At 44.4% G+C, this 72,089-nt stretch overlaps 1 pseudogene; it reads left to right on the top strand.

Annotated features, from left to right (window-relative positions):
• The first annotated feature begins 42,919 nt into the window (after nucleotides 1-42,919).
• LOC129533568 (HIG1 domain family member 1A, mitochondrial-like) lies at nucleotides 42,920-54,606 on the top strand (annotated as a pseudogene).
• The last annotated feature ends 17,483 nt before the right edge of the window (nucleotides 54,607-72,089 follow it).

Here is a 72,089-nt window from a genome sequence, read left to right on the forward strand (position 1 = left end):
TAAGAATAATGCCTTATTTCTTCATACGGAAAGAACGTGTATAGTCCAAAGTCATAACTTGCTGATAACTATTAGACATCTCATTTCTGTCATATTTGAAGCTTTTGCTCATTGATGTTTCTATACCATTGTGTTTATACATTGAAACATAAATAAATAGGTGTGCTCCATAATTTTTTACATTATTAATCTTAACATAAGACAATATATATGTTATATTGATTTTATCATTTTTATTAAAGTGTTATAAAAGAGTAAATGCATTCATGTAGAGGCAAGAATATAAGTTAAACTAGTTACATGAGATGATAGCCTGAATAACAGTCTCTCAAAGATGTTCACGTCCTAGTCCAGGAAACTGTGACTGTGTTATCTTACCTGGCGTAAGGAATTTAGCAGATGTTATTAAGTTGAGGATCTTGAGATTATCTCATATTATTTGAGTGGATCTGATTTAATCACGAGGGTCCTTTTAAGAGGGCAGCAGGAAGTCAGAGAGGAGAAAAGATGCTTAGCTGCTGGTTTTGAAGATTAGAGGAAGGAACCAAAGAATGCAGGCAGCCTCTGAAAGCTGGAAGAGGCGCAGAAGAAGATTCTTCCCGAAGTGTCCAGAAGACATGCAGAGCAGCCAACACCTTGAGGTTAGACTTCTGATTTTAGACTTACACTTCTGACCTCCAGATCTGAAAGATAATACAGTTGTTTCTTTAAGCCATTAAGTTTGTGGTAATTTATTACAGCAACAATAGAAAACCAATACACATGAAAACTCTGCACATCTTTTCTTCCCTTAGAAATCTGAAATAAAAATTATTGATTGCTAACTTTTATGATTTCAAAGTCAATTAGAGATCTTAGAAATTAAATTCAAGTCAGCTTTCAAAAAATAATAATAGTAAAAGATTACTTAATGATACTAAAAGTATCAGAAAAATACCACTTTAGAATTTACATCAACAGTTTCTAATAATTCTGTAGATTCCCATAATTTGTTGCATGACTGAAGTTGCAATAACCAATGTCTTCTTAAAAGACATTAGATTAGATTAGAAGACGTTAGATTAGAAAACACTGGACTAATGTCTTAGAAGACTTGATTCTAGAAGACATTGGTTATTGTAATCTAATTGAATACATATATTTACATGTTTATAATTCTAAACATTTATGAAAGCAGCACTAGCTTAAGACAAATCTAGGAAATTTAGGAAATTCCAATTACTTAAGCTCTCTGGTGTAAACTAGAATATTACGCTAAAATTATTTTCATATCATGTTAAAATCAGAAAGAAGATATTATCAAAATAGGCTAATCCTCAGATATTTCTTGATGATAAATATATCCATGATTATAAATTTCTCCTGTTATATCATATAACAATAATTAACCCTCTAAATTGTATAAAAGCACCAAATGAACTCCATTTCATCTTAGTATGTAACCCAGTGACCAAAATCATTAACTTAACTCACAGCTAAACCTTTCTTTTTCAGAGGTGCAGGCTCCACAAGAAAATATTCATTAAAAGAACTAAAATGTTTCATAACAATAGAGGTTAGGTTGTTTTTGGAAATTCTAAAGTTCTCTTATTTTAAATGTATATAAGTGCTTTTAAGTCTCTACAAAGCAATTAACTTAAGAGCTCCCATAGAATTTGAGAATTTATCATCTGATTCATTAGTTTGCTTCTATCTAGATCCGATATCCCTAGAGTGTGGTATAACAGAGTTTACAACCAACTGAAAAGGTTGCCCATTGTAGAATTGAAACAGTTTATGTTGGGTTGAAGGGAATGTATTAACCCTTTTTGAACTTGCTTAATGAAAAACAGGTATAGAATGGATTCCTTCATCAGCCAAAAGACAGATGAGTAACCCCAAGGAAACAGTGTTTGCTTCTCTTCCCCAGATGAAACATAGACAAAACAAATACACAACAAATCGAGACTGAAAGTGCCACTGGAAAGACTCTAAGTTAAAACCAAGTCTTGCTGGGGATTGCTGACCAGAATGACAAAACAAATCAAAAGCGTGGTAACTCAGGCCACCTAGATTAAATAAAGTAAACTCGGTGTGCATGCAAGAAACACATCACACCAGCTGAGCTTGACGGCTACCGGGAGACCCTGTCTCAGTGCAGGCCCAGCAGAAGACCAAAGCTGAGCACAGAGGGACTCGTGTTGTCTGGCCGAGATGTCCACTAGCATCAGCGAGTGAGGCTGGTCAAGGCCATTTCGGTAGAACCTCTATTCTTTCTGCCGTACAAAAAAAAACAGAGAGTTGACAACAAAAATAAAACAAAACAAAAACAATAAACACAAGAAACAAAATGAGGCTATTAACTCTGCCAAGCAAGGCCACACATGCCAATGAAGAAATTCATTTAGCAGTTCTCCAAGGCTGAGGAAGTCAGGGGTTTCTGAGTGCTGAAAAAAGGGGAATTCACGGTGGTACTAAGCATTGAAAATGAGCCCTCTGGACAAGATAGAATGAGTCCTAAGTCTGTATGTTGTTTGTAGTTCAGTGCTGTAGGGGTCTCGGGTACAGTGATTCCTTAAATTTCGTGGTCCTTTAATAGCTTCAACTGTTTAGAGCCAGTTGTGATGAAATGCAATATTCAGTCTTGACAGCCCCCAGGCAAGTGCTTCTGTAAGAAAAAATTATCCTCTTACAGATGGCATTAAAAGCAAGGAGCTCTGAGCTACACCGCAGCTCTAGACTCACTCAGAGGGTGAGGTCGTCTTCCTGAACTGTCCTGGTCTGGGTCCAACAGGGGTTCTCTTACTAGGAAACTGTGCCGTCCTTCAAAATCAGACGAAGAGATGACAAAGTAACCGGGAAACAATAGAGGGCGCGCTTGCTGGGAGGCGTTCTCAGGCCGCCAGAGGGGATCCCGGGAGAGGAAAGTAGTTGTGACTGACTTCCTGGCATCTGCACTTGTTTCTAGTTTGGTTCTTTGTTTCTTTGTTATTTGAGTATAGAGCAGTTACCAGAAAAAAATAAAAATAAAAATCTTCTTCATTAACAAAGTTACTTTTATTTGGATTAATCACAGTCCCAATAGAGTCATGTTAGGGTTAGTTATTAATGAACCCAATAATAATCAAGCTTCTTAGAAACCTTCCATCCATCATGGCCATTAGGAATGAAAGCCTCAGCATCAACTCAGTTGCCCTAAACAACGCTTGATGCTAGTAAATCTATTCCTGGGTGGCTTATGTTCCAGCCAATCAAACATGTTGTGTTTCCAAGTCAAAATAAACTGTGATTCAGGAACCCACTGAGGGAGGACGTTTCCCCTTCTTCTGTTAATGTCACTAAGAATTGCAAAACACTTTGTGTATTCATTCATCTAGTTTGTACTGGAATATATGTTTTTAAATTAGATAAAGAAATGCCTGAAGAATTGTCTAAAGAATTTTGGTTTGTCAAAACTCAGAATGATACTCCAAAAGATTAATTTTATTGTGTGTAAATTTTACCTTAAAAAACCTCACCCACAAAAAGGAATTGGATTATTTCCCCTGACAAACAAATAACTGAAAACTTGATTTAAAAATAGCTTGCAGGCCAGGCGTGGTGGCTCATGCCTGTAATCCCAGCACTTTGGGAGGCCAAGGTGGGCAGATCACGAGGTCAGGAGTTCGAGACCAGCCTAACCAACATGGTGAAACCCCGTCTCTACTAAAAAAAAAAAAAAAAAAGCAAAATTTAGCCAGGTGTGGTGGCACGTGCCTGTAATCCCAGCTACTCAGGAGGCTGAGTCAGGAGAATTGCTTGAACCCGGGAGGTGGAGGTTGCAGTGAGCCAAGATCGAGCCACTGCACTCCAGCCTAGGAGACAGAGCAAGACCCTGTTTAAAAAAAAAAAAAAAAAAATTGCTTGCAATATCTGTGGATAAAGTGATGCCCAAATTTGATTCAAAATATGACAAGTTTGGGGGAATAGGAAAGGGGTAAAAATGAAACAAGATTGGCCAAGGAGTTGACAAATATTGAAGCTGGGTGCTGGGCATACGGGGATTCATTAAACTGCTCTCTCTCTCTCTCAATCATGGTTTTTATGTTTGAAATTTTTCATAATAAAAATCTTTTTTTTTTTTTGAGGCGCAGTTTTGCTCTGTTGCCCAGGCTGGAGTGCAATGACATGATCTCAGCTCCTCCCGGGTTCAAGTGATTCTCCTGCAACCTCCACCTCGTGAGTAGCTGGGATTACAAGAGCCCGCCACCATGCCCGGCTAATTTTTTGTATTTTTAGTAGAGACAGGGTTTCACCATGTTGGCCAGGCTGGGCTCGAACTCCTGACCTCAAGTGATCCACCTGCCTTGGCCTCCCAAAGTGATTACAAGCGTGAGCCACCGCGCATGGCCTATAATAAAAATCTGAACTGATAACTTGCATTTAGGAAAGGCTTTTACACAAAATATGCTGGCTTTTACACAAAATATGCTGCCCTTATGTTCCAGTGCTCAGCAGAATGCTCAAAATCAGATAATGAATGTTTACTGTGTGGCAAATTCTCAGCTATGTGCCTTACACATAGCTTCAGTCCTAGTAACCCTGCAAAGTAGATACTATTATTTTCCTTTTATAAAGAAGGAAACCAAGGCTAGGGACATCAGATACTAGCTTCAAGTCCCAAGGCTTGGAGGTGGAGAAGCCAAGATCCAGGTTAATCTGATTCAAAGTCTAGTTTTGGTTTCAATTTGGTGTGGTTTTTGTTTTTTGGTGTGTGTGTGTGTGTGTGCAGGCACACGCACACCTGTGTTCACAGTGCTTCAACATTAAGAACTATTGCCTCACGATATGGCTATGCAACTTTGAAAAAATTGACCAAGGGAGGACAATCAGATCTTTTTTCCATGCAGGATGTCCTATGTGTTCATTTTTCTGGGATGCTTAAAAAACCCCATGCTAGCTTCTATTAGTGCAGCTTGGTGAGCAAATGACGTCGCTGTCTTGAGTCCTCTTTCAGCACCTTGGGAAGCCTCTCCCGATCCCACAGCCCTTCGCAGGTGCTCCCTCCTGTTCCTGCAGCCTCTAAGGCTTAGTTCAGCGATGAGCACCGAGTTTGAGGTTCTGGAAGTTGCTGACTTTCTGTGTCTGCCCCTGCCACGCAGCTGACGGCAGCTTGTTCCAACCCACCAAAGATCACAGCTCAGAGCCTCTCTTCCATTTGGTATTCCCCTAAAGCTCCAAGAAAACCCTCTTACAAGAATAAAGCAATACTAATAAGGCAACTGAGGTATGAAAGAGACATCACACCAAGCAGGAATCTGCCCTTTCTTGAGCACCTATGTGCTTTATCCGTGGGCAATTTAAACACATGATTATTTTCATGGGAATAACCCTAATAAAAGAGGGATTATTATTTTCATCTTAGAAAAACTGGAGCTCACAACGTTTGAGAGTGTCTAGGAGGAATGACTCCACTGTGTGTGCTTTTTCTAGCATGTGGTTTAATTATTTTCTAGCAGGGTGACTTTCTAGCTTCCCCTCTCTGAGCCTCAGTTTCTTCATGTGCAAAACAATGATAATCAGGCCAATGTGAAGAATTGTAGTGAGGATTAAATAAAAATGCCTAGTGCCTCCATATACACAAATACATACTCTCATTTGCCCCAGAATTTGTGACACCATAGTCATTTTCTAGGGGTCTCCTGCACAGCTGTACTTTTTTTTCTAATTTGTGATAATGTCAAGTGGCATCACTGTTCTCAACTATGTGGTGTCTTCTCTGCTCACTCCTTCCACAACTCCCTTCCTAACAACTATGGATTCACTCTATCATCATTTCAATCCTTGGAAGACCTATATGCAGGAGGCACTACATTCTGTCCTCACCTTGACCTCTCAGATACCGCCTCTGAGTCAGGCACAGAGTTCTAATTTCATCCTTGCAGGTTCCTGGAGTCATTACCTTGCTATGCTAAGTGTCCCCCACCCACAGGCCCCGGTACTTCCCATACTTCTATGTAGTCTGGATCATCGTGGAGGTAAAATAATTAATTATGTAATTGGTTGTTATGATCAACTTTGCTGGACAATGAAAGCAGGAACTGTGTCCTATTAACCACTGCATCTCAGCATCTTACAGAGCACCAGGCACAAAGTAGAAAATTTATAATATCTGTTGACTGTAAGAAGAAATAAAACATTTTAAAGTGTGTTTGGCCAGGCACAGTGGCTCACACCCATAATCCCAACACTTTGGGAGGCCAAGGCAGGAGGATCACTTGAGGTCAGGAGTTCAAGACCAGCCTGGGCAACATAGTGAGACCCCATCCCTACAAAAAATAATTAAAATTAGCCAGGTGTGGTGGTGCTACTTGGGAGACTGAGGCAGAATTATTTGAGCCCAGGAGTTCAAGGTTATAAGTGAGCTATGATCGTACAACCATACTTCAGCCTGGGTGACACAGTGAGACAGTCTCTCAAAAAAAAAAAAAAAAAAAAAAAAGTGTGGTTTCCTCTCTCTACAAAGCCAGACTCCTTTTTTTGTTTTGTTTTGTTTTGTTTTGTTTTTCCTTTTTTAACTTTTATTTTAGATTCAGGGGATACATACGCAAGTTTGTTACCTGGGTATACAGCATGATGCTGAGGTTTGGAGTACAAATGATCCTATCACCCAGGTACTGAGCATAGTACCCAATAGTTAATTTTTCTACTCTAGCTCCCCTCCCTCCCTTTCCTCTCTACTAGTCCCCAGTTTCTATTGTTGCCATCTTTCCATCCATGAGTCTACTGTTCAGCTTCCACTTAGGAGTGAGAACATGCAGTATTTGGATTTCTGTTCCTGCACTAATTGGCTTAGGATAATGGCCTCCAGCTGCATCCATGTTGCTACAAAGACATGACTCCTTTTTTACGGCTGCATAGTATTCCATGGTGTATACACACCACATTTCCTTTATCCAATCCACTGTTGATGGGCCCCTAGGTTGATTCTGTCTTTGCTACTGTGAATACTACTGTGATGAACATGTGAGAGCATGCATCTTTTTGGTAAAAAGTTCTGTTTTCTTTTGGATATATATCTAGGAATGCGATTGCTGGGTCAAATGGTAGCTCTGTATTAAGTTTTTGAGAAACTTCAAACTGCTTTCCACAGGGGCTGAATTAATTTACATTCCCACCAGCAATGTATAAGCCTTCCCTTTCCTCTGCAGCCTCACCAGTATCTGCTGTTTTTTGGCTTTTTAATAGTACCCATTCTTACTAGTATAAAATGGTATCTCATTGTAGTGCTTTTGTTGTTGTTGTTGTTGTTGTTTTTGAGACAGTCTCGCACTGTTGCCCAGGCTGGAGTGCCTGGCGTGATCTCAGCTCACTGCAACCTCCACCTCCCGGGTTCAAGAAATTCTCCTGTCTCAGCCTCCTGAGTAGCTGGGATTACAGGCGCCCGCCACCATGCCCAGCTAATTTTTTGCATTTTTAGTAGAGACAGGATTTCACTATGTTGGCCAGACTGATCTCAAACTCCTGACCTTGATCATGTGCTGGGAGTACAAGCATGAGCCACCACACCCAGCCCTCATTGTGGTTTCGATTTTCATTTCTCTGATGATTAGTCACAAAGCATTTTTTCATGTTTGTTGGCCACTTGTATGTCTTTTGAAATGTGTCTGTTCATGTCTTTTGCCCATTTTTTTAACAAGGTTATTTGTTTTCTGGTTGTTCAAATCTTTAAATTCCATATAGATTTTGGATATTAAACCTTTGTCAGATGCAAATTTTGCAAATATTTTCTCCCATTCTGTAAATTGTTTACTCTGTTGATAGTTTCTTTTGCTATGCAGAAGCTCTCTAGTTTAATTAGGCCCAACTTATCATTTGTTTTTGTTGCAATTAAAGCTAGACTCTATCCCCACCATTTTGATGTACTGTTTTAATCACAGGTGAGTTTAATTATTCTGTTTTCACTGTGATATTTGCTCTTTGCAGGTCAATTATGTGACTAGTTAGTAGGCAAAGTGATGACAAGTTTATGGAAGAATCAGATTAGTAATGAGATAAGCAATAAAATTTTGGGATCACTAATGAGAATTATATATGGCTTTATCATGCATTAGCCAAGAAATGATTACAGATTATTTTTTAAAAATCCAATTCAGGCCGGGCGCGGTGGCTCACGCCTGTAATCCCAGCACTTTGGGAGGCCGAGGCGGGCGGATCACGAGGTCAGGAGATCGAGACCATCCTGGCTAACACAGTGAAACCCCGTCTCTACTAAAAAATACAAAAAATTAGCCGGGCGTGTGGCGGGCGCCTGTAGTCCCAGCTACGCGGGAGGCTGAGGCAGGAGAATGGCGTGAACCCGGGAGGCGGAGCTTGCAGTGAGCCGAGATCGCGCCACTGCACTCCAGCCTGGGCGACAGAGCGAGACTCCGTCTCAAAAAAAAAAAAAAAAAAAAAAAAAATCCAATTCAAGGTCAGGCTCGGTGGCTCATGCCTGTAATCCCAGCACTTTGGGAGGCTAAGGCGGGTGGATCATGAGGTCAGGAGTTCAAGACCAGCCTGGCCAACACAGTGAAACCCCATCTCTTCTAAAAATATAAAAATTAGCTGGGCATGGTGGCACGTGCTTGTAATCCCAGCTACTCAGGAGGCTGAGGCAGGAGAATCGCTTGAACTCTGGAGAAAGAGGTTGTGGTGAGCTGAGATCATGCCACTGCACTCTAGCCTGGGCAACAGAGCGAGACTTCATCTCAAAAAAAAAAAAAAAGAAAAAGAAAAAAATCCAATTCAAATGAATATTACCACTAGAAAAATACCTATGTAAATCAGGTATTTTTGAGGCATAGAAAATGAAGAACAGAATTTAAATCAATGAAGAATACTTAAAGCTATGGTTTCTAAAACTTGACATGAACAAAATACTCATAAATTAACCAAGTCTTTGTTGTATTAATAAAATGTGCTCAGAAAATAATTAGGGTGACTTATTCCAGTTTGCCCCAGACTTTCTCCATTTTAGCACTGAAAGTTCCATGTCTCAGGAAACCCTAAGTTCCAGGCAAACCAGAATGGTTGGTCACCCTAAAAATAATTGGCCCTGTTGAAAGTAATGTTGGCTCTATTACTTACTAGCTATATCACCTTGGGTTCTTTTTTGTTTTGTTTTTATAGACAGAGTCTCGCTCTGTCGCCAGGCTGGAGTGCAATGGCACAATCTTGGCTCACTGCAACCTCCGCCTCCCAGGTTCAAGTAATTCTCCTGCCTCAGCCTTCTGAGTAGCTGGGACTACAGGTGCCTGCCACCACACCCGGCTAATTTTTGTATTTTTAGTAGAGACAAGGTTTCACCATGTTGGCCAGGATGGTCTTGATCTGTTGACCTCATGATCCAGCCCCCTCGGCCTCCCAAAGTGCTGGGACACCTTGGGTTCTTAGTTCTCAGTTTTCTCATGTATAAACTGGAGCTAATAACAATATGTACTTTATAGATTATTTTCAGGATAAACTGAGATAATGTACAGAAAGCATCTCATGCATAGTATATGCTCAAAACATTTGATAAATATGGTATTACTATTATTACTAATGGCAGAAGTGGAATTTCAGAATGAGAACTTTCTCCTCTCAAATCTTCTCTTTATCCGCCTTCTACACTATGCATGTTTAGCCACATTGAATTTAATAACCAGGAACTCCTAAGGCTAGTGGTTGGTTCTGTAGTGCCTGTGGTTAGAAGCAACCAATACGCGGCTGGATCATCTTTTGCATGTAGACAGAGAGGTCTGACCTCTAGGCCTTGAAAGAAGCAAAGTTATAAAGAAAGCTTCAGCCAGGCATGGTTGGTCATGCTGTAATCCCAACACTTTGGGAGGCCGAGGTGGGAGGATTACTTGAGGCCAGGAGTTTGAGACCAGCCTGAGCAATATAGCAAGGAACTGTCCCTACAAAAAAAAAAAAATATATATATATATATATATATATATATATATATATATATATATATGTTAGTTTTGTTTTGTTTTTGGAGACAGGGTCTCACTTTGTTGCCCAGGCTGGAGTGCAGTGGCGTGAACATGGCTCACTGCAGCCTCAACCTCCTGGGCTCAAGACATCCTCCTGCTTCAGTCCCCCCAAGTAGCTGGGACTACATGTGTGTGCCACCATGCCTGGCTAATTTTTGCATATATTTTTTTGGTAGAGATGGTGTTTCAACATGTTGCCCAGGCTGGTCTTGAACTCCTGATCTCAAGTGATCCACCCACATCAGCCTCTCAAAGTGCTGGGATTACGGGCATGAGCCACAGTTCCTGGCCAAAAAAAAAAAAAATTAATTAATTAAAAAAATTAAAAAAAATGTTTTTTAATTAGCCAGGCATGGTGGCCTGTAATCCTAGCTATTCAGGAGGCTGAGACAGAAGGATTGCTTGAGCCCAGCAATTCAAGGCTACAGTGAGCTATAATAGTGCCACTGCACTCCAGCCTGGGCAACAGAGTGAGACCCTATAAACAACATTTAAAGTAAAATAAAGTCCTTGATCACCTTCAGGTCTCCATAATGCAGAAGATGGTGAATGTAGTACAAACACCCAAAAACCATTAGGCAAGGTTAAGCTCACACCCAACTGAGCTCATGGACAGCATACAGCCTGGCACATTCTAGGCTCTCAGTAACCGGCTGCCATCTCGAGCAGAGAGTAGCTGCTGTGTGCCTCAGGCCCATTCCAGCTAGGATGAGCAAGAGACACTGGTTCTAGAAAGGAACTCTTGTGAAAACAAATAAGCAGCCAAGCAAGGTGTCAAGGACTCTCCGATCCTGCTGTGTCATCGTTTGCACTTGATCATAAAGCTGTCTTTCCATCTGGTGCCATGGCTTAATTCATCCCTTACATTTTGGTCATAGCTCTGCCATCGCTTTGCTTGATTCCTGGGACAGAGGATGGGTTCTAGACCCAAAATGATTCTAGGATTAGGAGAAGAAGTTGTAGGTTTGGGAGGGGTTAGGGCAGATGGAAATGGTTGCCAGAGGGGTCTTTATACTGCCTCTGTGTGGTCCTTAACAATGTTTCACCTCCTGCTTCTACCTATTTCAGCGTCTCCCTCATGCCATCTGCTCTGCCTGGGCTGGCTTTGTTCTGTCTGTGGAGAGATTGAGATAATGTCTCTAAGAAATCTCTATCTTTCAGCTTCGGATCTCACAGCACTCCAGGCGTGTCCGTCACTAATCCACAGGCAGGGCTCTGAAGCAGACGCCTTAACACCAATTCTGAGGCAGGGTGGATACCTGCTGCAGTGCAGAGTTAAATCTGAGAAGCTCAGAGAGGCGATCAGGGCGGCCTCTGAAAGCAATTATAGGGCTGAGCCTTTACAACAAAGGCTAGTTGACCCGACTTAACCAAGAAAGCCTGTATCACCCTACCTGGAAACCTGCCAGGCGTCCAAAAGTACTTCAAAGAATGCACCATCCCTGTGGCGGCTTTTCTGCTAGCAACCTCTCCTCTGCCTCTGATAGGACAGCTGACTTTCAGCCACGAGTGAGAAATACCCTGGAAAAGAAAATGCTTGTAGAACAAATGACTTTGTGAACACAAATTCTGGGATCGCATTAAGAAAATTAGGATGCATAAGCCGGGCACGGTGGCTCACGCCTGTAATCCCAGCACTTTGGGAGGCTGAGGCAAGTGGATCACCTGAGGTCAGGAGTTCGAGACCAGCCTGGTCAACATGGTGAAACCAAGTCTTTACTAAAAATAAAAAAATTAGCCAGGTGTGGTGGTGGGCGCCTGTAATCCCAGCTACTCCAGAGGCTGAGGCAGGAGAATTGCTTGAACCCAGGAGGCAGAGGTTGCAGTGAGCAGAGATCACACCACTGCACTCCAGCCTGGGTGACAGAGCGAGACTCCATCTCAAAACAAAAAAAAAAGAAAGAAAATTAGGATGCATAGGCTGGAAAGGGAAGGGTGGTGGGGGGGCGCATTTAAAAAGTGGCAAATGAGAAATTACGGCATTGCATCTTCTGTGGTTTGTTCAAAAGAATAGGAAGTCACCTGCTGCATGAGTGGGCAGGTGGGGTCTGGCAGATGGTGCTGGTGTAGGTGACAAAAATACTCAGATATGAAACGGTGGCAGCAGTGTAAAAGGGCAGGAGCCTTTTGTAAACTGCCTTATAAATTAAAAAAAAAATGTAGACTGGGTGCGGTGGCTCATGGCTGTAATCCCAACACTTTGGGAGGCCAAGGTGGGTGGATCACTTGAGGTCAGGAGTTGGAGATCAGCCTGGCCAACATAGTGAAACCCCGTCTCTACTAAAAACACAAAATTAGCCAGGCGTGCTGGTGCATGCCTGTAATTCCAGCTACTCTGGAGGCTGAGGCAGGAGAATCACTTGAACCTGGGAGGTGGAGGTTGCAGTGAGTCGTGATTGTGCCATTGCACTCCAGCCTGGGCAACAAGAGAGAGAAAAAAACTCTGTCTCAGAGAGAGAGAGAGAGAGAGAGAGAGAGAGAAAGGAAAGCAAGGGAAGGGGAGGGGAGGGGAGGGAAGAGAGAGAGAGAAAGAGAAAGAAAAAAAGAGAGACAGAAAGAGAGAAAGGAAGGAAGAAAGAAAGAAAGAAAAAGAGAAAAAGAAAGAAAGAAAGAAAGAAAGAAGTAAAGTCAATGATAGAGCAAGCAACACTTGAATATTACAAAAATTGTGTAGGAGTCTATGAATGGTGGTAATGTGGGAAACCTTGTCTTTAGAAATCACCCATTTCCCTTGAGGTCTCCTAGATCAAGTCCAAATAGTATTATATTCTCCACATTAGGACTGCCTTGAACTTCAGTTCACTTGATTTTCCAATCGCCTTGGCCCGTTCTCCACCTGCCTTCTCTCCTCTCCGCTGTGTTGGTGAAGCAAGCCCTGCTCCTGTCTTCCTCTCCTTTCTCCCTCCCTCCCTAGCATTGGGAGTCTTGGGGCTCTGACGGGGGTCCCGTGAAGTCCCAGTGCTGTAAATAGTGCCTGCCATACCTTGATGGAATGTTCCATACGAGCTACTGTTATTAGGTGTGTTCCCCTTATGGCTTTTCAAAATAAAGTAAAATAACACCGGCTTAGTTCTGAAAGGAACCCAGCCCTCCTTCTTTCTTTCCAATCCGACTTGTGTGTCTACATTTAATTAATTGGGCTTGTAGCTCATAGATCCTCTGATTTGCACAAACAATTAAGTGTAATTACTTGGGAACACCCATAAGGGCTCATAATCTATTATGCTTGGCAAATTTGGCCAAACAAAATTAGAGATGCTGTTTCCAAATCTGGTTCTGCTATGTCTACTGTGCTCATTCTTGGAATAAACATGCAAAGCAGAGTTGATTTACACGTTTGGCCTTTGATGACATTGTGATGTTGCATCATTTCTTCCAGAGCTAGATGCCTTGTTTTCAGAAAGACTAAAACCTTCTCTGTCCAATTTTACTCAGTTCATTTCACCAGATACCTGGGACACCTTCAAGGACCATACTTTGTTTCAAGCCCCCTTCCCCAACACACCATGTACTAAGCACTCTGCAAGGTGCTCCATGGGCAACTACCTTGTCCCAACTTGATCACTTCCAGATGTTCATTGCCCAGGAGACAATTTTCAGCTTTATATTTTTTTGAAATGAGTATGTGGACACTTCTGAAATCAATTTTTCTTGTTGCCATCGTTGCTAATGTGATTTCATTTTATGTGCTCTGCTTGGCTTCCTGATGAATTTATTCTTTGCACTTTCCTTGGAATTTCTGAGTCATAAAAATTAGAGACTCCATATCCCCAGAGGTGATGCCTTATCAGACCTGTGCTGAGGACACTGGCCTTGCCTACATGTGTGGTGAGTGGGTTGGGCTTTTTGGAGAAGCTGAAAACGTGGGAGAAGGGGCTGGTAATCTAGATCTCTAGGCTAGAGCTCCTAATATTGGAGGGTGGGGGTAGTTTATGGCTCCTTTTGTAAAGTTAGATAGTGGGCCAAAGATAGAAGTTTGTGGAAAGCAGACAAAAGGAAGCAAGAGGCCAGGCATGGTGGCTCACACCTGTAATCCCAGTACGTTGGGAGGCTGAGGCGGGTGGATCACCTAAGGTCAGGAGTTCGAGACCAGCCTGGCCAACATGATGAAACCCCTTCTCTACTAAAAATACAAAAATTAGACGGGTATGGTGGCAGGTGCCTGTAATCCCAGCTACTTGGGAGGCTGAGGCACGAGAATCACTTGAACCCGGGAGGCAGGGGTTACAGTGAGCCAAGATTGTGCCACTGCACTCCAGCCTGGGCAACAAGAGCGAAACTCTGTCACAAAAACAAACAAAAAGAAAAAAACGGTGGGTGGGTAGCAAGAGTTGGCAAGTGGTTGTCTTCAGGGAAAGAGAGGACTGCTATGTCTTCATCACCTCAGGGAAGAGAGTCTTGCAGCAGGGGACAAAAGCCTTCATTAAAAAAAAAAGACTTGGCCGGGCATGGTGGCTCACACCTGTAATTCCAGCACTTTGGGAGGCCGAGGTGGGCGGATCACAAGGTCAAGAGATTGACCTGTCCTGGCCAACATGGTGAAAACCCATCTCTACTAAAAATACAAAAACTAGCTGGGTGTGGTGGCGCACACCTGTAGTCCCAGCTACTTGGGAGATTGAAGCAGGAGAACTGCTTGAACCTGGGAGGCAGAGGTTGCAGTGAGCCGAGATCACGCCACTGCACTCCAGCCTGGGCGACAGAGGGAGACTCCGTCTCAAGAAAAAAAAAAAAAAAGAATTAATGCAGATCAGATTAGGCAAATCAGTACAGATGGGGACAGCCACACCTAACCTGGAGAAGGTAAGGGGACACTGTCTCATCCCCCACTCAGGGACCACTCCACATTTAGTACAAAGCACTTGTGCCAGTCAACCTTACCGGGTAATGACAGAACTCCAAGCAAGTCACTTAGCCTCTGCCAGTCTCAGTCAAGACATCCATAAACTGGGAACAGTCAGAGCCAGGCTGCGTGGTGGAGCCATTTCCAAAGCCCCTGCTGTCTCCCCACCTCCCAGTTCTACCAACATTAATTGCGTTTGCCCCATTTTACTTTTAAATTTTAAATCAATTTAATAATTATGTTTTACAATTACTATGAATTCTACAATTACACAAATAACACACACATATATTCTCCATGTAAAAACAAACACACATGACAGACAAAGCTGAAGTTTCCTTTGGTCGTTGTCATTAATTTGTTGTGGCCTTTCAAACCTTTTTGCATGTGATAAATATAATTATGTTTATATTTAAAGTGTAATTGATATCAAATGGCACATATTTCACAAGTTTTTTTATTCATTCATCATGCCCTAGAGATCTTTCCCTGGTGGTAATTTCATATTTATATCATTCTCTTTAAAAATTTTACAGTATGATTGTGCCATAAATGTTTTATTCCCATGGATGGACATTTAGACTGTTTTCCACTAATTTGGAAGATCCTTGTGAGGGGTGGGAGGAACGGGGCAGAAGGAGTCTGTCCCCTCTATGAGCTTATTTACAAGAATTTTGTCTCAACCAAGTTTATTTCCCTGGCAGGCCCTTCATCAGGAGACTGGCAAGAGAAGCACAGTTTGAGTTCAGCGAAAGGTCTGAGACAGGATGACCCTGTTTTTAGGAAGCATGCAGTAGAAGACCTAAGAATGCATGAAAACAATAAAACATCTTAGATCCTTAGAATAAACAAAGGAGACAAAGACAAAATGATCTCTTTGCTCCTCGGACAGATCCTAATTAAGTTAAGGTAGATGAAGAAATTAGGATCAGGAGATAAACGGGATAAGGCCCTGCCCTCAACATGCGTGCCATTTAATGAAGAGGAACCCAGGGAGATAAGATATGTAGACAGAGGAATGTGGGCCATGCACTCAGAGCTGCAGAGACACAGAGCTAAGAGGGAATAGGGAGTGCTTGCTTGCAGAGATGAAACTTGCAAAGAAAGGAAGCTTCTAACTGAGTTAGAAGCGAGGGAAAGAAGAGATAGATGAAGGCCTGGGGAGCTAGAAAGAGAAAGATTCCAGGAAAGAAGAAAGTGATCTAAGTTAGCACTTCTCCAACTTGAATATGCACGGGTCACCCCAGGGACCTTAGAACGAAGCAAATCCTGACCCAGTTAATCTGGGATGGGGCCCAAGATATTCTGCGTTTCTGTAATGCCTCTGGTTCCTGGACCCCTCATGGTACAGAGGGAGGACGCCCTGGCTATATTTGGAGGCCTCAGGCTAGAACTAAAAATGATAGGAATTTGACATTAAAATTGTGATCAAATTCCAGAGGGACATGAACATCAGAATGACTTGATAACATTGCTTGTTTTGAGCTTCTCCTTCAAATTTTAGCCCCTGATGTGGTTTGTTTACGGTAACAACAACAGGAATACTCACTGAGCCACTACTACATACAGGCACTTTGCTCAGTGCTGGAAATACAGCAGTGATCCATGGACCAAAATCCCTGTTCTAGTGCAGATGACATTCTTTCTAATGAGGTGAGAAAGATAATAAGCAACACAAATAATAAATAAGTAAGTGACTTAGTGTTAGTGATAAATACTATGGAAACAATAGAGCAATTAAAAAGGAATAGAATGGCCAGGATGAATTTTATTTTTAAGTAAGGTGGTCAAGGTAGGCCTTAGTGACTTGCATAAAGATGTGAGGGCGATAAAGGGGTTAACCATGCGGGTAACAAGGTAACAGCATTACAGGCAGAGGGAACAGCCAGTGCAAACGCCCTGAAATGTTACAGATGAGGGAAATAAGACACAGAGAGGTTAGGTAACTTACCATGATTTCCCACCCAAAATGCAAACCCAGATCAAACTCAAGTTCATGATCTTAATTAACCACTATTCTGCTGCCTTTCTTAGTCTAGCATCAGATGGTCTGTGGTGTCACAGATGAGTCCCTGAGAGTAAAAATTTACTGAGTACTTCCAACATTGTACAATGGACAGTTACTCTCCCTGCCTAAACAGGTACAAGAGAGTTGGGTGAAAGGGCTCTGCTCCATCCCAGCTCCTTCCAGGGCCCTGCTTACTCCTAATTCTCCACTCTTTTCTTTTCTTTTTTTTTTTTTTTTTTTTGAGATGGAGTCTCCCTCTGTTGCCCATGCTGGAGGGCAGTGGTGCGATCTTGGCTCACTGCAACCTCTGCCTCCCAGGTTCAAGTGATTCTCCTGCCTCAGCCTCCCAAGTAGCTGGGACGACAGGTGCGTGCCACCATGCCCGGCTAATTTTTTGTATTTTTAGTAAAGACAGGGTTTCACCATATTAGCCAGGATGGTCTCGATCTCCTGACCTCGTGATCCGCTCACCTCGGCCTCCCAAAGTGCTGGGATTACAGGCATGAGCCACTGTGCCCAGCCCTAATTCTCCCTTCTTTATACCTGGAAAAACCTCTCATTTTGTTCCTACCTGTGCTTCCTCATCATCTAGCAGTGTGACCATGGGCATTTACTTAACCACACTGGACTTCACGTTTCTTCATCTATAAATGGTGTTACCTCATGGAGCTGCTGGGAAGATGAGATGAGAAAATGTACATTATAATAATAGCTACTTTTTTTTTTTTTTTTGAGCCAGAGTCTTGCTATGTCACCCAGGCTGGAATGCAGTGGCACAATCTTGGCTTACTGTAATCTCTGCCTCCTAGGTTCAAGCGATTCTCCTGCCTCAGCCTCCCAAGTAGCTGGAATTCCATGTGCCTGCCACCATGCCCCGCTAATTTTTTTTTTTTTTTTTTTTGATATTTTAGTAGAAACGGGGTTTCACCATTTTGGTCAAGCTGGCCTTGAACTCCTGACCTCATGATCCGCCTGCCTCAGCCTCCCAAAGTGCTGGGATTACAGGCATGAGCCACCTCGCCTGGCCAATAATAGCTACTATTTATTGGTCGTCTATCATATTCTAGGCACTGTGCTAAGCACTTTATGTATATTCTCTTAGTCCTTATGACAACCACGTGGCTAGGTACATTAGTAGTGTCCCATTTTAAAGAAGATGAAACTGAGACTCAGAGAAAAGTGACTTGTCCAGATCTACAATTAAGAAGTAATACAGTTCAGAGAGGAAGCTGGGAAGGTCTGACCCCATGGCCCAAGTTCTTAACCACTTAGGCTGCCTTATGGCTCCACACTCTGCTGTTATGATCAAACAACTAAGAAATGCATGGAATTTGAACTTTCTTAGCTGTTCATGCAGAATAATCTTTAGGAGTTTTAGAAGTGGATTTCTAGGGCTTCTCTTGGTCAATTTGTACCTAAGGGTTTAAGTGCTCAGAATGGTGGCAGAGAAGGAAGAGCTTACCTTCTAGTAGGAGACAGAGAGTTAGTATTTAACACCTAGTAAGTATTTTAACAAGGAAACAAATAAGGTAAGCCTGGAGCAGCTTACTGTGCCAGAAAGTAAGGTAAGACCTCAAAGACTGATGAAGACAGGTCGAAAGAACATAAGACACCAGCTTACGGGGCCCCCACCGACCTGATCTAGATACATTTTAAGATCAAAGTGAATTATCACAGTAATGGATGATAACACACTGAATGAGATCTCGAGTCCATTCTGATTCAAACAAATAAATACATTCATATAAAAGGAGGAGGGAAAGCTTTTCTTTAAAGTGGAATGCCAACTAATAAATTTAGAAGGAAATAGGCCGGGTGTGGTGGCTCACACCTGTAATCCCAGCACTTCGGGAGGCCAACGTGGGCGGATCACCTGAGGTCAGGAGTTTGAGACCAACTTGGCCAACATGGTGAAATCCCATCTCTACTAAAAAAAAAAAAACACACACACACACAAAAATTAGCTGGGCTTAGTGGGCACCTGTAATCCCAGCTACTCAGGAGGCTGAGGCAGGAGAATCGCTTGAACCTGGGAGGTGGAGGTTGCAGTGAGCCAAGATCGTGCCACTGCACTCCAGCCTGGACGACAGAGCAAGATTCGGTTTCAAAAATAAATAAATATAAATAAATAAATTTAGAAGGAAATAAATAGAAAAAAACATTTTGCAAGTCCACAGCAATAACTGACTCAGGTACAAATCCATGAATGTTAAACCATTGAATGAAAACTTGATGAGGAGCAGAAGAATATTCACATATTCACAAAGGATCTTCCTACATATTTGTTATAGTTTGCCAAGGGGTAAAATAGTGCCTTCACAATGGAGTGCTCTGGGAGTATCATCTTTGACAAGTGATCAAAGTGAGTATTTTCAATAATAGGACAAACCGACATCGTGTGCCTCCTGGTACAACAAGCTGAAAAGAACACCGCATCACTAAGTACTTTTGCTCAAAAATGCATCCCCTAAGTTCAGTCATGAAGAAACAGAAAAACAAAACAAAACCGAAGATGTTCCTAAAACAATTGTCCTTGCCATTCAAAACTGCAAAACTCATGAAAGAAAGAAACGCTGAGACCTGTTCCAGATTCAAGGACAGTAAGGAGACAAGACAAACACAACAAGTGATTCTGGATTGCATCCCAGATTGGAAGAAGAAACTGCCATGAAAGATATTCTTGAACAATTTGTGAAAGTTGAATATGGACTATATACCAAATGACGGTATGTATCAATATTAGATAGAAGGACTGTGTGAGTGTTAAATTTCTTGAATGTGATAATGGCATGGTGGCTATTTAGGAGAATGTCCTTATTCTTAGGAACGCTGATGTGTTTAGGGGTAAAGTGCTATGATGTTTGCAACTGACTCTCAAATTGCTCAGCCAGCCCTTCAAAAAGATTATATATGCCTACATAGAAGATAAAGCATACTTTATCTTCTTTATACTTTTTTAATGGACAGAAATTGTATATATTTATAGTATGCAACATGATTTTTTTATGTATATACATACATTTTGGAATGACTAAAAATCAAACTAATCAACACATGCAATACTCACATACTTTTTTTGTGAGAACATTTAAAATCTACTTTCTTAGCGATTTTCAAGTATACAATACATTGTTATTAACTATAATCACCGTGTTGTACAATACATCTCCTAAACTTATTCCTTCTTCTCACTGAAAATAAAGCATATTTGACAAAAGGTTAACAACTAATGAGCCATGCACAGTGGCTCACGCCAGTAATCCAAGCACTCTGGGAGGCCGACACAGGTGGATCACCCGAGGTCAGGAGTTCGAGACCAGTCTGGCCAACAAGGTAAAACCCTGTCTTTACTAAAAAAATACAAAAAATTAGCCAGGCATGGTGCCACATGCCTGTAATCCCAGCTACTCTGGAGGCTGAGGCAGGAAAATCTCTTGAACCGGGGAGGTGGAGGTTGCAGTGAGCCAAGATCACGCCACTACCCTCCAGCCTAGGCGACAGAGTGAGACTCCATCACAAAAAAAAAAAAAAAAAAAAAAAAAAATTCCAGATGAAGGATAGACACAGGTTTATACTAGCAATCTGGCCACTTTTTATAGAATTACATTTGTCATAATAACTAGTTAAAAACATAAATTAAATACCTATAGATAACAATACCATAGTATATACCTAAAAATCTGTAAAAAGGGTAGATCTCATGTTAAATGTTCTTACCAGAATTTTAAAACTATATAGACAAGATAATTGTGAATACTGACAACTGTTATGAAGAAGACAAGATGTAATCATACATTTTTTTTTTTTTTGGCGGGGGAGATGGAGTCTCGTTCTGTTGCCCAGGCTAGAGTGCAGTGGCACAATCTCGGCTCACTGCAACCTCTGCCTCCTGGGTTCAAGCGATTCTCTTGCCTCAGCCTTTTGAGTAGCTGGGACTGCAGGTGTGTGCCACCACGCCCAGCTAATTTTTGTATTTTTAGTAGAGATAGGGTTTCACCGTGTTAGCCAGGATTGTCTCAATCTCCTGACCTCGTGATGTCTGCCTCAGCCTCCCAAAGTTCTGGGATTACAGGCGTGAGCTACCGCTCCCGGCCAGGAATTGTACATTTTTAAATCACTAACAGAGTATAATTGGATTATTTGAAACACAAAGGATAAATGCTTGGGGTGATGGATACCCCATTTTTTCTGATGTGATTATCACCCATTGGATGCCTGTATGAAAATGTCTCATGTGCTCCAAAATATATACACCTACTATGTACCCACGAGAATTAAAAATAAAAACTTAAAAACCAAAAATAAAAAATACGATGGAGTAACAGGATAGAGCTGATCTCTCCAAATATGATAGCAACTAGCTACATTTCTTTAGCTACTTATTTTTAATTTTCAATTCGTTAAAATTAAATAAAACTTAACATACAGTTCTGTAGTCACACTTGCCACCTTCTGAGGCTCAGTAGTCTCCTGGATAGTAGCCACTGCATTGAATGTTACAGATAAAGAATATTTCAATCGCTGCAGAAAGTTCTGTTTGTTGCACGGTGCTGGTGAGAGTTGCAGGAGTGGGAAGGAAAGAGGAGACAGGGAAGCCTCTCTGAGATGAAGACGTCTGGCTGAGACTTGCAGGGTGGGAAGGAGGCAGTTCTGTGGGGCAGGAAGATGTGTTTCAGGCAGAGGGGACAAAAGGTGCAGACACACTGAAACAGGAGCACACCTGGAGTTTGAGAGAAAAAGAACGGGATGGCTGGAGGAGGGTGAACAAGAGGGAGGGTGTTAAAGGAGGAAGTTGATCAGGTGGTCAAAGTAACACTTTGTACTCCTGCCAGATCATTAAAAGGACTGCAACTTCAGCCGGGTGCTCCTTAACACCCTCTCCCGGAAGGCAGCCACTGTGCCGCAAGGAAGCCCTCTAAGGCAGCCCTCTAAGGAGATCCCTACAACTGTGCCGGAGCTCCCAGGTGGAAAGCAGGTGGCTTGAAAGAGGCTCCTTCAGCCTCCAGCGGAGAACCCCAGCTGACCCTGCGTGGAGCAGAGACTCACCATTCCCATCAAGCCCTGCCCAAATTACAAAATCATGAGCAAAATAAATGATGGTGGTTGTTTTAAGATAAACGATACAGAGAGACCCAGCTAGAAAGTGGTGGAGGTGAAGCGAGTCCTGTAGCTTTCAGCTGCGCTGCATCAAATAATCCAGCTTTGCCACATCACAGCTGGGAAACGTCAGGCAAATCTCCCCGCAGGTGAGAGCACCTAGAACAACTGCAGACACTTAGAATAAGCAAATACTACTGCTTGAGTGTTAAAACTCCTCAAACCCCACTTTGAAGTATAAACACATCTTCCTTTATCAACGTTAAGAATTAAACTTGTCCCACCTGATCTAATTTGGAGGCTTCTTCTTCAGTAGGTCTCACACTTTACAGAAGCCAGCTGATGAGTCTGTTAAACTGAAAACCCAGAATCTTTCTCAGTTCTCCCATTTCCCACTTTTGGGGTCAAACCCTGGAGCTTGTATTTTTAAATATTTTTCAATTTTACTGACATACAATTGAAGTACACTAAACGGCATATATTGAAAGTGCACAATGTGATCAGTTTTGACACATGTATACCTCCATGAATCCATCTTCACAATCAAGATTATAAATATTTCCTTGACTAGCCGGGCACAGTGGCTCATGCCTGTAATCCCAGCATTTTGGGAGGCTGAGGCGGGCAGATCACCTGAGGTCATGAGTTCGAGACCAGCCTGTCCAGCATGGTAAACCCTGTCTCTACTAAAAATACAAAAATTAGCCGGGCATGGTGGCAGGTGCCTGTAATCCCAGCTACTCTGGAGGCTGAGGCAGGAGAAGCACTTGAACCCGGGAGGCAGAGGTTGCAGTGAGCCAAGATCATGCCATTGCACCCCAGACTGGGAGACAAGAGCAAGACTTCATCTTAAAAAAAAAATTTCCTTGACCACCAAAGATGGCTTTTGTACCCTTTGTAATCCAGCCTTCCTTCCATCACTTTACCTGACAACCACTGATATGCTTTGTCACTCTATTCGTGCACACTTTAAAAAAAACAAAAACACTGCACTCCAGCCTGGTGACAGAGCGAGACTCTGTATCAAAAAAAAAAAAACAAACAAACAAAAAACAAAAACTTTATATATTGAATCATATCTCATGAACTCTTTTTGTTGTCCGGCTTGTGTCACTCAACACCATGATTTTGAGATTCTTCCACATAGTTCATGTATCAACATTTCATTCCTATTTATTGCTGATTAATACTCCAGCGTATGAATGCCACAGTGTCTTATCATCTACTGATGGACATTTGGGTTGTTTCCAATTTTGGCTAGGACAAATAAAGCTGCTGTGAACAGCCATGTGTAGTTGGGTACACTTGGGAGTTGAATGACTGAGCTGCATGGCAGATGATGTTTAACTTTTTTTATAAACTGCAAAACCATTTTTGCCAAGTGGTTTTACCTTCTTATGTCCCTTACAGCAGTGCATGAGAGTTCTGGCTATCCCACATCTTTGCCAACACTTGGTACAGTTTTAAAAATTTTAGCCAGTGGTGTGCTGGACCCAGCTTGCACCAGCTTATGGGAGCCAACTCTGCATCTTTTCCCAATTCTGGGTTCAGCGACTTCTTGTTGGTAGCTTGAAATCAACCATGGTGGAAATATTTACTCCATAGAAACTGGCAAATGCTACTAATCAGACTTCCTTCACCTCTACTCCACCCAGAACAGCTGTCAATCATTTACCAACACACCACTGATTGCAGCCATTCTAGTGGGTATGTAGTGGTATTTCATTGTCATTCAATTTACATTTCCCTGATGACTAATGGTGTTGAGCAGCTTTTCATGTGCTTATGGCTCATTCTCATCTCTTCTTTTGAGAAGTATCTGTTGAAATCTTTGCCTATTTTCTCACTGGGTTGCAGACCCTTTTCACTTTCTTAATGGTGTCTTTCAAAGCACAAAGGTGTCTTATTTTAATTGAAGTATAATTTATCATTTTTTCTTTATGATTTGTGATTGTTGTGTTCTATGTAAGAAATGGGATGCAAAAATATTTTCCTATGGTTTCTTTTTTCTTTTTTTTTTTTGAGACAGAGTTTCACTCTGTCGCCCAGGCTAGAGTGCAGTGGCAGGATCTCGGCTCACTGCAAGCTCCGCCTCCTGGGTTCATGCCATTCTCCTCCCTCAGCCTCTCGAGTAGCTGGGACTGCAGGTGCCCACCACCACACCCAGCTAATTTTTTGTATTTTTAGTAGAGACGGGGTTTCACCGTGTTAGCCAGGATGGTCTCGATCTCCTGACCTCGTGATCCGCCCACCTTGGCCTCCCAAACTGCTGGGATTGCAGGTGTGAGCCACTGTGCCCGGCCTCTCCTATAGTTTCTTTTTAAAAGTTTTGTGGTTTTAAGTTTTACATTTGAATCTGTAATTCATTTTGATTCAATTTTTATGCATGGTGTGGGTTTTGTGTCAATATTCACTTTTTTCTTGCATATTTATCTAGCACCATTTGTTGAAAAGTCGTCTTTTCTCACAGAATTGCCTTGGCTCCTATATCAAAACAACCGACCAAATACATATGTGTCAATTTATGGACTCTCTAATCTGTTCCACTGAGCTATATGTTTACATTTTCACTAATACTGAACTGTCTTGATTACTGTAGCTTTATAGTAAGTCTTAAAAGCAAATAGGGTAGATTATCCAACTTTTTTTTAAATTGCTTTTGTTATTCTACACCCTTTGTTTTTGTTATTCTATACCCACTTTCTCGTGGAAATCGAGTTTGTCAATTTCCACTAGAATACTTTCTAAAATTTCTATTGGGATTGCGTTGAATCTGTAGCTTAATTTGGAGAAAAGCACCATCTTAACGATATTGAGTCTTCCAAACCAAACAGGACATATTTTTTCATTTATTTAGGTCCTTCTTAATTTCCCCAGTATTGCTTTGTAATTATCAGTGTAGAAGTCTTGCATGTCTTTTTTTTTTTTTTTTTTTTTTTTTTTTTTTTTTTTTGATGAAGTCTTGCTCTGTTGCCCAGGCTGGAATGCAGTGGCGCAATCTCGGCTCACTGCAACCTCCGACTGCCTGGTTCAAGTGATTTTCCTGCCTCAGCATCCCAAGTAGCTGGGATTATAGGCACGTGCCACCACACCCAGCTAATTTTTGAATTTTTAGTAGAGACGGGGTTTCACCATGTTGACCAGGATGGTCTCCATCTCCTGACCTCGTGATCCACCTGCCTCAGCCTCCCAAAGTGCTGGGCTTACAGGCGTGAGCCACCACGACTCTTGCATGTCTTATGTTAGATTTTTTTCCTAGGTATTTTATATTAGATTTTTTTCCTAGGTATTTAATGTTTTGGTACTACCATACACAGAATTGTTTGCTTAATGTTATCAGTTGTTTGACGTTCCAACATAAGGGTTATAATTAATTTGGTATATTAACCTTGTCTTCTGCAGCATTGCTAAATTCATTTACTAGTTCCAGTAGTTACTTTTTAGACTCCCTTGAATTTTCTGCATAAATTATTATAGCACCTGAAAGCAGGTGTAGAGTTATTTCTTCCTCCCCAAATGTTATGCTTTTTGTTTCTTTTTCTTGCTTTGTTGCATTGGCTAGATTCCCTAGAATAATGTTGAATACAAATTGTGAGAGCAGGCATCCTTGACTTTTTCTGGATTTCAGGGGAAACAATTCAACCTTTCATCATTAAGAATGATGGGGCTGGGTGCGGTGGCTCACACCTGTAATCCCAGCACTTTGGGAGGCCGAGGCGGGCGGATCACAAGGTCAGGAGATCGAGACCATCCTGGCTAAACGGTGAAACCCCGTCTCCACTAAAAGTACAAAAAATTAGGCAGGCGTGGTGGTGGGCGCCTGTGGTCCCAGCTACTCGGGAGGCTGAGGCAGGAGAATGGTGTGAACCCAGGAGGTGGAGCTTACAGTGAGCCGAGATTCTGCCACTACACTCCAGCATGGGCGACAGAGCGAGACTGTCTCAAAAAAAAAAAAAAAAGAATGATGTTCGCTATAGATTTTTTTAAAAAAATAGGTGACCTTTAGCAGTTTGAGGATATTCCCTACTATTCCTAGGTTGCTATAAGTTTTTATTTTGAATGGGTGGAATTTCTTCTTTCAAATGCTTTTCCACAATCTATTGAAATCATCCTATGGTTTCTTCACCTTTATTCTGTTGCTTTTGGTATTACATTGATAGACTTATTTTATTTTATTTTATTTTTGAGGCAGAGTCTAGCTCTGTCACCCAAGCTGGAGTACAGTAGTATGATCTTGGCTCACTGCAACTGCCGCCTCCCGGGTTCAAGCAATTCTCCTGCCTCAGCCTCCCAAGTAGCTGGGATTATAGGCGCCCACCACCATGCCCAGCTACTTTTTGTATTTTTAGTAAAGATGGGGTTTCACTGTGTTGGCCAGGCTGGTCTTGAACTCCTGACCTCGTGATCCACCCGCCTCGGCCTCCCAAAGTGCTGGGGTTACAAGCATGAGCCACCACGTCCGGCTGATAGATTGATTTTCAAATATTAAACTAGGCTTTCATTTTGGGTAATAAATCCTACTTAGTCATGATTTATTATCATTTGTATATATTGTTGGATTCAATTTTCTATTATTTTGCTAATTTTTGGTGTATGATTATAAAAATATTAAGTTTATAATTTTTAAAAAAATATCTGCCAGATTTTGGTGCTTAAGGTGTACCAGACTTACAATACAATTGGGAATGATTCTGCCTTCTCTAATTTTAAAAATATTTATGAAATATTGGTGTTATTTCTTCCTGAAATATTTGACAGAATTTACCAGTGAAACCATGTGGTCCTGGAGTATTTTGGAAGGAAAAATTTTTAAGTAACAAATTCAATTTTTTAAATAGGTTAGGGCTATTTAGAGTTTATGTTTCTCATGTCAATTTTGATGAGTTCTATTTTTCAAGACATTTGCTCATTCCATCTAATTTATTAGATTTATTGGCATAAAGGTGTTCATAGTATTTTATTATATTTTTCAATGTTTTTAGGACCTGTGGTAATCGTCCGTTTTAAATTTCTGATATGGATGACTGATTTTTTCATGACTTAGTCTAGTTAGGGACTTTTCAGTTTTGTTAATTATTTTTAGAGAAAAAGATTTGGACTTTCTAATTTTCTCTATTGTCTGTTTTGTTTCATAAGTTTTTGTCCTTATCATGATCATTTCTTTCCTTATATTTACTTTTGATTGACTTTGGTTTTTTTCCCTATTTTCTTAAGGTAGAAACTTAGGTCATTGACTTTAGACATTTTTTTCTTTTCTAATGTCAGCATTTAAAGCTGTAACTTTCCCCTTAAACACTACTTTAGCTGCATCTGACATTATTTTGATGTATTGCATTTGTATTTATCTTTCAGTTCAAAATATGTTATAATCTAGGCCGGGCGTGGTGGCTCACACCTATAATTCCAATACTTAGGAGGCTGACATGGATCACCTGAGGTCAGGAGTTCGAGACCAGCCTGACCAACAAGGCGAAACCACGTCTCTACTAAAAATACAAAAATTAGTTAGCCGAGTGGATGCACTCCTGTAATCCCAGCTACTCGGGAGGCTGAGCAGGAGAATCGCTTGAACACGGGAGGTGGAGGTTTCAGTGAGCCGAGATCGTGCCACTGCCCTCCAGCCTGGGTGACAGAGCAAGACTCCTTCTCAAAAATAAACAAACAAAAAAACCCAAAAAACAAAAATATGTTATCATCTTCCTTGTATAATTTTGGTTTTGGTCTATAAATTACTTCAAAATGTGTTATTTAATTTCCACACATTTGGGGTTTTCCTAGATATATTTTTATTATTAATTCCTAATTTAATTCCACTGCAGTCAGAAAACACATTTTGTGTGATTGCAGTCCTTGCAAATTTATTAGGACTTGTTTTATGGCCCAGGATATGGTCTATCTTGACATATGTACCATGGATACTTAACTAGCTGGATGCGTTTAGACAAGTTACTTAATCTCTCTGGTCTCAATTTACTCATATATAAAAGCCGGACGACAGCAATAGCACTTACCTCCAAAGGTTGTTGTCAGGATTCAAGTAGGTAACAAGAAAAGCACTAAGCACAGCGGCTGGCACATAGTACACATGCCATACATTTAGCTTTTATTATTATCACTCAAAAGGTGAAAACCCTGCTAGCAGCTGGGTTTGTTTTATTCCGGGCCCCACCACAATGTCCTAAAGCTTCCCCATAAAACAGCTAAAACAAAACAGCTAAAGGTTCCCTCCTCCAGCCCCAGTTTCTTTTCACGGAATTCTGATCAAATCCAGAATCCCTTTCCGTTGTCCTTAGGGCTCTGTGTGGTCCTGCCTCTGCCTGTCTCGCTGACCTCCTCTCTCTCCACTCTCCCTCTGGATCCACCACTCACCAGCCACAACCATGTTCCATCTCGTCCTTAAACACCACTAGCAGGAACTTTCCCAGTCTGGGCCTTTGTGCATGCTTCTCCCTCTGTCTGGAAGCTTCTCATTTCTTGCATTCTTCGATAGTTACAACTCAGTTTAAATGTGGCTTTCTCCGGGAAGTCTTCCTTGACTGCACAATCTAAACTCAGTCTACTTGATATTATCTTTCATACCAGCTGGCTTTTCCTTCAAAGCACTTAGCACAATTTGTACAAGTTCAAGCTCCCCTACGAGATTGTATGCACCAAGAGGGAAGAACTTTAGCTGTTTTGTTGATCCTGTGTCCAGTGCTGTGGCTGGAAATGACAGCAGTCACGTTCATGCACATGTCTATAACCCCTGTTGAATGAGTAAACCCTTGTTGTTCTAAACTCCAGATAGGTGAGCCAGGGCAAATCACTTGACTTCTTTGAGCTTTATTTTCCTCATCTGGAAAATGCCTGCCATCATCCTTCCCTCAAAGTGTTATTGAGAAAAGTTTTCATGTGTTCATGAAAGCCAGAAATATACTCCAACAAGTATACCACTGCATAGAACCTACAAACGTCCATTGTCACTTGATTGTAAAAGCGGAAACTAGAAGCAACTGAGAAGATCAGCTACAGACACCTGGTTAGTAAACCACACTCATGCGACAGAGCACCGTGGAGGTGCTTACAAAATGTATCTCCTCATGATGGAAAGACATATTACAGGGAAATAAAATTGAAGAAGATTGTCTCTAGTGAGAGCTGATTTTTGAAGAGCATTTGACAAAATACATGTTTTCGGCAGGCCACGGTGGCTCACGCCTATAATCCCAGCACTTTGGGAGGCTGAGGCGGGTGGATCACGAGGTCAGGAGTTCGAGACCAGCCCAGCCAAGATGGTGAAACTCTGTCTCTACTAAAAATACAAAAAAAATTAGTGGGCATGGTGGCGGGCACCTGTAATCCCAGCTACTCGGGAGGCTGAGGCAGAGAACTGCTTGAACCCCGGAGGCGGAGGCTGCAGTGAGCTGAGATCGCACCACTGCACTCCAGCCTGGGCAATAGAGCGAGACTCCATCTCAAAAAAAAAAAAAAAAAATAGAAAAAGATACATGTTTTCTCAAACCAGAAGCTTCTGACATTGTTTATTTCTTGGGGGTGAGACTGGGAAAGGGGAGATACGTTTCATTTTAAGCCTGTTTGAAATTTTTTACCATGGGCACTTACTGCTTTTGTAAACAAGGAATTCTTTCATGTTTAAAACATGGTGGTGAGAAGTTGGTGAGCCGCGCAGGGCAGGACTCCTCCTCTCGCTCCAGCTGCTTGTTAGCATCCAGCCTCCGGGTAATTTTGACAGTGCCAAGCAAGCCCCAGAGCTGAGTGCCAACACGTCACTCTACAGAGTGCCCTGTGCTGGTCATTAGAGCCCTGCTCCTGTTCTGTGGCTATAATCCTAGCACTTTGGGAGGCCGAGGCAAGTGGATCACCTGAGATCAAGAGTTCGAGACCAGCCTGGCCAACATGGTAAAACGCTGTTTCTACTAAAAATACAAAAATTAGCTGGGCGTGGTGGTGGGCACCTGTAATCCCAACTACTCGGGAGGCTGAGGCAGGAGAATCACTTGAACCCAAGAGGCAGAGGTTGCAGTGAGCCGAGATCATACCATCGCACTCCAGCCTGGGCAACAGAGCAAAAACTCCGTCTCAAAAAAAAAAAGAAAGACAAAACAGAACAAACAGAAGCAGCCCTTTCTGGGTAGCAAGGGCCGCAGTGGTGGCAGTGGCTGGTGGCTGGTGGCTGGCAGCTTGATTTCCTACCTCAAGCTCCCTGATGCCTGCTGGAAGGGTTCTCCAGACAGCCCGACTGCAGCTGGTGCCACAGGTACCAGGCCTGAAGACCAAGCAATAAATCATTAGCAGATTGGCCCACGGATCACTTCCCTTTTGGGGCGCTGCCTGGCACTTCCCAAGAGGAAGAAATTTATCAGCACCTGGCTGGCTGCCCTGTGCTCGCACAGTCGCGGGCTCCCAGCAGGTCACACCGAGTGGCCCCTCCTCCTCAGACACAGGGCTGTGCCTGAGGAGGCCCAAGAAAGCCAAAGAACAGGCCACGGGCTCAGAAGACAGGGTGAGAAACACTTAGTCAGCATAATCCCTGCCAATCACACCGGGGCTTCCGGTAATAACAAGAGGGGAGCGGGTGAGAAGGTGGATTCTGAATCTGACCACGTAACTCTGCACTGCCACGAAGGCCCCAGCTCATGCCCCGCGCTCAGCAGAGAGTGGGCTCGGGCCTCATCTTCCTGTAACCGCGGGCTGGGGCCACTTTGATCTCACTGTTCCCCTTGCTGCTGTTCACACCAGTACGGCGCCTTCAAGAAGTTATCCCAGGGCAATTTTCCACCTTTGAAGTCCCCGGAAAACCCTGCCAAGAGCTGTTCTGGTGTGAGGATGCTGCAGGGGCAGGCAGCCTGGTGCCGCGGCCTCCCGGGTGCCAGAACTGGAACATCGAGACATCAAAGGCGAAGGTGGCAGCAAGGTGATGAGTAAGCTCCGCTGCAGGATTGGCCTCGGCCCCAAAGGCCTTCTCCTCATCTCCCAGTGGTGGCTGAGCAGGACTAGGGAGACGACCCAGAGAGCCTGGAGACCTGGCTTGGGGGAAGCCCTGTGGATGCTTCTGGAGGCGGAGACTTCCCTGCTGCTCTGTGCCTGGTAGAGGCACCGACCACTGCAGAGCAGAAGCAGAGTCCAATCCTGGCTCCAAGGCTCCCCTGACTGCAAAGCTTTGGTAACTCCCATCCCCTCTTGGGTCCCCAGTTTCTTCATCTGTCACATGAGAATGTGGGATCAGACCCCAAATGACCAACTGGCAGCCCACGGGCCACGTCAGGCCCACAGACATGTCTTGTTTGGCCCACAAGTGAGTTTTTGTTTGTTTGTTTGAGGTAGAGTCTTCCTCTGTCGCCAGGCTGGAGTGCAGCAGCGTGATCTCGGCTCACTGCAACCTCCACCTCCCGGGTTCAAGTGATTCTCCTGCCTCAGCTTCCCGAGTAGCTGGGACTACAGGCGCATGCCACGATGCCCAGCTAATTTTTGTATTTTTAGTAGAGACAGAGTTTCACCATGTTGGCCAGGATGGTCTCGATCTCCTGACCTCGTGATCCGCCAGCCTCAGCCTCCCAAAGTGCTGGGATTACAGGCGTGAGTCACCGTGCCCGGCTGTTTTTTTAATTAGTTGTCAATTATTTCCAACTTGTAAAAATTAGGAGATTCAACACTAATTTCTACATTTTTTTATTCTTCTGCAAAAATCTGGGAAATCTGACAATGCTGGGCCTGCTGTCCAAGAGGGCAGATGTGGGCAGGAGCTGGGTAGCAGCTGCCACTTCTTCAGGAAACCTAAGTCCCAGTTGTCGACAGTTCCTCCCAGCCTGCTGATTTTGTGACCACTTGAGTTTGGGGCCTCTGAACTAGAGATTTCTTTTTTCTTTTTTTTGGAGATGGAGTTTCACTCTTGTTGCCCAGGCTGGAGCACAATGGTGTGATCTTGGCTCACTGCAATCTCCGCCTCCCAGGTTCAAGTGATTCTCCTGCCTCAGCCCCCCAAGTAGCTGGGATTACAGGCACCCATCACCACACCCGGCTAATGTTTTAGTTTTTTGTAGAGATGGGGTTTCACCATGTTGGCTGGGCTGGTCTTGAACTCCTGGCCTAAGGTGATCCACCCACCTCGGCCTCCCAAAATACTGGGATTACAGGTGTGAGCCACTGAGCCTGGCTGATTTCATTTTGTTTTAAGAGATTTGGCCCATGAGCCCCTATCATGGGTCACGCACTCCCCTGGGGAGAAACAGTGAAGCAGACAGAGGTGACACGACCCTTCCCCTCTTGCAGTCACAGGTTGACTATATGCAGAGGTCTCTCAAAGTGTGCCTCATGGGTCCCTCAGAATCTGGTTAAGATGCAGAGAAATGCCTGGGCCCCAACCCAAATCTGCTAAATCAGATCTTCCGGGGGTGGAATCTGGAAATCTCCATTTTTAGCAAGCTCCCTGGAGGATGCCTTAGCCACATGAAAGCTCTTGCAGCCGTGGTGGAAAGGATCATCCACGGTGACTTGCAGCTGTGAGTCCATGAGTCTAGTACACTCTCTCAGGCCTTGAGCGGGGAAGGAATCAGGGCTTACTGAGCCACCCCCATCTTCCAGGCACTGTGCTAAGTCCTTTCCATACCTCATTTCATTTCATCCTCGCAATAAACCAGGTACTGTTATTACCACCATGAAACAGGTGGGGAAACTGAAGCATGAGGAGCTTGAGTAATGTGTGTTAGATCACACAACCAGTAGTGGCAGAGCTGGAATTCCGACCTGGGACTGACTCCAAAGTTCTTGCGTAAGAATACAGCTGCTACACTTGCCCTTCTTCAGCTGAGACCAAGGAGGGAATTCTGATTGAAAGCAAACCAGGAAGGGAAGATGCACTAGCACTGACCTGTAACAGGTCAATCTGTGCCATGGCACGGCGAGATGAAGTGGAGAACCCATGTCTCATTGGAATCCCGGATCATCGTCTCCACGAAGCCTGTCTTCTGCAGCACTCCAGGGACTCACGGCTCTGGGCTTATTGCTCAGTGTTATGTGACAGTAAGTTTTGGCGAAGGCCGTTTGTAAGGTGATTTTAGTGGCTGGCTCTGAGTGGCTTCCCTCCAGATTCACAAAGGTTGGGCCACTTTTCCAGAGAACCTGAAATCAGAACCTGATTTCAGAACCTGAGAACCTCAGAACCTCAGCCACATCAGCTTTTGCCAACAAACTCCATGGTTTTGTTGTTGTTGTTGCTGCTGCTGCTGCTTTGTTTGCTTGTTTTGTTGCTGTGTAATGAATCTTCTTGCCATTGGCTCTTTCTCTGCCTTTATTCTAGGTTTGTACCAGGCACATCTCCAGAATTGTTGTCCTTTAGAAAAACATCTTGGTTCCAATGAGAAAACAAATAAAGAAAGCTAGAGTCTTAAAAAGCGAATTCGGAAATCAATCTATCAATCAGATCATTATCGAGGGGGGGGGCGCGGAAGGGGTGGGGGAGGGCCGTGGTGGTGAATAGAGAACAACTTTTCATAGCTCTCCTTTACAGGAAAATCCAATATGGTTTATCTCTTCCCAAAATATTCATGATGGTCATGATGTAACCTCTGAGCCTGGAATTGAGTTAAGTTTGGTATTCACAAAGCTGTGTATCTTTGGACAGGTTGCTTCCCTTCTCTGAGCCTCAGTTCCCCTATCTGGAAATCTTGTTAGATAATTTCTTTTTTTTTTTTTTTCAGACAGAGTCTTGCTCTGTAGCCCAGGCTAGAGTGCAGTGGCACATCTCGGCTCACTGCAAGCTCCACCTCCTGGGTTCACGCCATTCTCCTGCCTCAGCCTCCCAAGTAGCTGGAACTACAGGCGCCCACCACCATGCCTGGCTAATTTTTTGTATTTTTTAGTAGAGACGGGGTTTCACTGTGTTAGCCAGGATGGTCTCGAACTCCTGACCTCGTGATCCGCCCACCTCGGCCTCCCAAAGTGCTGGGATTACAGGCGTGAGCCACCGTGCCTGGCCCTTGTTAGATAGTTTCTAAGATCATTATAGTTCTAACATTCCGTGAATTTAGTGCCTGGCATACACTAAGTGGAAGGAGAGAGAAAGAAAGGAAGGGAGAGGTGAAGGGAGGGAGAAATCAATTTGTGAAAGCTGTCTTTCATAGAGACAAGAATGAGTGTCTTTTCTGCCTCCAAGGACACTGCCTCTATCTCCTCAGCACATGCTGAGTTGAATTGTTGATAATGTAATAAGCTCTGCCTCATTCTCCCTTGAAATACCACTTTTTAGCCTGTGTTGTCACAGAAGAAAATGAGTCAATTAGAGAATTTAAGCAAGAGTGCTCTTTAAAAAGGACATGTAGATAGTTAGTTGCAGTCAATTAGACCTGTTGTCTTGGTGGCTGGGTCTCCAGATAGGGGAAGAACGGGAAACGCCCAAAGGTTACTCATTTCTGGCAAGGAAACGCTGAGCTGTGCCATTTGACAGTGGCATCCAGGAAGTGTTGGAACATCCAACCCTGTCTCCAGGGAGGCTGGCCTCTTCATCCCTGATCTCATCTGCAAGACTTTTTCCCCACTAAGAGGAGCAAAGTTCAAGCACTTTCTCCTTGCCACTGGAGAGATGAGACACAAATCATAGTTAAAAGAATGGCATGGCAGGGCTGTGGGACAGCAGGACACACTGTTCTCAGGGAAATGGTTATTGGGCATTTTGCAGAATGTTTTGAGGAGGCAACTGCTCCTAAGAATACTGTTATGTTTGAGCAATTTCAGACAAATCTTGGAAAGTTTCTTCACATGGTGATGTCAGTTAGGCCCTATCAACCTCTTCAAATGAAGCCAAAATTACCTCTTCTAACCCAACTCCATAGCTGGTAGAAATCTAGTGCTACCCGAGATTCCTGCCAACCTCCATGTCATGGAGATTGGCAACCAAATTTATATGTTGAAGTCCCAGCCCCCAGTACCTTGGAACATGCCCTTATTTGGAAATAGGTTGCTGTAGACTTAATTAGCTAAAGTACAGCCACATCCAAGTAGGGGTTCCCCTAATCCAATATAACTGCCATCCTTATTAGAAAGAGAAATTTGGAGATTGCCCCACCCCTTGAACCCACACAAACAGGGAGAATGCCATGGGAAGATGAAGGCAGAGATTGGGATGGTGCTTCTACAGGCCAAGGAATGTGAAGGACTGCCAGCAGCCCCCAGAAGCTAGGCAGGAAGCATAGAACAGTTCCTTCCTCAGAACCCTCAGAAGGAACCAACCCTACCAACACCTTGATCTCAGACTTCCAGTCTCCAGAACTGTAAGACCATAAATCGTGTTGTTGAAGCCACTGTCTTACAGTTTGTGGTATTTCGTTACGGGAGCCCTAGCGAATGAATACACTCTGCCCCTACTGAGGAGATGGTGTTATGGGAGCTTTGGTCCTCCAGGACCCGCCTCCAGAGCTCTGCCTTTTTCTGTACCTGCTCAACCCAGAAGTGAAACTGTGCTCCTCTTTGCCTGACCCACCACTGGGCACTCATATGAAGCTTATGTGAACTTACTAAAGGTTTGAGAAGGATGCAAGTCAAGGCCACTCCTGAAGTGCACACTCTCCATAATCCCTGAGGACTCAGACTCTCCTCCTTCACCCTCTCTGTTCCCAAAGCTCCTGGAAGCTCAAATTCCTTCTGAGCTTTGTCCATTTTTTTTTTTTTTTTACAGAGCAGTTTCCCACATCCTCTGAGAATTTGCCACCACCCAGACCCTGAGGAAAGACCCCTTGCTCCAAAGCTCTTTTCAACATATTTCTCCAGGCAAAGCTATTTTCTTCCTCACTGGCACAAAACATTTTTAAAAATTAAATCATTGTCACTGATTAAAACAAAAAGATACTGACTATATTAATTTTCTATTGCTGCATAACAACTTACTACATATTTAGTAGTTTAAAACATGCATTTTCTCACTGTTTCTGTAGGTCAGGAATCCAGGCACCACTTAGTTGGGTTTTCTGTTTAAGATCTTCTCAAGGCTGCAGTCAAGGTGTTGACAGGGCTGTGTTCTCATCTGGAGGTTCGACAGGAAGAGCTCACTTCCAAACTAGCTTGGGCTGTTGGCAGAATTCATTTCCTTGTGGTTGGAAGAGGCAAGGCCTCAGCATCTTGTTGGCTGTGGGCTAGAGGGTGCTCTCAGCTCCCAGAGGCAGCTTCTCCTTGCCCTATAGGCTTTCCAACATGGCTGTTCACCTCGTTAAGCCAGCAAAGAGAGTCTCTAGAGTGAGTCAGTTAACAAGACGGAAACTTTCACAATGTAAGGTAATCATAGGAGTTACATTTCATCACCTTTGTCATATTTTCTTGGTTAGAAACCAGAGGTCCCACCCACACTTAAAGGGAGACAATTACACAAAGGTGTGAGAGTTAAGGATCATGGGAAGCCATTTTAAAATCTGTCTGCATATGACAATCCAGCAGGTACAATTGGCTCCCCGGCAACCAGCCCACCCCCCAGCTCCAGGGGTAAGCCTGATTGGTCCAAAGGTAACCATGCTCTTTTCCATGACTGGTTTGGGAATGAGCATGTGACCCATCTCCAGCCTATGATGTGAGAAGTGTACTGAGTAACTTCTTAGTTTCCTTGCTCCTAAGACGGAACTAGGAAAAATGATGGTTTCTTTTCTTCCTCAGGATGTTTTAGTGTTCAGTTGGAACCCTGGATCTGCAGCAACCATCTTGCTACCAACTTGAGGGTGAAGCCAGCCGTAAGGATAGCAGGCCAGAAAGATGGAAGAAACCTGGGTTTCCAATGTCATCATTTGGTTGCTGAATCAATTGTACCTAAAGCTCACTCTATCTGTTTTACCTTGAGTTAGGGTTGCCGTTGCTTGCAGCTAAATGCATCTTCTTTTTTTTTTGAGAAGGAGTCTTACTCTATCACCCAGGTTGGAGTGCAGTGGCGCAATCTCAACTCACTGCAACCTCCACCTCCCAGGTTCAAGTGATTCTTGTGCCTCAGCCTCCCACGTAGCTAGGATTACAGGCGTGAGCCAGCACGCCCGGCTTATTTTTGTATTTTTGGTAGAGAAGGGGTTTCGCCATGTTGCCCAGGCTGGTCTTTAACTTCTGGACCTTAGGTGATCCACCCACCTCAGCCTCCCAAAGTGCTGGAATTACTGGCAAGATCCACCACACCCAGTCTAAATGCATCTGAATATAACATGACTCTCCTAGAGAAAAACCTGGAACCCAGAGCACCTGAATAGAAACTTTTAATTATATCAATGAGGAATAGTTAACTTAGGCAAGTTTCCATTGAATATGAAGAACTGTAAAATAATGTCAGTTCTAGACAAGAACTGAAAAGTAATGTCAGTACTCTATAATGTGTAATTCATAGTTGCTACATGTAATCAGGCTTGGCCAATTGTTTCCAGGAAGATAGCACCCTCATTTCTGAATGAGGATGACCATTTTCCACTAATCCAGAGGTAAAACAGTCATTGTAACTGCACTGAAATTTGCTGTATCAAGTGAGACATGAAGGTAAATGTCATTGGCCCAGAGTAATTAGTCTTTTCCAGTGCTTAAAGGAAGGGAGAGAAACTAATGCCTATTGAGTGCCTTCAAAGCTTCTGCAATGTGCTGGTACCCACATGTTTCCAATTATTCCTCACAACACTATGGAGAGGTTATTTTGCCTGTTTTGCTGATCAGGGAACTGAGACTCACAGAGTGACACCACACCCATCAGTATTTCAGGTTTCCGGGGAGGGTCCAGAGAGCAAGGGGGAAGCTGCTAATTGCTTGTTGGTTCAAGAGAAATGTTATCTCAGTAGACTAATCTATGGACTTTCTGATGTCAGAAAATGCAAACTATGTAGCGTAACCTGTTTGCCATTTTTTCTTTGTATCCGCAAACTGACAGCAAAGTATATTGCACAAGTATTATAAATCTCTTCAGTTCAAGTGCCAGAGAACATTTACTCTGCTTCCTTCATGAGGTAATTCAAAACTTTGTTTTTAATATTTATTGAGTGTCTGGGTAGGCAAACTGCTATGCCGTCCTATGGGGAATTTCAGATGTGTTGTCTGTGTGTGTGTGTGTGTGGTGTTTTCTGGTTTTGATTGTTGATGTTTTCTTGATTTTTTTTTGACAGGAGCATCTTTAGATATTAATTTATTTTATAATTCATACATACATATAGTAAAAAGTTCAGATAGTTTTAAAATATAGTGATGTGTAAATCTCCCCTCACCTGTGAGCCCCAGGCATTCAGCTCCCCTCCCTAGACGCAATTATTGTAGTCAGTTCAAAGCTTGTTTGTGCACACACAAATCTCTGTGTATATCCTCTACACACACCCAGAAGAGCATACTATACATGCTCTCGACTGTGTTATGTTTCTCTGAATGGCTACGATGTAATTTATTAATCCAGTTCCCTAATAATAGGCATTTAGGTACTTTTCATGTATTTCTCAATGTGTAATTGTACCATTAAAATTCTTGGGTTTTTTTTGGTTTTTTGGTTTTTTATTAAGAGTCTCGCTCTGTTGCCCAGGCTGGAGTGCAGTGGCATGATGTCAGCTCACTGCAACCTCCGCCTCCCATGTTCAAACAATTCTCGTGCCTCAGGCTTCCAAGTAGCTGGGATTACAGTCGCCCACCACCATGCCTGGTTAATTTTTTTGTATTTTTTAGTAGAGACAGGGTTTCACCATGTTGGCCAGGCTGGTCTCAAACTCCTGACCTCGAGTGATCCGCCTCTCTTGGCTTCCCAAAGTGTTGGGATTACAGGCATTAGCCACAGTGAAAATCCTTGTATTCATGCCTTTGCCCATGTTTGCAAGTATAACTGGGAGATAAAATGCTAGAATTGCAGGGTCCAAAAAAAAGCACATTTTAATTTTAACAACTATAACCCAGTTGCCTTCCAAAGAGGCTGTACACTTGTTTCCCTGTCTCAAACAGTGGTGAGCATGCCTGCTCCCCTACAAACTCACCAGCTTAGAGCATTATCAGGCTTCTCATCTCTGCCAACCTGGTAAGTACAAAGGGCATCTCTTGTAGTTTCGGTTGCATTTTTCTCATTATGAGATTGAGCAGCAGACAATGTCTTTAAAAGACTTATTTTGCTCTGGGTTTTAATCTTAAAATACTCTAAATCCTCTTAGAAGTAGGTAGGGTCAGATCTTCAATCTGGATGGATTTACGTAATGGGTCTATGAAAGGGATAGAAAGTCAAAGCGAGGGGGTGAGGCGGGGGAATCATGCTAAGTCAAAGCCCTCTCCCTCGGGGGCCCCTAGCCCATCCCTGATCCCTCGCCCTTTGCAGGGCATGTCCAGAGCTGCCACTGCCCTGTGCCTCCACCCCACAGCCCAGGACCACACCTTAACCTGGAAAGTCAGGCCTCTGGACCTCCTCAGGGGAGCTCAGGGATCAGATGGGCCGATGGGTGTTACTGTGGCCAGGAGCACTGGGTCTTGAGTATGTGGGTGGAACTTTCCCTCATCCCCTGACCACGTCTAACCACGTGGCCTCTCCACTTTGATAGTGGCGAGAAGAGTAGCCTCTTGCTTTTGCATGCTTTCCTAATCACAGCGTGCTTTCTTGTCTGCTATTTCATTTGACTTTTTTCAACCAGCCGCTGAGGTGGGAATTATTAGCACACCCTTTGCAGATGAGGAAACTGAAGCCCAGGGAGCTTTGGCAACCTGCCCAAGGTCACACAGCCAGTGAAGGAAAGGGCTGAAATCAAACCAGGCCTGTCTGACTGCAAGGCAGGGTCTTACGGCTGCCTCCTGTGGGTAGGTCCAGGACCCAGCTGGTCTCCGTCCTGTGGCTCAGGTGCAAGGAGAGCCTCCCTGGGCCACCTGGGGAAGTCTGACCGATGTGCCAGATCCTCACAGAACAAAGGTAAGGCCTCAGCCTTCCCCCTGGCCCAGGTCTTTCCATGTCCAGTGCATTCCTGAATGCTCCCAGTACTCTGGAAAATGGGGATTCATGCTGCCATTTTAATTGGAACCCAATCTGTTCTGACTTCAAATCTAGTGCTCCTTCTCCATCCACCCATCCTCCCTGAACCATGCCCAGGAGATCGAGAGATTTTCCTAATAAACAAGTCAGTTACTACAATGCATGCGCTACACCACCACTGCCCGCTTTGTCTCTCCCCCTAGGAGAGAAGGGGACTCCTGAGAGGCCCCAGCAGCGTTATCTGGGCAGAGAAAGTGAGTTTGAAGACCTCACACTCCATCTGGACTTTATCAGCTCCTTTCCTGGGTAGGATTACAGTAAACGATTATCTACAGATCTGGAGCCAGCAAGGACTTTGAAGGCCCCAATTGCCAAGGGGGTGGTGAAATGGGGGAAGGGCTGGAGATGCAGGAGATGAAAAAGCAGTGCAGGCATCTTATCTTCCTCCTGAAATCAAACAGGCTGGGCCTGCGCAGGGTGGGAGAGGTACCCTATCTGTGAGGCTGACAGTCTCTAGTCCTGGCTGGCCACAAAAGATAGAGAGAGAACCAGATGAAGGCCCTTCACTGTCTTCTCCTGATCCTCTCTCCCTCCTCCTGGTTTCTTTTATTAATTCATTAATTCACTTGCATCTTTCAGCCTGTTAGTTACAATATCTGACACGCTCTGAGCTCTCCCGCCGAGCCAAGTGCTTAGCATCCATCCCCTCATGTGGTCTTCACCATGACCTTCTGGGAGAGGTACCAGAATTAGGCCCATTTTACAGATGAGGAAAATGAAGCCCCAGAGGCTAGGTAATAGGATGAGCCTGGGATCACACAGCTAGTAAATGGTAGGGTCTGGATTCTCTTAAACCTGCATACATTTATTCTTCCATTTCCCCCTGTCTGCCTGCTTTCCTCTCATAATTCATTTATGTGTTCAGTTTTTCATATTCCCATTACTTGTTCATTTTGAAGTTCCTTCCCTTCTTGCTTATGCATTTCTTCTGTCCCTTCCTGTCTTCCTCCTGTCTCTTCCTTCCTTCCATGACCACATCCTGAGCCTACTGTGTACCCTGTCACCCTGCCATCAGGACATGGGGCTCCTGACAGATGACTGCTGGGGAGGGATATGTGAGACCACCTCCTCCAGGGTCAACCTCCTCAAATGAGGCTTTTGGGCTGTGCCTCCCTATGCCTGATTTGTCCCAGTGTTTGCTAAAAATTCTAGGCTTTGATAATCTTGTGAAGATGTTTCAGCCAAGCAAGTCTTGAGACTCCATTGGTGTGGGAGTAAAAGTGGCCTGGGGAAGACACTTCTTGCAGTTTCCCCTAAGCAAGGCTCTTTCTGTCCTTGCTGTTCTGACATCCACTGCCTCAGCAAACATCATTAAGGACCTATTATGGGCAGCCCCTGGGGCCCACTCCCATCCTCTAGCTGTCTCTGATTTCATACCTCCCTAGCTCTATAAAATTCACTCCTAGAAGGCAGGGAATTGGCATCAAGGAACGGGTTCACAGCCTTGGACTCCTTTATTCATTCACCTTTTTTCCTAGCACCTAACACAGGGCCTGGCTTAGACTAAAGGCTAATAAATACAGGATCAAAAGGCAGTGAACCATCATTCTCTGTCACTCTCCAGGAGCTGGCCCACTCACCGTGCTAGACATTGTGCTGGATATAGTAGTCCCGCATCGTTGTATCACTCTCATTTCTAGCTGGAGAAGTACCCCTCCTTTTCTAGGTGCGGTTATGGGGTCACTATCACCCAAAGTGCCCGCCACTCACCTTGTAGTCTTGGGTGGGTATGTGATCTCAGCTAAAACAGTCGAGGTCTCTCTCCCTGGGCTTGGAATTGTAAACCAAGTGATGCAGAGAAAGAAAAAACACAAGCCCCTGGAGCCCATCACATCCCATCACCGATGAGGCTGTCCAGCGGTTCTGGCCCTCAGAAGCCCCAGAGAACTCCAGTTTCTGTCCTTTTCCGAGTGTGGCTTTCTGTCCACTTTATGGCTGCTCAACATCCCTCCAGTATGCCCCTTCTCCCCTTAGTCAGTGAATGTCTGTTTCTGTGCTTGCAAATGATAAATCCTAAATGATGCCCCAGGACATGGTTTCCAAGGCCAGCTATCGGAGCCTCACCAGAAATGTTCATTCTGCCTCATCAGTGTCTTGGCTATTGCCTTTTTGGAACTGCTCTGACCTCTCCTCTTTCCATCCTGCAGCACCCCCTCTCTCAGCACCAGGGAGCTCCTCCAGGAGCACTTCCTCCCATGTCTGTGTTCGCCGTTAAGACTGGACACACCAGGATGATCCTTCAACTTTGGCCCTCAGTGGATGTAAAATAGGTACATGACGACTTGAACTGAACATTTTTTTCACTTCACCATAACCTGGATTTTCCCAGTTTAGGAGCATCTGTTTGTCTTGATAACGTTTGGAACAAAGTGAAAAAAAGTTGGACTTTGAAGAGACCTTCAGGTGAATTACACATTTAAGTCAGATTTTCCATGTCTTTGTCCCATGTTCAGTAATTCGAGCTGTTAGGAGCCCTCAACTTTGTACATATATTTCCTTCCTATCTCTGCATCTTCATACCTGGTACTTACCGTGGAATTTGAAATCTTTCTGTGGCTGTAAGCAAGAAAGGCGGGAAAAATACAAGAAGTTAAAGGGGATTGGATGGTTCAGATTTGGTTGATGAATGAGATGGTTTAGAGGCAAGTCTTGTAAGAGGTAATTTTCTATGTGCCAGGTACTATTTATGAATCCCACATTATCTTATTAACGCTCATAACAAGCCTTGGGGGTAAATAGATTATCATCACCATTTCACAGATTAGGAAAGTGAGGTTTCAGCAGTCAATTGCTCAAGGGTCTCCTGCTAGTGAAACAGTCGTCTATCCAAACAGTCTGTATGACCTGTGCACGTGGGAACGTGCCACGCAAGCCAAGGGCAGGAAGGACGAGAAGAGGTGGTCAGAAAGCCAGCTGGGATGAATGAAGGACCTACTGCGTGCAGGCCCAGGGTCAGACATTTTATTTTCTTGAATGCACTTCAGCCTCCCAGCAGCCCTGTTTTACAGATGAAGAAACTGAGGCTCAAAGAGCTGGAGAAAGTTGTTGCCCAGGGTCCTGTGGAGAGAAAACTCAAGCTCCGGCTGTTCCACTACTCTGGGACACCACCCCCAGTGGAAACCCCACCTTTACAAGGATTCGAAGGTAGGTGAGGACTTATCTCCTGAAATAATTAGTATACTTACTTTTTTGTTACATATTCCCACTAAAGGTTTGCAGCCCCACCCAGCTTGAATATCAGGAGATTGGCCACAAAATCTGGTTCAAGGCTCACAGAATCCACGAAAGATGCCAGCCCCTCCACGGTTGGAGAGTGATTCACAAATGTGTCTTTAAGGACTTTCCCAGGCCGGGCACAGTGGCTCACACCTGTAATCCCAGCAAGCCGAGGCGGGAGGATCACCTGAGGTCAGGAGTTTGAGACCAGCCTGGCCAACATGGTGAAACTCCGTCTCTACTAAAAATACAAAAATTAGGCAGGCGTGGTGGCATGCACCTGTAATTCCAACCACTTGGGAGGCTGAGGCAGGAGAACTGCTTGAACTGGGGAGGCAGAGGTTGCAGTGAGCCAAAATCACACCACTGCACTCCAGCCTGGGCAACAGAGTGAGACTGTGTCTCAAAACAACAACAACAACAAAGAAAAAAACAGAAAAAAAAGAAAAAAAAAGGACTTCCCCATCTCAGAGCAGAAGACAAACCCAGGTGACTCTGAGTCTGCACAGAAAAGGCAAGGGTGACCAAGAGTGAGGAGGTTAAGCACCTGTTGCTTTCAGCTCAGGTCCTGACCACAGCCCTTAATAAGGACAAACTTCTCAGATTGCTGCAGCCTTCAATACGCATGTTCCTATAGTGCCTGGCCAATAAGAAGTGCTTACACAGTAGCTGTTATTATTGTAAAGGCGGTGCAAAGAGTTAAGGAAGGCCGGTAGCTAAGCTGAATCTGAGTTGCATCTTGTAGGCCATGGTATGTGAAAGAAGGGCAGGCCAGGAGGGGGAACAGAGTGAGTAAAGCCCAGAGGCAGGGGCATGGAAAAGCAGGGAGGAGTTAAGCTTGGGGCAAATATCCTAAATGAAGGGGAATAAAAGGAAACAAAGTTTGCAAGTTGCACCGGGGCCACATCTTGGAGTTGTTTGAGAACATGTCCAGTGAGGCTGCATTTAACACCAGCCACTCACGCTTCCACCCCAACAGCAGGAGTATCACATCCACATGCCATGTGCGCAATTCCTTACTTTATATCCTCCTCTAAGATAAATCTACCCTCCCTCTTTTTTAAGCATAAGAGCATTTATTCTAAAAGGAAACTTTTGGCCAGGCATGGTGGCTCACGCCTGTAATCCCGGCACTTTGGGAGCCCTCGGCTGGTGGATCATGAGGTCAGGAGTTCGAGACCAGCCTGACCAACATGGCGAAACCCTGTCTCTACTAAAAATACAAAAATTAGCTGGGTGTGGTGGCACGTGCCTGTAGTCCCACCTACTTGGGAGGCTGAGGCAGAAGAATTGCTTGAACCCGGAAGGCAGAGGTTGCAGTGAGCTGAGATCATGCCACTGCAGTCCAGCCTGGGCAACAAAGCAAGACTCTGTCTCAAAAAATAAATAAATAAATAAATAAATAAATAAATAAATAAATAAATAAATGGAAACTTTTGCTCACTAATGGAAATGGAAGTGGCACCTGTCATAGGCAGAGACAAATTGTCAAAGTAAACAACTTTTAAGTCTCACCAGACACTCCTGCCCCAGCAGAATCTGGTCAAAAGCTAGGTCAGCAAATTTCAGAGGCAGTATTAAGGACAAAGTAGCAACAATCCAAACTTTCTTTTTAGGTACTCAGAAAGACTAACAGAACATTGAGAAGGGGTGTTAGTCACATCCCCAAACTGCAAGAGGCCAGAAGATAGCAAGGGGTCTTTCAAACAATCTAAAATCTGAGACCCCAATGTTGGAAAAGAGAAGGAAGGGAATGGGTTAAAGTGCCAGTTGCTCCCTCCTCAGATAGCAGGGCCCTGGACATCCCTAAGATGTCCCCTTCCTCTTTCATCCTTCCTTGATTCCAGCCTCCCCACCTTTCCCAGGCTGGCTTGCCTGATTTTGTGAGCTGTTCAGCCGGCTTAAAGTGTAATTCTGTATTTCTGATTCTATCGGTGTTCCAGGAGGCATTATCTCTATCTCTGTAATAGCTTCTCAAGCAAAAACATTTTACTGGGTAAAAGAGCAAGGAATAGGCATGACCTGGTGCTGATTTAAAGCAAGATTCCAGGCAAGCCCCAGAGCCCTCTCTAAGCAGCCTCTCTCCTTTCTGCTGTCTAACGAAACAGCTCCTAATAGCCATGGTATCATATTGTATCTCATATTTACACAGCACTCGGCACACATTCACTTATTCAGCGGACATCCATTGAGGGCCTATTATGTGCCAAGTCTTCTGGGTGCTGGCAATCAACAGTGAACAAAGACCCGTGAGGTTCTTGCTCTACTTGGGAAAACAGGCAGTAAACTCTGAAACAAGTAAATAAACACGATCATCATGAGGCTACTGAAAAAGCAATGTGGTAGCAGCGTGACGATGATGTGCCATGGGAGACAGGTGGCAACATCAAAAAAGGTAGACTGCCCCCGCCCTCCGAAGAGGTGGCATGTGAGCAAGAAGCAGCCAGCCAATGGAAAGCTCTGAAAGCAGAGTCTTTTAAAAACAAAACAAAATCAAAAAACAAAAACAGGACTCAAAGAAGATGTCTGCACTTCTGCCAGAGGGGGCAGAAAGAAGATAATGGTGCTCCAATCAGGGAGACTGTGGAGGCAGTACAGGTGACAGGAGGCAGGGAAACGAGAATTAGCCATTGGACAGGGAAACGAGAATTAGCCAGAAACACAGTAGGTTTGTCATGTCAGTCAGACACTCGAGTGTGTTCTTGCTCTTCTCAACAAACCATAAAGTAAGGACGATCAGTGTTTCCCATTTTACAGACAGGAAAACTGAAGCTCGGGAAGGCTACCCAGGTACATAGGGGCAGTGGTGGGATGTGAATCTGTGGTTTAGGATGCTGACGCCAGCGCTATCCCACCTGCCTCATGGTAGAGCAGTGTCCAGACACAGAGGTGGCAATGCAGCAGCTCAAGTGGCAGCTCCAGCACCCCATGTGTTTTGTCCGTTCTACATGGGTTTGGAAAAACTCATCTGAGCTAGCGATCAACTCTTAAATATAACCCTTCACTCAAAAATCTGGCTGTCTATCCTCTGAAAATATTTGAAGACCTGGTCATAGTGGGACCATGATTTGAATGACAACAATGGGCTGGAGCAGTATCTCTGCCCACCTTGAGAGAGGGATGGGCACTCTGTTTTTCCACAGCCCCCACCTCTCCCGATTGCTTGCCCCGGCCCCTTCACTCCATTGCATTCATGGCCTCCCTGTGCATTCGGCTTTGAGACCCCAGCTCTCTAGTGATGAAATATGTGGGAAGATCCACAAAGCCCAGCAAACGAGGAGTGACCAGAGGAATTGAGTTACAGTTCCTCCCTAGAACACTTTCCTGCCTTTCTGATGTAATCACTTTGCGCAAACAGTAGGAAATGTTCAGAAGAGCTGCTACAAGGCGGTGACTAAGAGGTCAGGCCTGGTTCTTAATTCTAGCTTCAGCAAGTCCTGTCTGTGGGACTTGGGCAAGTTCTAAAACCTCAGTTTCTTTATCTGTAAAGCGCAAATAATAATAATGCCTACTTTATAAGTAGGATTAGGGGAAACAGTAATTTAGGAAACGTGCTCGGAATGATGCTAGTTTCGTGGTGAGTATCCAATAGATGGAGCCGTAGTTGTCTTTCTCATCTTAGAAAGCAGCTGATTGTCCCATGTCATGACAGTGTTTGTGCAACTCCTCTGCAATTCTCTCCTTTCTTCCTTAGGAGAGCATTTTCTCAATGTTCCTCTTTATCTTTCTCCAAACACAAAGACAAATCTAAGAGGAAAAAAAAATCTTCAAACTGGGTCGCAGATACTCAGCTTCTTGTCAATTCCCATTAGGGTTTAAAAGCTCAGTCTCCTGCATATGCCCAAAGATAAAGCAATGCCTTCCATTCCTAATTCAAAGAACCAAAAAAAAAAACAAAAAACAAAAAAAACATGTGGTTGGACCTGGTTGAATATATAAACTTTTGGGGATGGCAATAAACTAGGCAAAGTCCTGCTTATTCAATTTATTAGCTCAGTTGTGCAATGTAGAAGTAAACAGAAAATTACTTATAATTTTACAATAATATTCATTTAGAAACATCACTTTTCTCCATATACGTGTTGCATGAAACAGCTTTACTCCATTTTTTTGCCACACATAAGGAGGCCGAGGAGGGAAGATTGCATGAGGCCAGGAATTCAAGGCTGCAGTGAGATATGATTGCACCACTACACTTCAGCCTGGGCGACAGAGTGACACCTCATCTCTAAAAAATAAAATAAAATAATAAAAAATTTTTTGGAAATTTTTAAAGTGTCTGCTCCACAGAGTCACATTTTGCATTGTGCAGTTTCGTTTTTCAGACCTTTCTCCTCTCTTCCATCTGACTGCCCTGAGATCCAGCACTTTTTGCTTCCACATCTGAGGCTGTCGCTGGAAACAAGGTCTCCATCCCATTTGCATGACATGAGCACAGTCGGGATTTGTATTCATTCTGTGGGTGTGTGTATATTCGTGCTCTCCACAAAAGAACCACTCGGCATTGCTTTTTCAAGCCGAGCTTTAAAAGGCTTATTTGCCATGACATCCAGCACTTGTAATTTGAGGTCATACCCCGAGGAAGAATTGCTAAATCTGTGTAAAATGTTTCTGACTCGTTTTCTTACAGATTCTGTCAGATTATCTCTTTAAGAATTCTAAGCCCATGTCGTTTGAGGTGGTTTTAGGCTAATGTACATTCCCCAAACATTTCTTTGCTGTTCAAAATAAAGCAATTGAGAGAGTTCTTCGTAAAAACGAAGCACTTTGCAAGAGCTCAAGACAAAAGACAACTCCCTTTTTTCTAGGGGGTAATTTTGAGGGTAGAAAAAAACAGTGTTCTATGTAAGCCTGTACAATCACGAGAGCCATTTGCTGAGGGCCTATGTGTGCGAGTGGTTCTCGTGTGCTCTCCACCTCCTCTTCATCCTCCCAGGGGATGAAATGAGGCCCAACAAGTGCAAGACATGGACCATGTCAGCTCGTGACAGAACGGGGCTGGAACCCAAGTCTGCTAGGCTCAGCCCACTCCCTCCCTGTGCCGAGTTGACCTATTCTACTTACGTTAAGCCAAGTGCTGGGCTCTGATTATACAAAATCAGATAAGCCAGGACCCTGTGTTCAAGGAGTTCCCAGGCCTGCTGGGGTGAGAGTGAAGCAGCAAGGATGGAAGTGCACAGATGCAAGGGTGGCCAGGCCTATGGGGATACAGGCAAGGGAGGCTGAGTGTTGGGGAAGTAGGAAGGAGAGGCTGTTTAAGCAAAGTTCTGAAGGACAAAGCCATGTCTGCAGCAAAGATCTAAGTCTGGAAGAGCAGAGGGTATTTGGGAAGTTGTGGAAAGCACAGAGCAGGGTAGTAAGAGATCATCAGTGACCCATCAGGCGGCCCCTGTGGATCATGCTCAGGAGTCTGGATACCTACATGAGAGTCTCTGGTTGGACACGGGGAAGGGTTCGGACACTTCATTTCATGCTGTTTTTCCAGCTGCAACTCCCAGACCCAGCCTGTCACTCCCTTATGGCTCGATGTAACGCCATGTCTTGTCCATCTCCCCAGCTTCTTCCAAATCAGGCACAAACTTTCTGAAGAGTTCCAGCAAGCAGAGGCGAAGGCTGTACTCACATTTGTTTGTCTGTAGAAGTGATTCCCTGCCCCCCAACCCAACACCAGCTCCAAGTCTTATACACCTGCACGCACTGAGAGAGAGCTAACCAAAAGGACACATGAGTAAGCAGACAGACAGACAGACGCAAACCCACAGACACAATCACACACACAGAGACATGCACGTAATAAGCAGATGACCATAAGATGCCCAGAGGAACACTCAACAGACCCAGACACAAAAACACACCCACATTTATACAGAAGCACACAGGTGGGCTCTCACTCCCTCTCTCTCACGCACACACACTCACAATCACTTCCAAAATATACAATGGAAACTGGACCAAAGAATCCTCCCAACTTCTCCACCTATCCCTTTCCATGACGCTCTTCCACCTCACCCTAGCCTTTCTTCTTCCCACAGAAAATTTCCCTTGCCATTCTCAAAACTGCCTCTTCACACCTTTCTGGGAATGAAGGTATGGGTACCCTATACGCCTCTGGGAGACGAGGGGTCATTCTGAACTGGGACACGCCAGGTGGAGCTGAAGTGGGACGGAAAGGGTGGTTTTCCCACAGAAATACAGCCTGACCCCCAGATCTGGAGAATCTGGACTTTGCCCTCCTGGAGTGGGGTGAGCAGCATTAGACGCTCTCCAAGGGCTCCCAAGCTTGAGTCATTTCTGGGGCCACACCTTCACACTGATCCCAGGGGACATGGCTGAAAGAGAGCCTGGCCACAAGCAAGTTGGTCAACCTGATAATTGGTCAAAATGATGATTGGTTGGAAATGAATATCCTTGTTTCCTATTTGTCAACTACCACTAATTTTATTTTATTTATTTATTTATTTATTTATTTATTTATTGAGACGGAGTCTCGCTCTGTTGCCGAGGTTGGAGTGCAGTGGTGCAATCTCGGCTCACTGCAATCTCTGCCTCCTGGGTTCAAGCGATTCTCCTGCCTCTGCCTCCCGAGTAGCTGGGATTACAGGCATGCACCACCATGCACAGCTAATTTTTGTATTATTAGTAGAGATGCGGTTTCACTATGTTGACCAGGCTGGTCTCAAACTCCTGACCTTAGGTGATCCACCTTAGGTGATCCACCCACCTTGGCCTCTCAAAGTGTTGGGATTACAGGTGTGAGCCACCGTGCCTGGCCAACTATTACTCACTTCCATGCATCAGTGGGTGGTATGGCAAGTGGTTGGAATTCTTTAAGAATCTCAACCATGTTTCAGGGGTTGTTTCCTCTTTGGGAGGTTAAAGTTGTTTATTTCTTTTTTTTTTTTTTTTTTTTTTTTTTTTTTTGAGACAGAGTCTCGCTCTGTTGCCCAGGCTGGAGTGCAGTGGTGCGATCTCAGCTCACTGCAAGCTCCGCCTCCTGGGTTCACGCCATTCTCCTGCCTCAGCCTCCCGCGTAGCTGGGACTACAGGCACCCGCCACCACGCCTGGCTAATTTTTTGTATTTTTAGTAGAGACAGGGTTTCACCCTGGTCTCCATCTCCTGACCTTGTGATCTGCCCGCCTCGGCCTCCCGAAGTGCTGGGATTACAGGCGTGAGCCACGGCGCCCGGCCAAAGTTGTTTATTTCTAACCAATTTTCAGGAGAGTATTCCTACTTAACTATTTGTAGCCGATATTAAGGACATACTTCATTCACTTATTTTATTCATTCATTCAACAAATGCTTACCGAAAGTCTGGTGATGGGTGTCCTTCTAAGTCCCGGATGGACAAACAGGTGTGAACAAAGCGGACAAAGTCTATCTCCTTGGGAAGCTCACATTTTGGTGAGAGAAAGAGAGCATCAAATAGATATATAAATATTTAATATCATGTAGTAAATGCCGTGAAGAGAGGCAAAGAGACAGAGGGAAAAGGGGTATGACCTCAGAGAGGGCAGTCAAGGAAGGCCTAGATTAGGGGAGGGGAAATTGAGCAGATGCTTTCATGCACTGCTAGGATGCTCCTCACAGGGGACGAGACATGCAAAGACCCTGAGGTAGAGCAGCCTTGGTGTGTTGGAGAGCAGTGAGATCAGAGCAGGTGGTCCACAGGGAACAAGGGAGAACCAAGGCAGGACATGAGCCTGAGGAAGCAGCCAGGGCCTGAGCACAGGGGCTTGCAGACCACAGTCTCAAAAATGTTAGAAAGCCGTTGGAGGATTGCAAACAAACACGATCCCATTCAAATTCTAAAAGGAGCAGCTCTGGCTGTTGTGTGAAGAATAGCCTGGAATGGGAAGTGGGCTGTGAGTGGAAGGACAGTGATTGCTTAGAAATATATCACAGGCGCCGGGCACGGTAGCTCACGCCTGTAATCCCAGCACTTTGGGAGGCCGAGGTGGGCGGATCACGAAGTCAGGAGATCGAGACCATCCTGGCTAACATGGTGAAACCCCGTCTCTACTAAAAATACAAAAAAATTAGCCGGGCGCGGTGGCGGGTGCCTGTAGTCCCAGCTACTCGGGAGGCTGAGGCAGGAGAATGGCGTGAACCTGGGAAGCGGAGCTTGCAGTGAGCTGAGATAGCGCCACTGCAGTCCTGCCTGGGCAAAAGAGCCAGACTCCGACTCAAAAAAGAAAAGAAAAGAAAAGAAAAGAAAAGAAAAGAAAAGAAAAGAAAAAGAAAAGAAATATATCACAGGTCTCCAAATAAAAGTGATGAGAGAACCCCCTAATGTCCACCCAGGAGAATTCACCAAAACAACCTGCAGGCCAAAGAAGAGACAAAATGAATGTCCAACGACAAAGGCCTGTTAGAACACATCCAGTGTTGGCCGGGCACGGTGGCTCATGCCCGCAATCCCAACACTTTGGGAGGCCGAGGCGGGTGGATCACCTGAGGTCAGAAGTTTGAGACCAGCTTGGCCAACATGGCAAAACCTCATCTCTACTAAAAATACAAAATTAGTCTGGTGTGGTGGCATGCACCTGTAATCCCAGCTACTCGGGAGGCTGAGGCAGGGGAATCACTTGAACCCAGGAGGTGGAGGTTGCAGTGAGCCGAGATCGCAGCACTGCACTCCAGCCTGGGCAAAAAGAGTGAAACTCTGTCTTAAAAAAAAAAAAGGAAAAAAAAAAAAAAAAAGGACATGTCCAATGTCCACAAGAGAAGAATCATTGATCACTGCTTACTGAGGACCTATTATGTGCCTGGGACTATGCAAGAAATTGTAAAGAAAACATCTCACTTAACTTTTGTAATCACCATTCAAGGTAGATATAATTATTCCCATTTCACAGACTGGGGAACAACTTTAATTTTTTTATCCCTGTTTGAAAACATTTTAAAATATCAAAAAGGCAGAAAAAGTAGAATTGGATTGAAACAAATGAGATATTTTAATGTTAAAAAATTAATCGAAAGACTAAATTTTTTTAGAGACAAGGTCTCACTATGTTGCCGAGGCTGGTCCTGAACTCCTGGGCTCAAGCGATTCTTCCACCTCGGCTTCCAAAGTTCTGGGATTACAGGCGTGAGCCACCACGCCCGGCCTGAAAACATTTTTGAGCTTTGTCTTTTAGTCTATTTCCTAAAGCAAATGTAATGCACTCTCATCTCAGAAATAGTAAAATAGAAAGCAAAATAAGCAAAGGGAGCCCCCATAGTCCCACCCCGTTACCCACCCACTCGCAGTCCTTTGATGTGGATGTCGCCGTGTGTGCCTTTTTTTTTTTTTTTTGGTGAGACAGAGATTTACTCTTGTTGCCCAGGCTGGAGTGCAATGGCACAATCTCGGCTCACCGCACCCTCCACCTCCCAGGTTCAAGCGATTCTCCTGCCTCAGCCTCCCGTGTAGCTGGGATTACAGGCATGTGCCACCATTCCCGGCTAATTTTGTATTTTTAGTAGAGACAGGGTTTCACCGTGTTGCCCAGGCTGATCTCAAACTCCTGACCTCAAGTGATCCGCCCGCCTCAGCCTCCCAAAGTGCTGGGATTACAGGAGTGAGCCACTGTGCCTGGCCAGGATGTTGCCGTGCCCTTTTATTGCAGACACAGTGTTTTTCAAAAATGAGCTCATGCTGGCCAGGTGCGGTGGCTCATGCCTGTAATCCCAGCACTTTGGCAGGCCAAGGTGGGTGGATCCCAAGGTCAGGAGTTCGAGACCAGCCTGGCCAACATAGTGAAACCCCATCTCTACTAAAAATACAAAAATTAGCCGGTCATGGTGGTGGGCGCCTGTAGTCTCAGCTACTTGGGAGGCTGAGGCAGGAGAATCACTTGAACCTGGGAGGCAGAGGTTGCAGTGAGCTGAAATCACACCATTGCACTCCAGCCTGGGTGACAAGGCAAGACTCTGTCTCAAAAAAATAAAAAAATAAAAAATTTAAAAAACGAGCTTGTGCTATATATACTATTCTGTGAGATTCCATAATTCACTTAAATCACCTTAGTAGGAGAGATTGTCTCAAGCATTTTCTCTTTTCTTGGCCATTTAAGTTGTTTTCTTATTAATGAACAGTTATTGTGTCCTAAGTTTTCCCATTACAATGAAGAGCAAGAAAAAAATTATTGAAAATAAAATCAGGCCAGGCACAGTGGCTCACACCTGTAATCCCAGCACTTTGGGAGGCCAAGGTGAGCGTATCACGAGGTCAGGAGATCAAGACCATCCTGGCTAACAGGGTGAAACCTTGTCTGTACTAAAAATACAAAAAATTAGCCGGGCGTGTTGGCAGGCGCCTGTAGTCCCAGCTACTTGGGAGGCTGAGGCAGGAGAATGGCGTGATCCTGGAAGGCAGAGCTTTCAGTGAGCCGATATTGTGCCACTGCACTCCAGCCTGGGCGACAGAGCGAGACTCTGTCTAAAAAAAAAAAAAAAAAAGAAAAGAAATACAACTGAAAGACAATAGAAAATCTTTGGGAAAAATACAGAAATGCTTTGCATAGAGGAAGACAAATTTGCAGTGTTTCGAATGCTTACTACTGGGGATATTGCTTTTCAATGGTATTTTTGTTTTGGCTAAGTTGTTCTTAGCTTTCTTCGAAATTGCATGTTTGTTCGAATTCACTTTGGTCAAGTAGTTTTTTTGGCTAACTCACATAAGCATTAATTAAAAATGACCAGTATTTAGTTAGCTTTGAATATGTGTGCACTAGCCCTAGTACAAACCTTAGTCTAATGAATCCTCCCCGTAATAGCTGAGCAAGGTCCTGGTGGCCTTTCCCATCTGATGGAAATGGACTCAGAGAGTCACGGGGAAGAGATCTTAACCCAAAGCCACCTGGCTGGGAAGTGGCAGAGGCTTGAGTTTGAGCCCAGACCATCCTGGATGCCTGCGTCTGGGTCCTTGCCATTGTCCCTGACCTCTCTCCCTCTCCTGCGAACCTTAATTGCTAGTAAGGGAAAGCTAATAACAGGCTTATAATAAAATCTTTACTGATTCTAAAACCCTTTTATTCTTCGGCTACAAGAGATATCCAGAAATGTAACTTCAGTTTCTGAATTTAGCAACGAATTTGTCTATATTAAAAAGGTCTTTATAGGAGAAGCCGGCAGGACTGGGCGCGCGGGTGGGGATCAGAAGCCGGTTGTCGTGAGAGGTTTTCTCGCTCTAGGGAGAGTCTTCAAGCAATCACTATATCAACAGACACAGATGTTTCCCTTTCTTCGTATAATAAAGATCAGGGATCCAAACTTATTCGAAGAGCCAAACAGGCCCATTCGTACCCATTGGAATGGCAGGTTTTGCAGCAATTGTTGCATATGGATTATACAAATTGAAGAGCAGGGGAAATACTAAAATGTCCCTTCATCCGATCCACATGCGTGTGGCAGCCCAAGGCTGTGTTGCAGGAGCAATGACTGTTGTTATGGGCTATTCCATGTATCAGGAATTCTGGGCAAAACCTAAGCCTTAAAGAAGAGATGCTGTCTTGGTCTTGTTAGAGGAGCTTGCTTTAGTTAGACGTCTCATTACTCAGGTTATGTATTGTTGAAAATAAACTAATTTGTGCGGGTTTAGATGGTAACACAGCATTTTGAATATTGGCTTCCTTTCTTGAAAGCTTGATTTGCCTGGTGACCAAATTACTAGTGATTAGTTTACTAACTAGGTCCTTCAAGGAAGTCAAGTTAACTTAAAAGAAGTGTGTCACCTAAATGCACTTGATGCTGTTGAAATGTCCACCTTCTTAAACTGTGAAGATGAACTTCGTTCTAAAGAAGACAACAAGCCAACCCTGTAGGACTCCCCGTTTGCTGCAGAATCTCACATATTTTGGATGTTACGTAAGAGTCCTATTTGCCCCAGTTAATTTAACTTTTTTCTGCCTGTTTTGTGGACTGGCTGCCTCTTTTAGAACTCTGTCCACAAAGTGCATGGAATATAATTTGTAAACCTTCCCACAACTGACAATACATACGTGTATGTTTAAACCAGATCTAGAAAGCTTACAATAGAGCTGCATAATAGCAGTATTTATTAAAGAATCACAGTTGTAAACATGAGAATAACTTATGCATTCTAGTTTTTCTGCTGATGTTATATTAGAATAATTTTTTTTTTTTTTTTTTTTTTTGAGACAGAGTCTCGCTCTATCGCCCAGGCTGGAGTGCAGTGGCGCGATCGCGGCTCACTGCAAGCTCCGCCTCCCGGGTTCACGCCATTCTCCTGCCTCAGCCTCCCCAGCAGCTGGGACTACAGGCTCCCGCCACCATGCCCGGCTAATTTTTGTTGTTGTTGTTAGTAGAGACGGAGTGTTAGCCAGGATGGTCTGGATCTCCTGACCTCGTGATCCACCCGTCTCGGCCTCCCAAAGTGCCGGGATTACAGGCGTGAGCCACCGCTCCCGGCCTAGAATAATTTTTAAATGTCATCTTGAAATAGAAATATGTATTTTAAGGGCTCATGCAAAGGTAAATGAATACTTTTTAAATGTGTGCATTGCTTATTTTTTCCATAAAAATTGTAAACATTAAACTGAACACCTATAATGGATTTTATTAATGACTTATGAGCAAGCTGGTTTGGTCAGACAGTATACCCACACTTTTTTTTTTTTTTTTTTTTTTTTTTGAGACGGAGTCTCGCTCTGTCTCCCAGGCTGGAGTGCAGTGGTGCGATCTTGGCTCACTGCAAGCTCCCCCTCCCGGGTTCACGCCATTCTCCTGCCTCAGCCTCCGGAGTAGCTGGGACTACAGGAGCCCGCCACCACGCCCGGCTAATTTTTTGTATTTTTAATAGACACGGGGTTTCACCATGTTAGCCAGGATGGTCTCTATCTCTTGACCTCGTGATCCGCCCGCCTCGGCCTCCCAAAGGGCTGGGATTACAGGCGTGAGCCACCACGCCCGGCCTATACCCAAACTTTTATATACTACAGAACGCTATTTCACTTGTGAAATTCTCTTGTCTAACTGAATTTACCTTCCACGGTGATAACATGGTATATGTGTTGTTATTAAAGTAAATAACCTGCCGGGTGTGGTGGCTCACGCCTGTAATCCCAACACTTTGGGAGGCCAAGGTGGGTGGATAACCTGAGGTCAGGAGTTCAAGGCCAGCCTGGCCAACATGGTGAAACCCTGTCTCTACTAAAAATACAAAAATTAGCCAGGTGTGGTAGCAGGCGCTTGTAGTCCCAGCTACTCGGGAGGCTGAGGCAGGAAAACTGCTTGAACCCGGGAGGTGGAAGTTGCAGCGAGCCACGATCGTGCCACTGCACTGCAGCCTGGGTGACAGAGTGAGACTCCATCTCAAAAAAAAAAAAAAAAGTAAATGACCATATCAAAAAAAAGGTCTTTATAGTAATGCTGTGGTGCTATATAGAGTATGTTTTCATTTACGTGCATTTATCTTGGTTTATAATATGAACTGTCATGGGAAATAATAAAAAATTAAATATTAATAAAAGGAGCAAGCAAGAAAAAAAGAACTCTCAAGGACTGCTTTGCACCAGAACCATTCATTGCCCCCCAGGAAAATTAGCTTAGATGTAAATTGGAAATCTGGGAAGACCAGCAGCCTGGCGGAATGCACCCCTAGATAAGGAGTACACCACAGAGGCCAGGCAGGGCCATGGAGTGCAACCTGTGCTGGGCCGGGAGTCAGGACACCTGAGCTCCAGCCCCGATGCAAGTCATTTCACATGGGTTTTATCGAGTTTCTTGCTCACTTGTTTCTTGGTTTATTGCACAAGCACGTGCTGGGTGCAGCCCCTGGATCCAGTTCTACGTTGGGCAGGGGGAATGCTGAGATGCCAGGGGCACCCCACATGGCCCTGCCCACAAGGAGCCTGAGGTCTAGAACAGGGACAAGCTGCAAACAACAACTGCAGTATGACGTGCTTGCTGGACGCTGAGATTTATCCCTGAGGATACTGGAGTTTCATGAGAATTGTATAATTTATCATTTCTTTTGATGGTAACAAAAACAATCTTTTAAACGTCATAAAGGAAAAAAGTCTTACTTTAGGAACTGTGAGGTCATCCATGAGAGGGTGACGGTCTCTGCAAGGTTAGAGGCAAGGGAGCCGGGCATCACGGAGAATTTCTCCACAGCAGTGACCAGCGCTTTTGAGCTGGGTCAGGCTGTGTGAATTGGAACTCAGTGACTGGAGTGATAGGGAGAGAGGAAAGGCAGGCCTAGCAGAGGGCACAGCGGGTGCAATGGCAGAGGGCAGCAGGCTGCGTACCATATAGCCACGGTGAGCGCAGTTCAAGGATCCCCCATCCAAAACAGGTGGAGGGGAGTGGGTATGGTCACCGTGCAGAACGCGGGTCACTGGGGGCCTTGTGTCCTGGGCTGAGGCCTTACTCCAGCCTACAGTGGGTAGGGCCGAGCTTTGCTCCGGCCCCTCTGTGCGCCTCAATTTCATCATCTGAAAAATAGAGAAGGTCAAGGGCCAGGTAGGTCCTAGGGAGCGTTAGTGTGTCTGGCTCCTGCATTGCTTCTGGGAAGGTGAATCTACTCCTCTCTCTGACTTTCCCCAGTGCAGGTGGTCCAAAGCTGAGGGCAGTGGCTACTTAAAAGCCAGTTAGGACAACCAGAGGGTTGCTGGTTACACCACCTGGCACACAGCTGGCACTGATTAAATGTCCACTCCCTCCTCCTCTGAGGGCTTTTCAGTTGGGTTACCACGTCTGAGCTAGATATATTAGGAAGCAATTGCTCCAGAATATCTTCTAAAGATGGCCCGACCTTGGCCCATGAGGGGTGGTGCCACATTAGGGCCACACAGGTGAGGCCAGGACAAGAAGCCACGCCTGGGCTCACATAGGAAGGGAAGGATCAGCTAGGTGGCCCTGCCACCCTCCTGTCTGTGTAGCTCAGCTGGGCTTTCTCAGTTTTGTTTGTCCTCTGCAGGATGCAGAGGAATCCTGACTGACTGGCTACTCATGGTTTTTTTTTTTTTTTTTTTGCTGGAACAGACTGTTCTGAGGTTTCACAACACCTCTACTTCAACCAGCCACTCTGGCCCTAAATCCTGCACCTTGCAAAGGTATCTGGCTACAGGCCCCCGCTCTGAGTCCTGAACGTGCCTGAAGAATGCTTGTTAGGGCATTCTGAATTAAGTCAATCATCTTGTCAATGTGGGCCAGAATGCCCGGGGAACAGATGAAGCTACCAGCCTGACATCCCACTCTCCAGGAAAGCTGGATTTGGGCTGCAGGTATGCCATAGTGCAAGTCTCTAAGAGTCAATGCCTAGGGGTCTCCATTTTGTTGCCAAACATTTAAAACTGCACCTTGGGTGACATAGACCTGTTTCTCCTACATTAATTTTCTTCTCGAGATGGCTGAAGGCTCAGAAAATTCTTGCTTTGCACATGGAAGCCATTTCCCTACATCTCCACTGATGCATCCACTCATTTCGCCAATGCAGATTTATTGAGCACTTACTACATGCCAAGAAGTGAGAGGAGTCTGCAGCTGGAAGAAGAAATGGTGCCTGTGCTGGCATAGCAACCCCTAAAGCCCCTGAAACCTGTCACCTCTACAATTCAGGTGCTGTGGGGCAATTATACGAGGTAAGGGCCGGGCAAGGTGGCTCACGCGTGTAATCCCAACACTTTGGGATGCCAAGGTGGGTGGATCACCTGAGGTCAGGAATTCAAGACCCCGTCTCTACTAAAAATATGGCGAAACCCCGTCTCTACTAAAAATACAAAAAATCAGCCCAGCATGGTGGCGTATGCCTGCAATCCCAGCTATTCAGGAGGCTGAGGCAGGAGAATTGCTTGAACCTGGGAGGCGGAGGCTGCAGTGGGCCGAGAACTAAATGTATGAGAAGTGTTTAGAATGGTGCTGCACAGAGCACTGGCTGAACACACAATATCTAGTTACACAAATCAAACAGCCTGCAATTAAATTCCACCAGAAGGCCGGGTGCACCACTGCCCTCCAGCCTGGGTGACAGAGTGAGACTGTCTCAAAAAAAAAAAACGAAAAAAAAACCCACAAAGGTAAGACCTGAGGATCTGTACCCAAAGAGATCCGGGTTTGAATCCTGCTCCCAACATTCCCTGCTCTGTGAAAATATCCATTTCCCCTCTGAGCTTCAAATCTTCTCTTAACAGGAAAAATGATCCTGTAATCCCAGTTACTCGGGAGGCTGAGGCAAGAGAATCACTTGAGCCCAGGGGGCGGAGTGAGAACAACCCTCAGAGGGCTGTTGCGAGGTCCATTGAGACCAGATCTGTAAAGACGTCAGTGTAAGGAATTCCCATAGGAAGGGCCCTGCTCCCACGGCTGCTGCCACGCTGTGGTTGATGTTTCATTTTGTCCACTGCATGATCTTGACCACTTCACACTTCCATTTCCTGAACTCTAAAATGGTGATAATAAGATCTACGTAACAAGCTTTATATAGAATATTTAAGAAGAGAATGTTTGTAACATTAAACGATAAACATATGGCACAGCATACATCTTTTTTTATTTTATTTTATTTTTTTGAGACAGTCTCACTCTCTCACCCAGGCTGGAGTACAGTGGCACAATCTCCACTCATTCCGCCTCCTGGGTTCAAGTGATTCTCGTGCCTCAGCCTCCCGAGTAGCTGGGACTACAGGAGCGCACCAACACATCCGGGTAATTTTTGCATTTTTAGTAAAGACGGGGGTTTCGCCGTGTTGACCAGGCTGGTCTCGAACTCCTGACCTCAAGTGATACGCTCATCTCGGCCTCCCAAAGTGTTGAGATTACAGGCATGAGCCACCACGCCCAGCCAGCGTACATCTTATTATAAGAAAACAAAATGAGCCCATGCTCCCTTTGACTATGGTAAGGTAGAACACTTTTGCTACTCTGCTTTCTATAAATATTCCAAAGCAAAACACCTGTGGCTACTGTAATGCCAAGTACCACACTCTGTGCACTCACATCTTTTGTTATTTAATGGGCTTTGGGAAGTGGTCATGATCCCTGCTCTGCAGATGATAAAACAGTGGCTCAGAGAGGTTCCAGAGCTTTCCCAAGGTTACACACTAACAAGCTGGGATTGGACCCAAATCCGTTTAACTCAAAAGGCCTTGCACTTGCCACTGTATGTTCCTGACAGCCCACAGGTGGTGTGCATGTGAGTCTTCGAGGCGCCATTCACTCAGGGAATGTAGCAGCCACCATATATAGAGCAGCCCTGCCAGCTCTGATTGTCATTACCACTCATGGTTCAAGCAGTGAGGCACTTGCTCCTCCGAGTTACATCCCCATCAAGGGGTCCCTCCCAAAATCTTTACAATTAGGCAGTTGCCCTTCACTTTCCTTCTGGGGTAGTGTGTTCAAATTTAGCAAATAAAAGTGCAGGATGCCTAGTTAAGTTTGAATTTCAAATTTAAAAAAACACATTTTCAGTATTAGGATGGATTATCTAGGGCTAAACAGCATTTGATTTTTTTAAATCTGATAACCCTCCTTTCAGCTGACCACCAAGTTTGGCTGGGGGCAGAGCATCGGTCAAGCTTGGATAGGAAGAGGGGCAGAATGAACCAGGGAGACTCTGCAAATCTTTATTCAAGGCTGTCAGAAGTTTAACCTTCACTGTTAATCCCCTCCTTATCCCAGCTCTGAGGGCCAATTCAGGATTCACACCTGCTTCCCAGAGAAAATGCAAGTGGATCAGTTTGAGAGAAGTTAACCTTTTCTCTTCTCCCTTCCTTGTGAGAGGAGTAATAAATCCAGGAATTGCTAGGCCCTTTCCAACACGTCTTTCCCAAGAGCACAGACCAGACAAGAACTGGAGTCTAGAAATTAAAGATGGAGCTTCATCAAGGAGACGATCAGAAAGGCCAGTTCAAAGGGAACAGCATGTGCAAAACCTCAGAACTTTGCAAGGAGGTGTTGTGTGCAGAAAAATGGAGAGATTCACCGGGCACAGTGGCTCACGCCTGTAATCCCAACACTTTGGGAGGCCGAGGTGGGTGGATCACCTGAGATCGGGAGTTTGAGACCAGCCTGACCAACATGGAGAAACCCCGTCTCTACTAAAAATACAAAATTAGCCGGGCATGGTGGCTCATGCCTGTAATCTCAGCTATTCCGGAGGCTGAGGCAGGAGAATTGCTTTAACCTGGGAGGCGGAGGTTGCGGTGAGCCGAGATCACGCCATTGCACTCCAGCCTGGGCAACAAGAGTGAAACTCTGTCTCAAAAAAAAAAAAAAAAGAAAAACGGAGAGATTCATGTGTAACTGAGGCCTCAGATGTTCCAGGGAGTGACTGGGAAGAGAGAGGCAACCAGGCCCCAAAACGTAAGAGGCTGTGGATGTTGGTTACTGATTTTGGATACTATCCCAAAGACAATGAGGAGCAATTGAAAGATTTTGACCAGGGGAGTTACATGACTGATGATTTAATTTTGCTTTTATTTGATTACTGGGGAGGTTGGACTGTTTTTCCATGTTTGCTGTTTGTATTTCTTGTTTTACATTTTTTTATTTGTAATAACTTTGAACATAGAAGGGTTTTAATTTCTTCCAATTTTTATAATGTTCCTCATTTCCCTTTTTAAAGATTTTATGATTTTTAAAGTAAAAACCAGTTTGAATTTTATACAAATATGTTGTTATGTTTTTAAGTGTAGATTCTTTCAGTATTTTTGTCTTAAGAAAGTAACTTTCTCTTCTGAGGAGAGATTCCAGATGGATAGTAGAGTTAAATTTAAAAAAAAAAAATGTGGCTGGGTGCGGTGGCTCACGCCTGTAATCCCAGCACTTTGGGAGGCTGAGGTGGGCGGATTAGGAGGTCAGGAAATCGAGGACATACTGGCTAACATGGTGAAACCCTGTCTCTACTAAAAATACAAAAAATTAGCCGGGCGTGGTGGCAGCTGCCTGTAGTCCCAGCTACTCGGCAGGCTGAGGCAGGAGAATGGCATGAATCCAGGAGACAGAGCTTGCATTGAGCTGAGATCACGCCACTGCACTCCAGCCTGGGTGACAGAGCGAAACTCCGTCTCAAAAAAAAAAAAAAAAAAAAAAGCATAGGTATTTTTCTTCTAGTTTTTTTCAAAAAGCTTATATGTATATTGTTTGTTAGGTTTAACTGTATAATCCATCTGGAATTTATTTTGAAGTCTGGTATGAAGTGATGATCTGTCTTTTTTTCCTCAAATACTGTTTCCCCAACGCCTTTTATTGATTAAATTCATGACTTACCCACTGTTGGGTGGTACTTCCTTATCATAAAGTGGGTTTCAAATGCCCAGGAATTGGTTTCAGAAGGTCTATTCTATTCCAATAACCAATTTGTCCATTCCTGTTCAAATTCTATACCATTTTCATTACTGTAACTTACTAATGCATATATAACATCTGATAAGAATGCTCACTCACTTCTTTTACAAAATCGTCTTTTACTATTCTTCCAAGTAAACTTAGAATCCATTTGTCGTGTTCTAAGAAAAATTATATTGTGATTTGGACAGAATTAGTTTGAAAGAATTGCCATGATACGTCACTCAAATACATTATTTCTAAATGACCTTTTTTTTTTTTTTTTGAGACGGAGTCTTACTCTGTCGCCCAGGCTGGAGTGCAGTGGCGCAATCTCGGCTCACTGCAAGCTCTGTCTCCCGGGTTCACACCATTCTCCTGCCTCAGCCTCCCGTGTAGCTGGGACTACAGGCGTCCGCCACCACACCCAGCTAATTTTTTGTATTTTTAGTAGAGATGGGGTTTCACTGTGTTAGCCAGGATGGTCTCGATCTCCTGACCTCGTGATCCACCCGCCTCGGCCTCCCAAAGTGCTGGGATTACAGGCATGAGCCACCGTGCCAGGCCTCAGATACATTATTTCTAATACTCACAAAACTCCATGAAGTTGGTATAATTATCTCCATCTTACAAATGAGTAAACTGAGGCTCCGAGAACTCACCAGCCTGCCTAAAGCCACACATTTGAATATGTCTGAGATGCAAGCCCACTACTTTGTTCTTGCAGTTCAAATGCTTCACTCAGCAGAAAGCTCAGTAAATTAAAAAAATAAAGACATTTTGGGATACTTACATTTAGCAAACAAGTATTGAGTACCTGTTATGGCCGGGTGCAGTGGTTCATGCCTGTAATCCCAGTACTTTGGGAGGCTGAGGCAGGAGGATCACTTGAGACCAGGAGTTCAAGACCAGCTTGGGTAACATGGCAAAACTCCATCTCTACTAAAAATACAAAAATTAGCTGGGTCTGGGGGTACACACCTGTTGTCTCAGCTACTCGGGAGGCTGAGGCACGAGAATCACTTGAACCCAGGAGGTGTAGGTTGCAGCGAGCGGAGATCACACCACTACACTCCAGCCTGGGCGACAGAGCAAGACTCTGTCTCAAAAAAAAAAAAAAAAAAAAATAGTATTAAGTACCTGTTATGTGCCAGATACTGGGGATAAAAACGAGTAAGACACAATTTCTGCCATGAAGGTACTTGCAGTATTGGAGAGAGAGCAGGAGAAAAGTATACAGATAATTACAGTGCAGTGTAATAAGTTATGCCAAAACAACAGTTTCTTGTATTGTATGCTTATCATGTGCCAGGCACCGTTCTAAACCCATTACCTACATCTTCTCATTTTATCATATGAGGTTTACTTTCTGTTGCATCCATTTTGCATATGAGAACACCAAGGCATGAAGATGTTAAATAACTTGCCCAAGATAGTGAAGTTGCCAAGAGGCAGAGCTAGTATAATGGATCCTCCTTGTTCAACCTGGACAGATTTCCTGGGGGAGGTACAGACGGCCTGAGTCTGGAAGGATGCCCAGGAATGAAGCAGGCAGCAAAGAGGGAAAAATTGAGTTCACAGGCATGGAAACTATTGCCTGCAAAGCTATGGGCAAGAAGGCCCAGGGTGCACTGGGGAGAATGAGGGTTAAGTTATCATAACCATAACAAGTGATGTTTATTGAGCACCTACTAGATGCCACATACTCTCCTGAGTGCTTCACATGTGGCAACTGATTTAATTTTCACAACAACCCTGTGCAGTATGTGTCAGTCCATTTTATAGACAGGAAAAATGAGGCACAGCAAGATTAAGTAGCTTGACCCTGAGCACAGGGTCACACAGCTAGTAAGCAGCAGAGCTGGAAATGCAAGTGGAGAAGGAATGTAGTTCAGATCATGAAAAGTCTCAAAAAAAAAAAAAAAACAATTTGAATTGGAACCTATAAACCTGGAGAGTCACTAAAGGGTTTTGAATAAGTGGCATGGTCAGATTTACAATGAACTGGGCAGAAAGATGATAGTCACCCTCATTTCAGCCAATAGCCAGGCAGCACATTGTATTTCTATGATCTCACTGAAACACCATGACCAATCAACTCAGGCAGGTATTATTATTTCCATTTTTATATTATCAAACTAGGGCTCTGAGGAAGCAAATGACTTTACCATCACTAGATGGTGGTGGAGATAGAACTCAGATTCTGGTGCATCTAACACCAAAGACCAGCTCTCTCCATCTCAGACAGTAGAGAAAATGACAAGGAAGTGGGGAGCAGGGGCTTGCCTCCCCCATCCCTAGTGGGTCACAGCACTCACCCACGTAGGGGGTGACAGTTCCCTGGCAGGTATGTAGGTCACCTCCTGACAGTAATTAAAATGGAGAGTTGCAAAGAGATAAAACTTTACAAAGCATTCTTGGCATTCTTGCCCATGACTAGACCAATATTAACTTTCGTTTGGGAGCATTGATGGGCAGTTCCTTCAGGAGTTGAGTAACTCCTTCTATTTTTCCTTCTGTACTGGAAAATCTCCACCTTCCGAGTCTAGACACCCGTTGCTTGGAATGACAGTAGGAGCCTACATGCTGAGAGGCTGGCCCTGGAACCGATGCCGCCAAGTGAGCATGGCCCATCTGGAACACATTTGGGCACCAAGGGTCATAATCATTTGTGATCCTGAGAACATGCACCAGAGACAGTTCACTGGGAACTTTAAAGAAAAACCAAGAAGACAGAGTCAGCTAAGTAAACATGTAAAAAATACTTCTGTGTGAGGGAGATGGGGGGAGAAAAGCAACTGATATAAAAAGCAAAGAAGGCCGGGCCTGGTGGCTCACGCTTGTAATTCCCGCACTTTAGAAGGCTGAGGCAGGCAGATCACTTGAGTCCTGGAGTTCAGGACCAGGCTGACCAACATGGCAAAATCCCATCTCTACAAAAAAATACAAAAACTAGCCGGGCATGATGGCATGTGCCTTTAGTCCCAGTTACTCAGGGGGGTTGAGGCAAGACGATAGCTTGAACCCAGAAGGTCGAGGCTGCAGTGAGCTGAGATGGCACCACTGCACTCCAGCCTGGGTGACAGAGCAAGACCCTGTCTCAAAAAAAAAAAGAAAGAAAGAAAGAAAAAGAAAAGAAGCAGACTGGAAATGAAAGCCGAACCTACGGAGAGGAGAAACCATTGTCCCCATTTTGCAGATAAGAAAACCGAGGCTCTGGAATATTAAGTAACTTGCCCAAGATCAAGCAGCAGCTGAGTTGGTTTCCAATCCATAGCTGTTCTTCAAAGCATGAGCTATTGAGCCCTAAACTATTCTGTAATTAGAAGAAAAGGAGACTTGAAAAGTTAAAAAAAATTACAGTAGCCCTGGTGCAGTGGCTCACGCCTGTAATCCCAGCACTTTGGGAGGCTGAGGAGGGTGGATCACAAGGTCAGGAGTTCAAGACCAGCCTGACCAAGATGGTGAAACCTCGTCTCTACTAAAAATACAAAAATTAGCCTGGCATGGTCGTGGGCGCCCATAATCCCAGCTACTTGGGAGGCTGAGGCAGAGAATTGCTTGAACCCAGGAGGCAGAGGTTGCAGTGAGCTGAGATTGTGCCACCGCACTCCAGCCTGGGTGACAGAGCAAGATTCAGTCTCGGAAAAAAAAACAAATTACAGTAAATGTGTTAGACAAAATCAACACCTACTTGGATATAAAAAGTACATTCCATTTGATCATAAAATAATCCAGAACCTAACATATGTGAGCAAAGAACAGCATAATGTGTGCAATTAAAAACCAATTTGACCTTTGAGAACATTCAAAGAAATGTAAATGAAAAGAAGAATTTGCTATTTAATATCAAATAAATTCCGTGGAAAATAATGATAACACCTAATGCTAGGAAAGATGAGTAGAAACTAAAACACAGCAGCAGAGCTGTTAGGCAGGTTTAATTGGTTCTGCCTGGTTGAAAAATAATTTGGCAGCATATTTCAAATGTTAACCACATTTTCATATGCCTCAACTGTAATGCCAAGCTTGGAAATGAATCTAAGTAAATAATGCAAAATGAAGGCAAAGCCGTGCTGCAGCCTTCTCTACAATAATAACAAAGAAAACAAAACAAAAATCAGAAACCATCAAAATGCCCAACAGTAGAGTAATTGTTGCGTTCATTAGTCATGGGGCATCTATTTAGAAGACTTTGACGGTCATTTAAAATTTTAATTCTCAACACTATGTAGCATGATGGAAAATGTTTTTGCTAGAACATTAAGAGAAAAGAGCAGTCTACCAAATGGCATGTAAGCTATGATTGAGATGATGAAAATGTGTATCTGCAAATGGACAGAGGAAAGAAAGGAACATGGACCAAAAAAAAAAAAAAAATGAAAACAGTTAGGTTGTTTGGGTGGTGGGATTGAGGCTAATTTTTTATGTTACAGTTGATGCAATATTTGTGCAAGGAAGGAAAAACATCACACTCATAAAAATGATAGCTCTGTGATTGTATCAGGCCAAATTCCTCCAGTGCTAAAAATACATTAAGAACTTCTGGAGAGCTCCATTAACTCTTTAAATTACCACTGTGGGACCATTGAATGTTAAAATAACAATAATAGTAGTATAAAAAAAGGCCAGTAAGTTAATGCTGCTTCCAAATTTACCAAGTTAACTCCCAAGACATAACTGAAGCATTAAGACAATGCGGCCCAACAAGCCCAAATATAGAAGAGTCAGAGAGTCACACAGTGTGGCTAGCCGTGTATGGACAACCACAAAACACCACTTACAGGTTGGCCTTAATGCATTCCTAATTCTCACCATATTTCCCACAGCTAAAGCTTGCCCCCTGAATGAGGTCTCTCCCTTCCTCACCTTCTAAGGCATTTCATGTTTACGGTTTAGGTTTTAAACTAAGGCTAAAAATCCTAGTTTATGCGCTATACTGCTCAGATTGTCTCCCACTGGTTGAACTTATCTTCTTAATGCAATGCTGCAAGCTACAAGGAAAGAGCTATGTCCCTACCTGGTGAAGCGTTCCCACAACTCTGGCATCCTCTCAGGCACCAGGAACACTTACATGTGGTAGTTCGTGTGGCCACTGTAACAGATTACCTCCAAGTTGGTGGCTTAAGACAGAAATGTAATTTCTCACAGTTCGAGAGGCCACAAGTCTGAAATCAGTAGCAATAGGCTGGAATCAGGAAGTCAGCCGGGCCACGCTGCTTATCCAGGCTCTTCCAGCTCCCAGTGGCTGCCAGCATTCCTTGGCTTGTGGCTGCATCACTTCAGTCTCTGCCTTCCTGGTCACATTCTGTTCTTCTGTGTCAATTCTCCCTCTACCTCTCTCTTACAAGGACCCTTGCGATGGCATGTAGGGTCTACCCAGATAATCCAGAATGACCTCCCCATCTCAGGATATATAATTTAATCACATCTGCAAAGTTCCTTTCGCCTTGTAAGGTGACATTTCCAGGTTCTGGAGATTAGGACTTGACTCTCCCTTGGAAGGGGGCATTATTCAGCCTGCTATACTGTATGTCATGGACATGGGGGATAGAATGAGGCACTTCTCTCCCGGAAGCTAGACCAGCACATAAACCTCTCCTATGCTGAAAAACCTCTAGGAATGTAAGCGGACTCATTCCTCCATCCCTTCTCTCAGCAACCATCTGCGCTATGTTTACTTGACCAGGCTCAGTTTGGGGCACCAGGGATATAGATCTAAATAAGGCCAAGCTTTGCCCTTGAGTTGCTCAGGGCCTAGTGTGTGTGAAGGGGTGCAGTGACAGCCAAGTAAAAAAATCCCATGTGATGTGCCCTGTGCCAGAGCAAAGGTTCGTGAACAAAGCACTGTGAACAGGCAGATGAAAGATGATTCAGAGACCATGAAATGTGACTGTGGTTAATTGATAAGCAGTGGCCAGGCAGGCTGAAGAAGAGCAGGAGGACATCTCAGTCTGGCCTAGAAGAGCAGGAAGGAATGATATAACAGAGGCAAGTCTGTCTGGGTTGAGGCACTGGGGGGCCAGGGCAGGGGACAAGTAGGAGCATGAGGCCAAACCAGACCTGCATCAAGAGATGGGACTGAGAGCTGTGCAGAGCCATAGAATGTTCTGAACAAATAGTGTGCTCACAATTCCACCTCACAGAACTAATTCACCCTCTTACCCAACGGAATTGCCCCTGCAAACATGCACAGCCACACAGATAAGGTATTTGAGGATGTTCACTAGAGCATTGCTTCAACAGCTAAATTTCTATGCAACCTGAATATCCTTCAGCACGCACTGGTTCAATAAAAGCCAAACTATAGGATATTAACCCATTTTTTTTTTAAATGAAGAGAAGCCCTGTATACTGACATGAGGAGGATGTTGCTTGGGGAAAACAGTAAGCTATTGAACAAAAATGCATAGTATGATTCCATTTATATATATATATTTTTTTGAGACAAAGTCTCACTCTGTTGCCCAGGCTGGAGTGCAGTGGCACAATCTCGGCCCGCTAATTTTTGTATTTTTAGTATAAGAGACAGGGTTTCAACATGTTGGCCAGGCTGGTCTTGAACTTCTGACCCCAGGTGGTCCACCTGCCTTGGCCTCCCAGTGTGCTGGGATTACAGGTGTGAGCCAACATGCCCGGCCCCTCCATTTGTTTTTCTAAAAAAACCCCAAACTGTATGAATCTAGGTAAATATAGACAGAGAGAAAAAGGTCTTAAGAATACATAAAAATGAATGATAGCGAATCTAGGAGAATGGATGCAGAAAAGGAATTGAAAGGAATAACTCTTCACCCTATTCACAGCTGGGATTTTGACGTTTTTATACATAAATATAAGAGAGAAACAGATGGCCTTAAAAAACAATTTCAATAAAAACAAAGGGCAGGCCGGGCGCGGTGGCTCATGCCTGTAATCCCAGCACTTTGGGAGGCCGAGGCGGGTGGATCACTTGATGTCAGGTGTTTGAGACCATCCTGGCCAACATGGTGAAACCCTATCTCTACTAAAAATACAAAAATTAGCCAGGCGTTGTGGCTCACGCCTGTAATCCCAGCTACTCTGGAGGCTGAGGTAGGACAATCGCTTGAATCTGGAAGATGGAGGTTACAGTGAACCAAGATCGCGCCACTGCACTCCAGCCTGCACGACATGAGCGAGACTCCATCTCAAAAAAAAAAAAAAAAAAGAGAGAGAAGGTGAGATTGAAAGGCTGAAGGAAGGACCCAGGTTCTTCCAAGGATGAAGGGCACCACTACACTCCAGCCTGGGCGACAGAGGGAGACTCTGACTCAAAAAAAAAAAAAAAAGGGCAACAAGGTAGCACAGTTTCCAGTTGTTCTTTTGAGAAGGTCCCACACAGCATACGTGAAACGTTGACTGACCCTTGTGGCTGAGGCGAGAGGCAGGGAGGCCGGTCACTGGTCAGGAGGCCCCCAACAGCCCAGGGCAAGGGAAAGGCCCAGGGGAGTGCCCAGGAACTATAGAAGAAAGTAGAAGAGGTTTCCAGACAGAAGCAAGTCCATGTGCGGCCCATACTAAGTGGCAGAGAGGAGCCACAGGCTGTAGTGTGGAGGCTGACTGCTGTGGGGCTGATAAATCTTGTGCAGTGGAGTGGATGGTGGGGCCTGTCACTGAGAGCCAGGTCAGGGAGAATGAGTGATGTTCCAAGGGAGGAGAGGAAAGAGAAATGCAGGCTGTGCTTTTGGAGATGTTTGAAATGTTGCCCTTCTTCCGAGTTGGCTATCTTTCTGAGAGAATGGTCTCTTTGTTCTGCAGAAAAAAGGGGCAGCCCATAGAAGAGCTTGTCTGTGTGGCCCAAAGGAAAGAGCTCCAAGGACTCAGGAACTCTTTGGGGTACCAGAGCAGACCCTCTTGTGTCCAGAGGCTGTTCCTTCCGGTGGGTTCGTGGTCTCGCTGACTTCAAGAATGGAGCCACAGACCTTCATGGTGAGTGTCACAGCTCTTAAAAATGGAATGGACCCAAAGGGTGAGCAGCAGCAAGATTTATAGTGAAGATCAAAAGAAGAACCCCTCCACAACCATGGAAGGGTAACCGAGCAGGTTGCCTATGTGGCTGGGGTGGCCAGCTTTTATTCCCTTATGTGTCCCCACCCATGTCCTGCTGATTGGTCCATTTTACAGAATGGTGATTGTTCCATTTCACAGAGTGCTGACTGGTCCATTTTACAAACCTCTGCCTAGCCACAGAGCCCTGATTGGTGCATTTTTACAGCGCACTGATTGGTGCATTTTACAAACCTCTAGCTAGACACAGAGCGCTGATTGGTGAGTTTTTACAGAGCACTGATTGGTGCATTTTACAAATCTCTTGTAAGACAGAAGAGTTCTTCAAGTCCCCACCCGACCCAGAAGTCCAGCTGGCTTCACCTCTCACTCTGACCTAGGAGTCTCAACAGTCACCCTTACAGAAGAAGTTTTACAAGTTAATGACAAGGTAACAGCCACCCAGTCCCTTCCCCTGGGAGGCACCCGGGCTGCCTCCTGTAAGTGACTCATTATGACCCAGATGCTTTTAAGACATATTATAAAGCTACATTAATCAAGACAGTTTGGTATTCCTGAAAGTATAAATACATAGATCCATGGAACAGATTACAGAGCAGGGCCTCTACCAAGCCCACCCCTCCCAGTTGTAAACACATCCATAACTTAGCTCCAGATAAAATTCACAGCTCCCTAGCTGGCCCATGCAAACCTTTGGCTTTATGGACAAAATCTGGGAGCAAGACCTAAAAGTGAGGGTACCCCTCCTGGGCTCCTCACCTAGCCTTTTCTGCAGGCGGCTGTAAGTAAGAGACAGCCTAAGAACATAAGGAGGCCAGTGGTTTCGCTTTTCTTAATAACATTTGTAGGATTTCTCCCTTTGGTAATAAATGACGTACGTGTCTTTCCTTGTAGAAATGATGATAGCTGTGTGATCGGTTTTCAAACTCCAAATTTAGCCAGCCATTTCGTGGTGCCTCTGCTGAGTGTTTCTCAGACATAGCCCAGCCCTGGACAATAAATATCAGTTGAAATGAATAACCCTTATTGCCAAAGTTGTCGAGCGTATGCTCCTGTTATGAAACTAACAGGCCCTATGTTGTCTGGGTTTCCAGTCACTTCATTGATCAATTCCAGTACCTAGGCTGCAACCAAAGCTTCATCTTCCCTGGAAAACCCACAGGCTATTATGTTTTTGTTAAACTAATATGAAGGGAAAGAAGAAAACCAACAATTCTGCCAGTGCCAGCCCGCATGAGTTGTGCTACCTGCTTTTCATGTGTTTTCTCATTTATTTGACACCAGGGCTGGCAATGGGGTTGTGCTTTGCTTCATTTTATGGATGACGAAAGCGGGTCTCTGAGAGGTGAAGTGACTTGACCAAGGTCACACAGCAAGTTGGTGGCATAAAGCAACAAGTGGTCCATCTGACCCCACCACCGGCTTGTCAGGGCTGGTGGGGAGAGTGTGTGTGTGTGTGTGTGTGTGTGTCGTTTTTTTTTTTTTTTTTTTTTTTGAGACAGAGTTTTGCTCTTTTGCCAGGGTGGAGTGCAGTGGCACAATCTCTGCTCACTGCAACCTCCACCTCCCGGGTTCAAGTGATTCTCCTGCCTCAGTCTCCCGAGTAGCTGGAACTACATGTGCGTGCCACCACACCCAGCCAATTTTTGTAATTCTTAGTAGAGAC

Source organism: Gorilla gorilla, chromosome 4, assembly GCF_029281585.2.
Source record: "Gorilla gorilla gorilla isolate KB3781 chromosome 4, NHGRI_mGorGor1-v2.1_pri, whole genome shotgun sequence".
Classification (NCBI taxonomy): domain Eukaryota; kingdom Metazoa; phylum Chordata; class Mammalia; order Primates; family Hominidae; genus Gorilla; species Gorilla gorilla.